This window comes from Panthera leo, chromosome C1 (genome assembly GCF_018350215.1).
Source record: "Panthera leo isolate Ple1 chromosome C1, P.leo_Ple1_pat1.1, whole genome shotgun sequence".
In the NCBI taxonomy this organism is placed as follows: Eukaryota; Metazoa; Chordata; class Mammalia; order Carnivora; family Felidae; genus Panthera; species Panthera leo.
In genome coordinates, this window is record NC_056686.1 from 94,532,015 (window position 1) to 94,586,615 (window position 54,601).

At 45.7% G+C, this 54,601-nt stretch overlaps 1 protein-coding gene across 2 annotated transcripts; it reads right to left on the reverse strand.

Moving 5' to 3' along the window:
- Positions 1–23,126: 23,126 nt before the first annotated feature.
- Positions 23,127–52,123, reverse strand: LOC122228379 (pepsin B-like). 2 transcript variants are annotated; one of them, XM_042953405.1, is made up of 12 exons: positions 52,057–52,123; positions 45,936–46,060; positions 44,554–44,662; positions 42,602–42,718; positions 30,739–30,895; positions 29,443–29,560; positions 28,820–28,938; positions 27,938–28,137; positions 26,290–26,412; positions 24,614–24,761; positions 23,652–23,750; positions 23,127–23,421 (listed from the first exon to the last, which is right to left on the reverse strand). In XM_042953405.1, exons 2-12 carry the CDS (start codon positions 45,979–45,981, stop codon positions 23,269–23,271), a joined length of 1,389 nt encoding a protein of 462 aa, XP_042809339.1. In that variant the 5' UTR covers positions 45,982–46,060; positions 52,057–52,123; the 3' UTR covers positions 23,127–23,268. The 2 variants fall into 2 exon arrangements, with proteins under 2 accessions (XP_042809339.1, XP_042809340.1); XM_042953406.1 differs by lacking the exons at positions 44,554–44,662; positions 45,936–46,060; positions 52,057–52,123 and adding an exon at positions 43,085–43,304.
- Positions 52,124–54,601: the final 2,478 nt, after the last annotated feature.

Below are 54,601 nucleotides of genomic sequence, written 5' to 3' on the forward strand. Positions count from 1 at the left end.
CAGCCTCTTTCAAAAGAAATTGCTAATGAGGATTGCTATTATAAGTATTTGCCATGTCTTGAACCTTGTTCCTCTCCTCCCCAAAGTCCAGCATGTTGACAAGTTAAAGGGGCCACCGCCATATTTCAGAGTCACTAACCTCTTTCGCAACTGAAGGTACCAACTCTCTCAACATTACGTTGTTGACCTAGAAAGAATTCACTGACAATTTACGCAAACAGGCATTTATTTGGGTAATTAGAATTGTAATTTGGGAGACATGGATTCAGGTAGAAACCCGACTCGTGCTCTGAGGAAGACAAAGGACAGGCAGAATTATGAAGGCAAAAGGCCCTGAGAGCAGTTGTCATTTAGGTCCTTCATGCAAAACAGGAATTGAAACTCGGTTAACTGGGATTGGTTGGGCTAGTGTGCAAATGAGGGATTGAAACTTATTACGCTGCATTGGCTCCTGTCCAAGTCAAGAATGGGACCAATTCAGTTGTCATGATGAGGAGGCAGGTTAAGCCCAAGCTCCTGAGGGCTTGTAGCTGGCAAGAAGTTCATGGTTCCTCTGGTGATGATTTGCATAAATTCCTCCTCCCTTATAGCCTCCCGACCCTATTTTCCAAAGAGACTCTTGTTTCATTTCGAAATCTCCTTTTACAATGTTCACATGACGACTTGGTGGGATGTTCTCCACCTAAAAGCTTAGGAATCTCTGCTCCAGGATTTGGGGGCCCCGAGAGACCCAGTGCACTCACTTCCTAATCTCTGCAATTTCATTTCCTGCATCAATGCTTCCCTTGTCAGCAGATACAGCTGCTGTGCTAAGCAGTCTGGGATATCCTGTTTCTTTAGCCTCTTCTTCGAAAGCCTCTAGCATTTCCTGGAAAGAGAAGAGAAAGGGATTTTGGTGTCTATCTTCATCGTGTATTTTCTGAAGTAAGTGCCTCTTGGGCTACTTTCTAGTTCATAGCAATTCCCAATTTCTAGAAATGGTCCCTAAAACATGAGGATAGGTTCCGGTGAAGTATAACTTGAATGCAAGAGATACAGACTCTAAGATCCTAGAATCTGAGTTACGTCTAATGATAATCCTGGAGACAAAGCCCAGGAACTCCTGGTAGAGAGTCTAGAAACGACCCTGCCTGCTATGAATTCACCCTCCCTTTTACAGTTCTCTCCTCCCAGTTTTGCGTGGCAGGCTAAGCCCTTTCCTGCCTCCAGGCCCTTGCGGATGTTGTTACCATGTTGCCATTTCCTACAAACATTCTTCTTCCTATCCTTTGTATGCTTGATTCCATTTAATTCTTCATAACACAGCTCAAGGGTAATGCCATTGCCTCTGAGAAGACTCCCCTGACCAGCCCATCTATTTCTTCTTTTTCTTATTCTTTTCTTTTTTTCCCCTCTGGGTTCTCCACTATAAGCCCCACAAAAGCAGGCGTCATGTTTGTCTTGTTCGCTGCTCTATCTCCAAAGTGATGCATAGTGCATGGATTATAGAAGGTGCTCGATAAATGTTTCCTGAGGAAAGATATAATAAATTGTTCCCCTCTCTCAATTTAATGATTCCTTCTTCGGGTTCCTACAGATACTTGTATCCTTCCAATAAATTCTGTTTTGGCTTAAGCTAGCCAGAAAGTGTTTCTGTTGCTTGCAACCCCAAATGCCTCACCCAGTGTCCTGAGAGAAGCACCCTTTGCTTTCCCCAGGAAATGAAACTTTTATAGAAAATCCACAAGGGCACTAGCTTCTCTATAAGAAGATACAGAAAGAGTGCTCCATTCTGACCTTAATCAAGATGGTAAATCGCATTGAATATTCAATGTCATCAAATGCAGGGTGACAAAGGAAGTCAGTGACAGAACAGATGAGCATTTTGTGATTGACAGGCCTGGAAACTATGGTGGTGAATCTAGGCAGAGAGTTGGTCTGTATTAACATGAGCACCCCTTGGGGATCCTCCCACGCCATGTCTGATAACAGTTTTTATTATGCTCTTCATAATAACCCCTGTTGGAATTTTACACTTAAGATGAACAAGAAAAGCATTAATTTAATCAAAGGATAAGTGTTTTTAACTTAAACGTGTTTTCTTCAGTATACCACTGAATAGTATTTCTCTATTTGTAAGATTAAAGGTGCATGTGCATTTTTTTTTATTAGGGGCAGTGGTTCAGATACTCTTTGATTCTAAGATGTTCATTTTTTAATATTTGCTGTTTCCAAAACTAAGGTGTAATTTACAGTCTGTGAATACATTTAATGAGCCCTTCTGACCCTCAGAGAATGTACTATTAAATATATTCTGAGTCCTATACTTGAAGGTGCTGTAATATCTAAGATATTCAGTTCCCCTGCCATAGTCAGTATCTTTATAGCCTAAAATACATATTTTTAAAAAATTTTTTAATGTTTATTATTTTTGAGAAAGAGAGAGAGACATAGAGCAAGCAGGGAAGGGGCAGAGAGAGAGGGAGACACAGAATCCGAAGCAGGCTGCGGGCTCTGAGCTGCCAGCACAGAGCCGGACGCGGGGCTCGAACTCACAAGCTGTGAGATCATGACCTGAGCCAAAGTCGGTCGCTTAACCGACTGAGCCACCCAGGCACCCCTAACCTCTCAAGATTTTTTATTTAAGTGATATGTGGGCAAGATAAGGCAAAGCTATGTTGGTGGAATGGACATTTGGGGCAGAAGACATATGGGTCAAATACCATAGGTGGGAATTAGCCAGCTAGCTGATAGGCAACTGCCAGCACGTTTACTTAGCCATTAGAACAGTCACTGCAACTCGTTCTAACGCTGCACTTCCAAGATGGCTATTTCTGGAGAACCGGGGAAGGGAAGAAGAGACAGGGGCAAGTTTCTTTCTGTGTCAAATAATTTTGCTCTATCCAATTTAAAAAAATAATTATGGAAACGCAACATTTTCATAATTAGTGACTTACCACGGACTTGGGCAACTCTGTCCATGCAAGTCAGGTCTCATCTTACAATCTCCTTTGTCCAACTCTGAGCCTACATGCCTATGAGGCTCCCGATCCTTTCCGGTTGCTTCCCAGAAGACAAGCCTATGACCCAGGCCAGGGCTCTGCATTCTCCTTGGCCGGGGCGCTTCTCCCTCCCCAAGACCCTTCTCTTCTATTTGTCGTTTTCTACAATCCTTTGAGTGTCTGACTGCCCAGTCTCCATTTACCGTTGCTTATCTCTCCACGTCTGCTGCTGCCGACCATTACCACCAGAAGACGTCAGTTCCTTCCAGGCACCAGCCTCTTTTCCCCCTGCAATATCCATTTCCAGCTGTCCTGTGGCACCACTGTTTCCCACCCCAGCCTCAAGCACTCTTTCTCTTGCTTTTCACCCTCATCCCCTGGCCATGGAAATACTCTTACTTTCAAGCGCCAAAGTTCCCACTGCCAATGGCCAGCCAGTTGACCAGATCTCTGTCACTGCAGAAACTAAGAGGCACATTTAAGTGAGATCTCTGTGAGCCTGTAGGATGCAGACACTGTGGAAAGTGACTCTTGCCCCTTCATTCTCAACTATGGGAAATGGGCAGCTGCCAAGTATGACCTCTAAAGTCCCCAAGGCAAGGGCTCCTCCCCACATGCCCGTGTTAGTGTTTACACCATCGTGTGTATCAAACATCTATGTCTTCTTTTTCAGGAAGAAACTACCTGCAAAGGACTTTGCCTGCCAGAATCTTATGATATTTGAGAATGAATCAGGGACTGACTTTGGGCTCGGCATTATCCCTCCCTGTCTCCCATTCACTGTGGGTTCAATTCCCCTGACCATTCTTTCAGGGCTCAGTACTGAGGATACAGGACATCAACATCATTCCATTCGCAGGGGGCGATCTTGTCATTCACGGTGGTGAGGGCATATGTCAGGTGTATGCATAGATGTGAGTCGGCATCCGCTGGGGAGAACTTGGCTGGTTCTGGTCAATACTGGGGCCAGTCAGTAAAGTAGCACATTGGCTTCTAGGCTGGGTCCACAAGAAGAAAGCAATTGTCACTGTAGTGTAAGGTTCCACTGTCGGTCTCACTTGATGATGACCTCTTCAAGGGAAAGGGTTACCTCAGAGTTAGCTTGGCATGTCCCCAGTAGATACTGCTGCACTCTTTTCCCGTGCCTATGGGAGAATTTGCTTAGCAGTCATGACACTTTTTTCAACAGAATCGGAGCAAGCCCTAAGCACCTTTTGTGACTCAGCTTAAAAATCAATCAGACCAACACATAAAATAAAATCAATTTGCCATTACAGAAGCAAGTAGCCAGGATAAGGATGCTCCTTGTGTATTATGAATAACTTCACAGACCGTTCAAGTTCATTATCAATAAAACACCTACCTTTTGTAGATGGCATATGATGGGATTGGTGCTTTGTTTAGAGGGTTTACATACATTGTTTTGCTTAAATTTTAATTCTTGCAATAGTCCTATGAGGGAAATATTATCTTCATTTTTAGCTAAGGCTCAGGAAAAACTTCTCAAGACTGAAAGATTAATATCAACTCACTCGCCCATTTATTCCCCACATTTGTACTGTGCATGCACTGTTTCCAGGCAGTCTTACTCCAAAGCTCATGCTACCCTCACTCTTCTTTCCTGAGTCCCCCCGCCTCTGGGCCTTACTCATGTCTCACACCCATTGCTCAACACCTCGGTATCAGGAAGAAGATGATGTTTGAGAGGAGAAAAGACAACACAAAGACAAGTATAGACTGCTAGTAACAGAGATTGCATCAGCGTTGTTGGCATTAGAACATACAGATAGGTCCTGATGCTGAGTATGAAGGGCAAGTCACTTCCTCTCTCTGTGCCTTAGTTTTCTCATCTATCAAGTGAGGCATTTTGAAATCGATGAGCTCTACATTCCCTCCCAGCTCTGATATTCTGGAATCCAGCAAAATGGCTTGTGGTTCCAGTCCTGACTTCCTCATGGAAGGAGAAGGGAATGCAGAGTTGGAAGAAAGGAGAGGAAGTGGAGCGACTTTCAGGAACATTGGACTGGGGAGAGGAGGTGGTGTTATTCCTCACCCAGGTGCACCTGAAGCAGAACAGCCATGCCTGAAAAAAACAAACAAAAACAAAAACAAAAACAAGAAGTCATCAGACAGGCTTCCCAGTTGGGACCTGCTGCTACCCAAGAGACTTTCAGGGTGTTAAGGGCCTAAGGGCATTTGGATTTATCAGTGGCCTTTCTCAGGGCTCCATTTGATCATTTCCAAGTCGAGACTTAAAATTCCTCTGCTCAGAGCCCAGGGCATGGGGTAGGGAGGACCCCATGTAGCAGCCTCATGGAAACAGATGCCTGCCCTTCACCCCATTTCCAGTGAACCCCCCTCCCACCTGAGGTAAGGAAGAATGGCAAAAAGAGTGGGAGACTCAGAGCCCCAGAGCAGAATCCTCCCCACGATGCCTCCACATCAGCCCCCTTGGCCCTGATCAGCCTCCTGGCTCAGCCCTATATAAGAAGACCTGTTTATCATGTGGGAGCCACGTAGCTGCCACATCATGACCACAGGTCCCCAATGCCTTCATGTTCATATCACCACCCATTCCAGATTCATAAGAACAGGCACTGACCCCCAGTGGGGAGAGAAATCCAGAAGAACCTCCTCACCAACCCAGGCCTGGCTACTCTGATACAACTGCTTACAAGTGGAGGCATTAACTCAGCACTGAGGCCAAGTCCCCTTAGGGATATGGAAGCCCAGGGAGAGAAGGAAGGGCACTGTGCTGGAAATCAGGGTCCTAGCCCAGGCCCAGGGCCAGGAAAGCATGTAAAGAGCTGAGTCAAGACACTGAAACATTTAATTGAGGCACGTCATTTTCCTTCTGCAGGACTGGGCCCTACGCTCAAGGCCAGCAGCAAAGGTCCGGGAAGGCATTCAGTTCAGGGAAAGGGCACGATTAGCTCTGCTCATCTTTCCCCCCTGTCTCCTTGTGCTTTTATTGCCACAGCTCTGGAGGAGGACAGGGCAGCCACAGGATGCTGCAGCTGCCAAGCCTCTTCTCTTATTCCAGCCCAGGGTGGGGGTAAGGAGAGGGCACTTGCCACCAGAGAAACGTGGACCTTGTACCTATGCCCCCTTCTCCTCATTCTAGGATGTGTATAAGGAGCATTGTGACCTACTTTGGGTAGAGCCTGACTCCCTAGGAAAAACAGATCAGGGGGAGGGCAAAATGGGCTGGTGGGGAGGGTGGTCAGTGCTCACAGGCGACGGGGCTTGTTTTTTCTCACTTTGATGCCCCCGAGGGCATTGATTTGTCACTGCCAGCAGCTGTGCTTCCTTGGAACTGGGATTAAGCCAGGCAGGCAGATAAGAGTGGGCATAGGTGCCGGGCAGCTGCCAGCTTGGCCTGAAAGCAGATCCTCAGGCCGAGCCAAGAATTTGCTCAGTGCATTTCAGCTTTCTCTGGAAGGGGCTGATTCATATGCCCAGAGCCAAGTTCATCTTTGGATCCCTAGAACTCGACACAGACTAGGCATTTGACAAAAGTGGGTTGGATGAATGAATATTTCACCTTCAACAGTCCTGGTATTGGGCAATCAACCACCAAGATATTCCTGACTGTATTCATTATCTATTGCCGTATAACAAATTATCCTAAAACGTAGCTATTAAAACAATAAGAAATATTTATTATTTCATACGGTTTCTGTAATGAAGGAGCAGCTCGGCTTGAGTGGTTCTGTATTGGATTCTGTCATAAGAACTGTAGGTTGCAGACAAGATATCGGCTGGAGCAGTCACTGAAGGCTTGACTGAGTCCAAAGGATCCATTTTGAAGTTGACTCACTCACATGACTGGCATGCTGGTGCTGGCTGTTGGCAGGAGGTCTCAGTATCTCTCTGTGGACCTTTCTTCAGGGATCTTAGGGCAGCTGTTTCTCTCAGAGTAAGTGATCCAAGAAAGAACGTGATGGAAGTCCCACTCCAACACAGCTACAGCTTTCTAGTAGTTACACCAGCCGGTCTTACTCAGAGTGGGGAGGAACTACACAAGGGCATGAATACCAGCAGGCAAGAAGCACTGAAGGCCATTTGGAACACGTAGTTTTTGAACACCCACTGTATGAAGGTTTTGTGCTAAATACTGGTGATTCAAAAACTGAGACACCATCCCTGTCCTCCAGGAATTCAAAGACTAGTGAGGGAGATCGTGATATTGCAGGGTGCCATGGGAACACTCGGCAAGGGCACCAGCTTGACCTGGGCTCCTTGCCAACAGCCTCCCAAGTGTCTGACCCACCCAACTAGACTTTCTTAGTAGGGTTTTTATATTTTATCGACTTAGCCAGTGCTTTTCAGGCACATGTGCCCAGCACATGGAAAGTGCTCGATAAATCCTGAGTTGTATCATTCTTTCTTTGGACCTGATTCCTGCCTCAGACCCACCTTGTTGGCAGAGGCCCCGATTGGTCTCACTTCCTCAGTTTGCTGACTTGGCTCCATCCAGATGCTTTACTGTCCACTGTGCACATACTTACAACTCAGGACAGGACTCACCTGCCTGCAGCCTATATCTGTAGAGCCTCCATCAACTTGAATTAATCCCTAAGCAATGGGCAAATCTGCATCTTTTACATTTAATGGTGTTTAACACCGCATTCATTCTTCTTTGATAGGTTAAGAGAGACATTGGTATACAGAGGGCAGATAACTCAGCCCGAGATCTTTTTGGAAAATTAGCAGAGTCTTACATATTATATATTATCTTATACCTTATATATTATAATAAGATATTATATTTATACAAAAATTAATCCTCAGGATCCCCCAAATTCCCATACCTTACAACTTATCTAACATCTAAGATACATTTAATTCCCTTGAGAGAAAAATTTTATTTTTTCCATTTTAGACTACCCTGAAAATTGGCCTGGAAATCTTTCTGATCCCTTGGAGGAGAAACACCCAACTTAAAGTCCACCTCATACTTCCGTCACTGCCTGAAGGCCCCAAAAGTCTGACCTGTAGAGCACTGAGTCAGGCATACCCATTGACAGATGGGAAAAGGACAACGCACATCATTTAAGGGAACCCAGTAGCCTGAAGGAAAGAACCAAATAGATTTCAATAAATTCAAAAGTATTTCTGAACTTTTTATAATTTCCCACAAATGCAAAAACCCTTAATATAACATGTGTGATCTCATGGACATGTCTTGACTACTTTTCCCTTTTAAGAGTATTTGCTTGATCATTTTCACTAATGTTTTCTCTTGATGAAACTTATAATCAATTTATCAAATAAACACACACACATCCTTTGGGATTTTTTTTTTTTTCAAAAAAAATTTTTTTTAACGTTTATTTATTTTTGGGACAGAGAGAGACAGAGCATGAACAGGGGAGGGGCAGAGAGAGAGGGAGACACAGAATCAGAAGCAGGCTCCAGGCTCTGAGCCATCAGCCCAGAGCCCGACGCGGGGCTCGAACTCACGGACCGCGAGATCGTGACCTGAGCTGAAGTCAGATGCTTAACCGACTGAGCCACCCAGGCGCCCCTCCTTTGGGATTTTAAATAAAGACAGAGATTAATATGTGAAAACTGATATTATAATATTGAGTTTTCCCATCTAGGGACATGATTTATTTCTAAGAAATTGCAAGAGCCACAGAGAAGGAATTTATATTTTATTTGCCTCTGATCCCCACAGCCCAGCAAATTGCCTGGAAAATGATAGATACTCATTAAATATTTGCTGATTCTTTATCTTCCTCGGTTTAAATGAAAGATAAATGAATTGGGAAGCTTTTCTTATGCTCTGGGTTTGCTTGTTTTGTAAATTCTGATAAGTCTGTCTGGCTCTGGTGGCTTTTGGTGAAACTTTTAATGTCACTTTCAGTATCTCCAAAGGTTATTGGTCTATTTAGGTTTTCTACTTCTTATGTCAATCTCATTAGTTCCTATTTTCCTAAAACTCACTTAACGCTCACCTAAATCTTTTTGTGTATTTGCGTAAAAGTATGGTAGTGTCTGTTTATGATATGAATCAATTTTGTATCCGTGGTAACCTGCGGAAAGAAAATAACACCCCAATTCCACATTTAGGTAAGGCTGGAGTGAGTTCTTCACTAGAATAGTAGAAGAGTAGGGGTGCCTGGGTGGCTCAGTTGGTTGAGCATCTGACTCTTGATTTTGGTTCAGGTCATGATCCTAGAGTCGTGAGATCGAGCCCCGCGTTGGGATCTGCACTGAGTATGGACCCTCCTTAAGATTCTCTCTCTACCCCTCTCCCCTGCTCCTCTCTCCTACCCCCCTACCCCTTTCCCCTGCTCACTCATGCTCTCTCTCTCTCTTTAAAATAAAAAAAAGAAATTTTAAGACTAGTATAGGAACAATACCCTGGAAATCAGGCACATCAGAAAGTATGGGTGCCACTCAGCCCCAATACTGAATCTAAGTCCTTGTGACAGAGATTCTGGGCTTCAAATCAGAAAGCTGTTTGCACACCTGCTCTCTCATGTACTAGAGATGTGATCTTGGCCAAATTACTTAATCTCTCCAACATTCAGTTTCATTTATAAAATGCAAACAATATCTTTTCTACAAGGTTGTTGTGGAAATTCAACTGTGTTAACATATGTAAAATCATGTGTAGTTATTTACATAGAGAAACAAAGAATACCCGGTAGCTAGTACGATTATTAAGATGCATGGTTAGAGGATCTCTGGATTTAGTGATATAACTGGAAGAGTTAATTTTTTAAATTGCTCTTGAAGACTCAGAATGAAGATCTTTCTTCATGCAAAGCCTCTGGAAACTCATTTTCCAAGATGAGCAAATTAATGTGAACCCATAGTATAGCAGGAGAAATGGGTTTCCAACAATGCTGGAGAGGAAGACAGTGAAGCTCACTGTTCTGGCCCCTTATATGGAGATAAAGTAACAGAGAATTTCACTGCTGTCACCCTACATGTAAACATTTTTCTATTGTTCACTGGTTCTCTGGTGAAAGGTTGGAGACTGTGCAAGAGCCATAGGAAAGCATTTATAAAACAATATTGAGGGGCCCCTGGGTGGCTCAGTTGGTTAAGCATCAGCCTCTTGGTTTTGGCTCAGGTCATGATCTCACAGTTTGTGTTTCTCTCTCCCCCCACCCCCACCCCTCCCACATCTAAATAAATAAATAAATAAATAAATAAATATTGAGGAAATTAGCGACCAGAACCAACATTAATATCGTTGAGAACAGGTCAGTTACCTAATCTCTGCAAATGGACAAGATGTGTTCTAGGAAGACCTCTAGCTGAGTTGGAGAATATGATCAACGAGTTTGCAGCCATGAGTGACCGGGAGAAGAGTTTTGAGAAGTTTTGTAGAAGAGCTGATTCCGCAGGAAATGAAATGAGCTCAGTTTGAGAAATAATGACTAAGATAAAAATAAAGGTAGTTTTTTGCTTGAGTTCACTCTAAGTGGGCTGACAATTTACTTGTTTAAAATGTATTTCCTATTTGTGAACACGTTCTCTTTCAAGGTGCAAGTCTATAAACAAAAGAGATCATGTCTGCTTAATTCTCTCCACGGGGAATCCAACAAGAAAATGACTTTCTAAACAGTAATGTTAAAGGAAAGAGAATGATAAGAATGATTAGCAAAGCAACATCACATTTCATATATTTATTGAGTTGAAACAAAATACAGGAAGTCTTCATCCCCTCAGAGCTTCATTCTTTTTTTTGTTAAGTTTTTATTAATTTAAAAAATCTCTAGCCAACATGGGGTTTGAACTCATGACCCCAAGATCAGTAATTGCAGGTTCTTCTGACTGAGTCAGCCAGGCACCCCTCAACCCCATTCTTTCTGTTCAAGGCCAGTTACAGTGTGAGCAGCTTTGGTCAAATACGAGGCCCTCCAAACCTCTTTTGCACACAGTATTAGCATTAGCACACTCAGGAAACCTGGGTGGATCCTTTGGGTCCCCATTAATCCCATCAGCTTTGCCTTCAGAGGATGTGCTGGGAGGTGTTGGCTTGGGAGCTCTGGAGCATGAAACAATGGAAACACCACTAGTGGCAGCTTATGAAAATTTGGAGGACACATCTACACATGGGAAACTAGAAAAGTCTTCTCTTAAACTTAACAGAAGACCATGGGGGGAGGGAAGGGGAAAAAATAGTTTCAAACAGACAGGGAGGCAAACCCATAAGAGAATCTTAAATACAGAGAACAAACTGAGGGTTAAAGGGGGCGGGGGGCAAGAGAGAGGGGAAAATGGGTGATGGGCATTGAGGAGGGCGCTTGATGGGATGAGCACTGGGTGTTGAATGTAAGCGATGAATCATGGGAATCTATCCCTGAAACCAAGAGCACACTGTATACGATGTACATTAGTTAACTTGACAATAAATCGTATTTTTAAAAAGTTAAAAATTTTAAAAATTAAATACAAAATTTACAAAAAGAAAGGTCTTCTCTTCTTCATCAGTTCAAACCCAGCCATATTAGAGGGAGGGGAACCATATTCACTAAGATGAGAGGAGAGTTGCAGATTACCATGGGACCCTTTGTTTAAAGTAAAGAGAATGCTAGTTTAACATATGGAGAGAGATAGAGAGAGAGAGAGAGAGAGAGAAAGTGCACATGCAAACAGAAGGGCAGAGAGAGAGGGAGAGAAAGAATCCCAAGCAGGCTCCATGCTGTCAGTGCAGAGCCTGATGTGGGGCTCAATCCCACAAACCGCGAGACCATGACCTGAGCCAAAAGCAAGAGTCAGATGAGCTACTGATGAAGCCACTTGGGCACCCCTAAACTTATTCTTAGAAGGAGTTTACTTCTCAATTCAAGAGGAAGGACCAAGGTGGCAGAGAAGCATGGAAGTTCTCGCCTTCTCTCATCCCTGAAATGCAGCTAGATCAGCACCAAGCCATTTGCACACCTAGAAAATTGATCTGAGGATTTACACAACAACCTGCATAACTTGAGCCACAGAACTCGGCAGGTACGCGGTGCAGAGAGGTGAACTGGGGGAGAGAGAAGCCGTGGAGGGTAGGGAGCTGTTTTTGTGGAGAGAGAAGAGAGAAAGGGGGGAGAGTGCAGGAAAAGCACTCCCCCCGCAGGATAGCACTCCCCCCACAGAGAAAGAGAGAGAGTGGAAACGCCCACAAGCGACTGAACAAGAAAGGGAGAAAGGAAGAGAGTGTTTCAATACCATTAGGACTCTATAAACAGGGGAGCGCAGAGTCTGAAACTCCACAGCTCGATACCTGTCGGAGCTCTGGTGGGGAGGGCGAACCCCCAGGAGCAGGCAGCGAGGTCTGAGGCGTCCACGGGCCACACGGGAGAAGCAGTTCCCCCGCTAGGAAGGCATCCGGTAGAGGCCGTAAGGCCTCCCACAGGCAAAGGTCCCGGCAGACCCCGGAGAACAGCCACGTTTGCTGGTATTGGAACAAAGATGCGGTGAAACCGCCCCGGCTGTGTGTTGTGTTTTCCCATAAGCTCTGAACTTCCGCCGCCTCATGATCCCGTGAACTTTCCCTGGGGCAGGCAGGCACCTGGCCACAGTCGCTGAGGAGGCTCTGCAACAGCACAACTGCACAAACGTTCCCGGGGGGCAAGCCGGCACCTGGCCATTGCTTGGCGACATCGTCCCCCAGAGGGTCAGAGTGGGCCCGAGCCACAAGGCTCTCAGAGGTGAGGGGTTTGGAAACACAGCCCCAAATGAGATAGAATTCAAGAGGGAGGTGCTGCCTGGCAGGCTGACAGCTTGCACCTGGACAGTGTAGAAGCGGTGAGTGGACAGAAGCTGGCGTCAAAGGAGGAGTGCTTGATTGCTGGTCTGTGAGAGCACAGAGTTCTGATACCAGAGACTGGGAAGCTGGGTGAAGTCATTTTCACCTCTCCCACACGTGCACGTACATTCACATGCGCATGCGTCCCACACTGATCCACCCCCAGTAAGCTAAGTAGTGCCACCTAGTGGAGAACAGAGCCATTACACCAAGCCCGGTCCAACTGAGCCAACCAAATTCAGGACTTAGAGGACCACCACAAGTCTCCCCTCCTGCCTAGTGTACAGACTATAAAGGGCTTCATAGTTAGACTTCTAGGGGAAATTTGATGTTATTTAATTCGGATTTCATTCTGCTCACTGGTCCATCTGTTCCTTTTGGTTTGTTTTTGTTTTTTCTTTTCCCTCTCTTATCCTTGGATATGAAAAGAGAAAAAAAAATTTACATTCCTTTTTTAATCTTTTTATTAATTTTTTACTATATTTTTATTTTTTGTAAACTTTTTAATTCTATTTTACTTTATTCATTTCATTTTATTCTATGTTATTGTATGCATCTTTTTAAATTTTTAAACACTTTCTTACTTTTTTTCTTTTCCTTTCATTATTTTTTCTCTCTCTTCTATCAAGCTTCTTCCAACAACCAGACCAAAACACACCTAGGATCTAGCTTTCTTTATTTGATTTCTTCATGTTGCTTTTAATTTTTTAATTTTTATTTTCTATTTTATTAATTCTTTTTATTCCTCCAAAATGACAAAAACAAAGGAATTCACCCCAGAAGAAAGAATAGGAAGAAATGACAGCCAGGGACTTACTCAACACAGATATAAACAAGATGCCTGAACTAGAATTTAGAATCATGATAATAAGAATACTGGCTGGGGTTGAAAAAAGCATAGGATCCCTTTCTGCAGAGATAAAATAAGTAAAATCTAGTCAGGATGAAATTAAAAATGCCATAACTAAGATGCAATCTCAAATAGATGCCACAGCAGCAAGGATGGATGAACACAGAGCAGTGAACCAGCAATATAGAAGACAAACATAAGGAAAATAATGAAGCAGAAAAAAAGAGGGAAACTAAGGCAAAAGAGCACAATATAAGAATTAGAGAACTCAGTGACTCATTAAAAAGGAATAACATCTGAATCGTAGCAGTCCCAGAAGATGAAGAGGGAGCAAATCATAGCAGAAAACTTTCCTAACGTGGGGAAAGACACAGACATCAAAATCCAAGAAGCGCAGAGAACTCCCATTAGATTTAACAAAAAACAACCATCAACAAGGCATATCATAGTCAAATTCACAAAATACACAGACAAGGAAAGAATTATGAAAGTAGAAGGGGAAGAAAGTCATTAACCTGTAAGAGAAGACATATCAGGTTCACAGCAGACCTATCCACAGAAACATGGCAGGCCAGAAAGGAGTTGTAGGATGTATTCAACGTGCTGAATCAGAAAATTATGCAGCCAAGGACTCTTTATTCAGCAAGGCTGTCATTCATGATACAAGGAGAGATAAAGAGTTTCCCAGACAAACAAAAACTAAAGGAGTTTGTGACCACTAAACCAGCCCTGCAAGAAATTTTAAGGGGAGACTCTCTGAGGGGAGAAAAGATGAAATAAACCCCAAAAGTAACAAAGACTAGAAAGGGCCAGAGAACACCACCAGAAACTCCAAATCTATAGGCAACACAATGGCAATATATTCATATCTTTCAGTACTCAATATAAATGTAAATGAACTAAATGCTCCAATCAAAAGACATAGGGTGACAGAATGGATAAGAAAACAAGACTCATCTATATGCTGTTTGCAAGAGACCCACTTTAGACCTAAAGACACCTTCAGATTGAAAGTAAGGGGATGGAGAACCATCTATCATGCTAATGGTCAACAAAAGAAAGCTGGAGTAGCTTATAGAAAGTTTATGAAAGGGGCGCCTGGGTGGCTCAGTCGGTTAAGCGTCTGACTTCAGCTCAGGTCACGATCTCGTGGTCCGCGAGTTTGAGCCCCACGTCGGGCTCTGGGCTGATGGCTCAGAGCCTGGAGCCTGCTTCCGATTCTGTGTCTCCCTCTCTCTCTGCCCCTCCCCCGTTCATGCTCTGTCTCTCTCTGTCTCAAAAATAAATAAACGTTAAAAAAAAATTAAAAAAAAAAAGAAAGTTTATGAAAGAAACTGAAGAAGACACAAAAAAATGGAAAAATATTCCATGTTCATGGATTGGAAGAACAAATATTGTTAAAATGTTGATACTACCCAAAGTAATCTACATATTCAATGCAATCCCTATCAAAATAACACCAGCATTCTTCACAGAGCTACAAAAAACAATCCTAAAATTTATATGGAACCAGAAAAGACCCCAAATAGCCAAAGCAATCCTGAAAAAGAAAACCAAAGCTGGAGGCATCACATTTCCGGACTTCATGCTGTATTACAAAGCTGGAATCATGAAGACAGTATGGTACTGGCACAAAAACAGACACACAGATCAATGGAACAGAATAGAGAACCCACAAATAGGTCCACAAACATATGGCCAACTAATCTTTGACAGAGCAGGAAAGAATATACAATGGAATAAAGATAGTGTCTTCAGCAAATGGTGTTGGGAAAACTGGACAGCGACATGGAGAAGAATGAAGCTATATCGCTTTATTACACCATACACAAAAGTAAACTCAAAATGGATGAAAGACCTAAATGTAATACAGGAAGCTATCAAAATCCTCAAGGAGAAAGCAGGCAAAAACCTCTTTGACCTTGGCCGCAGCAATTTCTTACTCATCATGTCTCTGGAGGCAAAGGAAACAAAAGCAAAAATGAACTATTGGGACCTCATCAAGATAAAAAGCTTCTGCACAGCGAAGGAAACAATCAGCAAAACTAAAAGGCAACTGATGGAATGGGAGAAGATATTTGTAAATGACATATCAGATAAAGGGTTAGTATCCAAAATCTATAAAGAACTTATCAAACTCAATACAGAAAAAACAAATAATCCAATGAAGAAATGGGCAAAAGACATGAACAGACAGTTTTCCAAAGAAGACATCCATGTGGCTAACAGACACATGAAAAAATGCTCAACATCACACATCATCAGGGAAATACAAATCAAAACCACAATGAGATATCACCTTACACCTGTCAAATGACTAAAATTAACAGGTTAGACAATGACAGATGTTGGTGAGGATGCAGAAAAAGAGGAACCCTTTTGCACTGCTGGTGGGAATGCCAACTGGTGCAGTCACTCTGGAAAACAGGATGGAGGTTCCTCAAAAAGTTAAAAATAAAACTATCCTACGACCCAGCAATTGAACTACTAGGTATTTATCCAAAGGACACAGGTGTGCTGTTTCAAAGAGGCACATGCACCCCAATGTTTATAGCAGCACTATAGACAATAGCCAAAGTAAGGAAAGAGCTCAAATGTCCATCGATGTATGAATGGATAAAGAAGATGTGGTATATATGTACAATGGAGTATTACTCAGCAATCAAAAAGAATGAAATCTTGCCATTTGCAACAACATGGGTGGAACTAGAGTGTATTATGCTAAGTGAAATTAGTCAGAGAAAGACAAATATCATACGACTTCACTCATGTGAGGACTTTAAGATACAAAACAGATGAACATAAGGGAAGGGAAGCAAAAACAATATAAAAACAGGGAGGGGGATAAAACACAGGAAACTCTTAAATATAGAAAACAAAGTGAAGGTTGCTGGAAGGGTCATGGGTGGGGGGATGGGCTAAATGGTCAAGGCACATTAAGGAGGACACTTGTTGGGATGAGCACTGGGTGTTATATGTAGAGGATGAATCACTGGATTCTACCCTGAAATCATTATTGCACTATATGCTAACTAACTTGGTTGTAAATTAAAAAGTAATTTTTTTTAAAAGGAGTTTACTTCTCATATAAGTCAAACTGAAGTTGGGTCACATATAGCAAGACCCCGTCATTTGCCAAGATGTTTTATCTCTCCCTGGGGAATGCTTTTCATTTCCATTTGGGGTATAGAGAAGACATGGGCAATCAATGTAGCAAGAGTTCTTTTACAACTGGAAGGAACTTAGAAGTTGTCTAATGCCACTCACCAACTGGCCAGAGTCTCCCCTAAGCCTCTTCTGGGGACGGTGGTGGGGGGGGGGGGGGTTACCTCATAGCTGGCCCATTAGCCAGTCCCCCTGGGTGTAGGGTGTGATAGACCCAGATTCTGAGGAGGGTCCTCCCACAGACACATTCAAAGAAGTGGGCACAATTTCCATCCATAAGTGGGGACCCCCATGATGAGCTTCTCAGCAGGAACTCCACTGTCTCACCAATATTTCATGGCCAGTTACTGGGGGGACATTTAGCTTAAGGCTTCAAGCCCATTCCCTTCCACCTTCCTCCCATGTCTGCTTCCCAGTCCTAACCCAAGATGCCTGCTTTACAGTGTTGACATAGATAACCTCTCCATGGTCAGCGGAACCCTGGTGCTGAGGGCTGTTGCCTCCTGTGATAGTGTCCCAACCTCCACAAAAGTCTATGCTATCAGAAGTATTTATACACAATTCCCTGACCACATTTTTTTTAAACCAAGCATTTTGATTATCTGTTAACTCAGTTCTCACAGACAATGAATTGAACTTTTTCCAGGAATGAAATAAGACTTCACTATTCCCAGAAATCTCCAAAGAACACAGTGTCCGTCCAACAAGCTCTCTTGCGCTCTGGGTAACGATGCTGTGGGTCCTCAGAGGCCTCTCTGGTTCCTCATGCAGTGGATAGCTTGGCAGGCTGATGTACTAGCTATTGTTGGAGGCTGGAGGAGAATACCCTGGAGCCAGATTCTCTTCACTCCTCCATGCCCTAGTGTGAGTAGATAGGCAAAAAAATTGGGGGCAGGAATTGACAACAGGCTTGGTTGCACACCAAGTAAAAACTTTTCCTACCTCTCCTCCTCTGCTCTCACTAGTGGCACGCCTTCTTCTCCCTAGTGGATCGACACAGTAGCTAAGCCCACATGCATTTATGCAGCCCACTGGGGAGCCTCAAGCAGCATAGAACATATAGAACACCTTCTAGGTCCTAAGCCAGAGACCAGAGTGGTTAGAAAACAGCAGCTGCCAGTCAAGAACGCTGAGGAGAAAAACGGGGAGTGGCATCCCACAAACACCAAGCAAAGATGTACACACTACATTAACTTTAGTCTGAATGTAGCTCCAAAGGTCCGTAGGTTTAACTCCAGCCTTGGAATAAGACGTGTCCTTCAGGCCTTGGGGTATTGCTTCCATGCCTGACTCATGCTCTGATATTGGCAATTCTGAAACCCACATCCGTGGTTCCTTTGCCTGCAGGTATGGCTGCCAAGATGAGCAGACGGGGGTGGCCTGTGGCTTGAGCCTTAGCTTCAAAAGCCGCTATATTTCCTGTTGCAAGCTAGGACAGTATTGATGATTACAGGTAGCAATAATTGTAGGAAAAAGACAGTGTTAATAAATGGCCAAATTTTAATTTAAAAATATATCAATATTTGATGGAAGAAAAAAATCTTCCATGTACTAGAATGTATGTGTTCACCATGTATATGTGTGTATAAGTGAGTGAGCTAAGGCTTGAAACTTAAATTGTCTGTAATATTTTCCCCTGCTTCCTCACTGAAACGGTGCCTTGTAGGGAAAGAAGTTTCAGAGATCTCCACTACTTTCTAATTATGATTACTTCTCCTCTCTGGTTTGATATAAAGTACATACTTCCATTTAATGTTATGAATATCAAATAAAGTCCCATATACACAGTGCATGTCACAGTGTCTGGCACATTGTAGATTTTCAACAATTATTGATTCCTGTATCTTCTTTTTCCCTTTTGTTTAAACATGGAAATCTGTCAAGGTTGGGAAACCCCCATAGGTCCTGGGCTATAAGAATGCACCTGCAGGTCTTTACCTTGATGAGGATGGTAAAGAATTGCTAGTCCTCAGATGGGCTGCCCAGGACTGTGGGTACCCAAAGTCAATGTCAATGCCATTGAACTCATATAGCTGGAGATGCTGGATCACTGAGTCAATGAGAATCATGTGGTTGCCTGTTGTGGCCACCTTGGTGGTGACCCTGGAGAAGGCATGATCCTTGCTGGCATTCAGATGCCATCACCTTTCCCCTTCCTTCTTTCTCTGAGCTCCAAGAAATACTAGAGGAACCATCAGCAGCATATGAATCTCTGTCTTTAAATCCACCTCATCTCCAGCATTTACTCCCCATGATCTGATATCATAAAAATCCTCCTATAGAGCCCGGAGAGCAACAAAACTCGACTGGTGTTTAGGGCTTGCTGATAAACCATCCCTTGCAAGTCTTGCAACCACTCACCAGTCACATTTCATGTTCTCTCTTCAACTCCCAAATCCCTTTAGGAAGGGCATTATAATTCATCAACAAAGAAAGAAAAATGGTATCTCGTCCATTCACAGCATGTTCGTTAATTCTTCCCACCCTCTTTCTTTTTTCCTACTTTTAAGATCTGGTTTTCCTGCTACTTGATTGCTCAGAGTTCCACCAACACTCTATACTCTCAAACTTCTATGCCTTCGCTCACACAGGTGCCTTCTCTTGCAATGTCCTTCCAGAAAGGCAGAATTTGCCATTACTTTCTCACCATTTCTTATCACATCGTGCATGCTCCATCACGGCATTTGCCCACTGCACTATTCAGTTGGCTGTGTATATGTTTGTCTCTCCGCTAGATAGGAAGCTTCCTGGGACTCTCATTCATCCATTTTTTTACAGTGTCTTAAAAGGTGTCTTATGCTACTCAATAAATATTTAATATCCTTGAGATATCTCGATGATATCTAATATCCTTCATTAATTCCCCAGGCTGGCAATATCCCTCTATCCATCTTCTTTATTTTGTTGAAATAGGAGGATACATCATATTCTCAAGAGTTCCTCTTTTATAGCCCCTTCATCCTTGGGTATCCCAGATCTGGATCCTCAGTGCCTGCCATAGTACTCAGCACACAATATATGTTCAGTAAACACTCACTGAAATAAATTGGAGCATTGTAGATAAACATTAAGCATGTGCTATGTGTAGGTCTTGTGTAGGTTACAGACTCCTTCCATAGAGCAGCCTTTCCTATTGGTTCTCTACCTCTAGTTCTCTGCCTTCCCTCATCCTATGATCCTAGGAATAAAAACTATGGACTCCATTCAGCTCTTATTTGAAGATAAATAAATTTCTCATTTCCCAGTTCTAGCTTTTTCCCTATTCTGGAAAATCTCCTGCTGATACACTTCTGGGATCTTTTGTGCCACCTTCAACCACAATTTTCTTCACCTTCAAAGTGCTTCAGCCTCATCTTCCTGAGATCAGTCCCTAGGCCAACTCCCCATAGAAAGAAGAGGTTCTTATTTCTGGGTGTCGAAGTCCCACAAGCTAACCATCAAAAGCATAACCAGGTTTTCATTCCTAATGAGGAAGGACAGAGAAATGACAGAGTGAAGTCCATTTTAGCCAGGCATGAGGAAACTGCCACCAGAGTCAAAATGGTCTTCTCTCAGACTCATGGTTCTGGCACCAAAAGGACAGAATCATGTCCCCAGGAAATCTTCTCTTGGGATCCTCTTTCTGCTTCTCCAAGGATCAACTTTATGCCAGCCATTCAGATTGGAACACCCACTCATCCTTTCTGGAGCAGAGGGAAAGAGGCCAGACTGAGTGGAAGGCTCTCTTCCACTTAATACAACATGTGTATGGGATCTTGTAGAGAACCTTGCTTTCTACCTGGAGACAGCCTCATGGAGGGAATGGTGGACATTTATCCAAAGACATCCATGAGACTCTGGAGGTTACTGTTTCTCCCCCTTCCCACAAGCCCCCAAAATTGTCAAATGCATCTCCTATTAGAAAACAGAAAATGGGATCTCCCAAATGGGGTTGACTTGTCCCATTCTAATCTCAGGAGGAAGGCAATTCTTCTAGAAAGTTCCTTAAGTGAGGTGAATTTCAGTCAGTCTTTGAAATTACTTTCCTTTTAAGTCCCTCTGGCAATTCTGGACTTTCTTTTGCTCACTGCCCTTGGCTAAGGAGCTTCAGAGGGACACAGACCAGAGCACAACAGGGGCTTCCAGTTTAGAAGTAAGAGTAGGGAATGAGAAATAGAGGATTAGAGCAAAGAAGCCAATTTTTCTAGAAGATAAAATTACTGCCGAGGAAAAGGATGTTATTTTTATTTTTGTCAAGGTAGCTTAACATTTTCTTTCCTCTCCTCCAGAGCCACCCTTTCTATACTGTGTACTTTAGTCCTGAGTGGGGAGGTGGTCCCCAATACTACCTTTGGATTTCAAGTCCACCCAGGGTGTCTGTCCTGTGACTCTCCCAGGTATTTCAGAACAAAGTACTGACTGCTGCTCGGGGGCCTGGAACTGGGAAATAGGACATCATCATTCCACTCGCAGGGCATGATCTTGTGATTGATCAAGCAGTGAAGGCATAGGTGAGGTCTACACACAGGCACAGTCCCACGTTCTCTGGCATGTATTTGGCAGGATCTGGGTACTGGGACCCGTTGGTAAAGTAACACACAAGTTTCATAGCTACACCAGGACGGGAAGACCAGAAGGAAGGAGTTGGAAGTCTTGAAACTCGCCATCTCCATGCCCTGGGACTTTTCCGTGGGCTACCAGGAAAGGAGCAACAGAAACACTCTGGGGATGCCAGTTCTCCCTCTGGTTTTGGGGCTGGAGATGTGAGGAAGGCAGACAATGGGCCAATTTGGTGAGGTAAGACTATAAGCCAAACCCCCTTCTCAAAGACCTAGGAATGGAGTGAGAGCAAACAAATAGACAATAAAAATGGCAACTGTTTCCCACGAAGATTTCTAATTTCTGGAAAGTTAGTGATGGATCCGTTCTAAACTAGCACATTCTACCGCTACCTTAATTCCACACCCTAACAAGAATCGTCCTGATCCTCAGCAGCCCTCATTACCAATGCCATATGTTCCCAGTGACTACAGATGGTCCCCTGCTGATGAATTTCAGGTTACTCATGATAACTTGGATTTTCTGTATCTCAGGATTGAGAACGTTCCAGAAATTTTACCACTAACGAAAGATCATGGCTTTATATCATTGAGGCTAACCACTAGAGAATGAATAGAGGTGATACTGAGGCAGGAACAGTAGCTGACAGGGCAGATGGTGAGGATGTAGGTGAATTGCAGCTGAACTAAGATCTGTCCCTTTGGCAAAAAAAAATTGAAAAAGAAAAGTCTGTATCTCTTATAAGAGAAACACAACAAAAAGGAAAAGGAATGGCCAAAGTGCTTACATTAGTCAGTTCCATTAGATCAACAACATCGTAATGTCGGTAGAGGGGAACGATGCAATGCTGTGGAGAAAGGCACACCTCCGTCCACCACCACCACCCATGCACATCTGGACTGAGAATTCTTTGCATCTTTCTTCCCAGATACATCTTTCTAATTACATTTCTGGAAACAATTTTGAGTCCCAGAGCCACACCAGTTCTTAGCTCCCCAAAGGCAGCATTACTGTGGTCGAAGAACCCACTGCAGATGATTGCTCATAACCTACCGTGGAGGGCAAGTTCAGCTACTGGTCTTCCTGCCATCAGAAAACCGCTCTGGAGCCAGAGGCTCTACTTGATAGAAAATCCCTAGGGAGCCAACGCCACGCCTCATTTATAATTGCATGCGTCCATGGCTTGCACATAGCAGACTTCATCACGTGGCAGCACAATAAAAGTATTTAATACCTTGAATCTGGATCTCATTTTAACACTAACTGTATGACTACCTGTCCACATCTCACTTTCTTCCACTGTAAAATGAGATGGGGTTTCTAAACTCAAAAGCAGTCAGGCCCAGGCAGGTAAAGTGCATATGTGAGCAGCCTGAAAGCACCATAGGGAGGATAATGTCTATGAAAATACCAGAAAATATTCATTAAAACTGTGCTGCTCCCTTCAAAAAGAACCACATTTTCTGATCAGATTTGTTCTCAGAGCACCAGTTGGAAATGTTCTCTAAAGTTTCTTTTTCTTCTCTAAAATTCTTGAGTCAGAGACTACTCTGGTTCACGTTCTTGTCTAAGAATGCAAAGAAGAATGTGTTGGAAGGGAGAGGGCTGGGAGAGCTGGTCACCTCCAGCCAGAGTTCGTCATGAAGGGACTGTTGCGTCCTTAAGGTCTGTGCAGTGGGTCCTCACTCAGAGATCTCTGCTCCATGTTCTCTCCCATTGGTCAATTCACAGATTTCCCAACGAGCGGGCGCTAATTTTCAATTTAGAATAAACTACTACAAACATAAGGCAAAGAAGACATTTGGAAGGAGCAACAAAGACATTTGGAGATTCTTGATTTATTAGTTGCAGGAAGTAAGACTCTAGTGCACAGAAGGGTCAGATTAGTCTAAAATGCTGCGGTCAGCCCAGAGAAACTGTAGGGTAATCCCAGAGTCCTGCAGTGAGGGTGGAGACAGCTGCCTCTCACCTGTCTAGACAGAGAGGGCAAAGCCCATTCTATTGTTGCCCATGTCATAGATAGTGTAATATTCCTTGAGGAAGACATCTCCCAGAGTCCACAGGGGCTGCCCACTGGGGGAGGGCAGGTAGGTGGCCTCAATCCCAAGGGTGCAGTAGCCATTGTTCTGAAGAGACAAAAGACATAGGGATATAACATTTTTGCATATAAAAGTCTTTCCCCACAGGAAGTTCCCACCCTATATTCCATGACACTTGCAGGGTCCTCTGGCTTCTTGTTCACCCTCAGCCCTGCTACTGGTGACTCCCCATAGGTGTCCAGACATGATCTGGGACACGGAACAGCCGTTTGGGCCCATCCAATCCCATGTCCGTGGAGCCCGGAGTGCATACGTACGTTGAGGACATAGGCAGAGGGAGGCAGAGGTAAAGGAGACCCGCTGATGACGAAGGTGATGGTGGGCATGCTCTGTATGGAGTTGCAGTTGACCACAAACTGAGAGAGAGGAGAGGCAGAGCTGTAGCGTGCCAGGACACGGGGGGCCCAGACAAAGGGCCCCAATCCCCCTTTCCCTGTGAGACTTCCTTCCTGACCTTCCAGCAGAGGCTGAGAGCATGGAAGGCAAAGCCCGATTCCCAGGCACAACACTGACCAGGTGCTCTGCTTTCCTGGGTCTCCCTGAGCACATCTCAGGTTTGGAATGTGTTGGTACGGCCGTAAAGAGTTAGGCTCATTCCAGAACAGATTTCTACCTTCAGAAAGTGCAACTTACAGAGAAGAAACACAGGCCCAGCCTGTAAAAGCATGCTCTCACACAATTCATATCCCTGCTTGTGTGCACCTGTCCACGTACTCATCACACACACACACACACACACACACACACACACACCCTGAGGAGCCAAGATTTGGTCTGACCAAACGAGACTCTTGCATGCTGGAGGAGCAAACTGCAGAAGTGTGTACAAGGGGAGCAGGGGTGGGGACGGGAGGCTGCTCAGATAAAAGCCAAAGGAGTATTTCTAGGTAAAAAGAAATCTCGGTGGAATGGGGAAATGTGGTATGCCTGCCTCTATCGGCACACGTCAAATGACACTGGCCACACCAAGGTGAAATGTGCTCCTAGGGCTGCAATGGAACAGCCGTCCCTCCTGACAACCATTCAGCCCATACTCACAGTCTGGTTGGTGTTACTCCCTCCCCTCACCCCTCCTTGCTTTGAGGGTTCATGCCTGAAAGGCCATGCTGTGTCCCCACTTAATCTGTCCTGCCAGGGGTTTAGCCCCCCATCCAAACCCCTCTTCCTGTGCTGAGGCTGCATCATTGTGCAGAGAAATCCTTGGCTTCTGGTTACTCACATCACCGTACTGAGACACCTCGGCTCCTGTGGCCTGCAGGAAGGAGTTCATGTACTGCTGGGGCACAGCCAGCACATAGGTCCCTGTGTCCACAATGGCCTGGCAGCCCTGGGAGCACAAGCCGGTGGGCTGGTTCCCAACGAGAAACCTGAGAGGAACACCAGTACAAGAGAAATGAGTGGACTACTGCCACACGCCTGTGCCATGTTCACCGTGATCTCCCCAACCTCGGAGCTCCAACATTCTGCCTCTTCTAGGAAGCCTGGCCACCCCACGACACAGCTGCCCTTATAATGTTGCTGTGCCTTCTTGGTCAGGTAACCCTTCCAGCTCTGACTGAGAGGCCTGGGGAGGCAGGGCTTATCTTCCTTTATCTTATCTTCCTTTTTCTGTGTCTTACCTTTCTATATCTACCTATGTGAGGTCCACACAGTGCCAAAGCTGGGAATCACTTCATAAATCACTTGCGCATCTAATATGTGCAAGACATTCTTGCAAGAATTATCTGCGATACAAACAGGAGCAGATTGTATTCACTGTTTTTAAAGAGTACCTTCTAAGAGACATGAGACAACACCATACGTTAAGCTACCACTTAATGCAGTAGCTGGTAATCTCCGTAATGTGGTCCTATGTGATTCAGTCGCCGGCTCCTTCTCTACCCTTCCTCTTCAGTCCATGTATCTTTTGGGTACTGTTGGTGAACCAAGGTACTTGGATGTAATGGTGAATAAGACACCTAACCAATTACCTCTCTCTCTACTCTTCACATTGGGCTGGTTGCACTGTGACATACCCAAAGATGAGGAGATGCAAGCTGGTAAGACTATGGGACTGAAAGAGAGACTGGGACCCTGAGAGGCCTTTTCAAGGGAGGTAATAATTCATCTGGGAGCAGAAGGATGTGCAAGGACACGAGGACCACTTCAGGTGTTACAGTCAAAAGAGAAGAAGCAAGAAAGTCATGGCGAGGTGCAAGGACATGGTCAGGTCCGTGCTGCACATCCAGAAGTGGTGGGAAGGCTGTTCTGATAGGTAGGGCTCAGCTGTTGGATGGTCTCGACTACTGGCCAAAGACATGTATCTTTATCAGGCAGTGATGGACATTTCCTGAAGGCTTGGTGTGTAGAAGTAACTGATTCATGATCGTGAGTTAGGAGATCAAATATGCTTGGGCTCAAATTTTGAAATGTGTGAAATGTGTGACTTTGGATAAGTTACTTAACCTCTGAGCCTTGATTTCTTTATCTATGCAAAGAAATATACTGCTGACCACCTTATAGTGTTGTAGTGGAGATTACATGCAATAATATATTCAATAAGTATTTAGCACATTGGGCACATAGAAAACACCCATGACGGCTATTACATTTCCTGATGAAGGAAGTGGTAAAGACTATGCTAATTGGGATAATGAAGCTTCCAGGAACAAAGATGTAGATTCACAGAGACCTAGGAATGACCAACCTGCTGACATGGCAAGGCTCAGTGACCAAGTCAAAAAGTTCAGTCGAGAGCTAGATGCCAAAGTCTACTGAGCTCCAGGAATAATCAGCCTGAGGGTTTGCTGATTCTCTTTAAGGGGTTTATGCCATGACAAGAACAGGAAATAGAGTCACACTGGAGGGACACTCTAGGGGTGTCCATAATCCATAGGAACTTTCCTCTGTACTTACTCATCGATGGCAACCTGCCAGTACATTTCCCGGGTGACAGGAGTCCAGACGATGTCACCAGAATAAAATTGGCTGTTCATTCCTCCCAGGATGAGCTCTCCACCATACTCATAGGTTGGTTGGCTAGGGAGAAGAGGAGAAGAGTGTGAGTTCCCACAACACACATGGCCAGGCAGCCCCTCCCTCCCCTCTCACTGTCCCTCTCTCCTTCAGACACAGTGGAACCGGAGGAAGAGGGGTCCCATCCTCTGACCTGCTCTTCAGGCTCCGCCAGGCTTAAGGCATAAGGGAGAGGAGTCTCCTCAGAGGAACACCCAGAGTATCAGAGAACTGGAAACACAGACTATGCCCATAAAAGAGGCGATGGGATTGGAAACCAGGCCTGTGAAAAGAAACTCTAAAAGCCTCCCAGGGACACCCTCCTGAGGGCAAAGTGAGAAGAAGAAGAAACCCCTCAGAGAGTACCTGGAGGGGGCCTGACAGACAGAGATCTCAAGTGGGCAGTGATGGGGATGCTCCTGTCGTGCTCAGGTTGGTAACTAGACGGTGTTAAGAGGATTCAGGCCTCTTCTGTTCCCTAACCTGGGCCTGCCAGTCATTGAACATTTGGACTCAGGTCCCCTGGGGATCATGTGGTTAGGAAGATGAAGCAGTAAGTAAAGTTTGCCACAAGAGTTCAAGGCCAGCAGAGTAAGAAAAGTACTGGATTTGTGACCAAGGTATTTGCATTTGAGTCATGGCTTCACCCCTATAAGTGATGACTACAAGAACTCTTTTTGGAGCCAGATATGTTCTTATAAATATCATTTTGTTATAGTTCTCTTTATTCTAAATTTATATTTATTGTATTAAGAAATGATCATGTGGCTGGTCCTATAGCTCTGAATTTGGTGAATCTAATACAACAATCTCCACATTTACTTATTAAATGTTGAGGGATTGTAGTCCATTTTTAAGAAAAGAGTCATCTTGTGGTGCCTGGTGGCTCAGTCGGTTGGGCATCCAACTTCAGCTCAGGTCATGATCTCATGTTCACGAGTTTGAGTCCCACGTTAGGCTCTGTGCTAACAGCTCAGAGCCCGGAGCCTGCTTTGGATTCTGTGTCTCCCTCTCTCTCTGCCCCTCCCCTGCTTTCACTCTACCTCTCTCTCTCCCAAAAATAAATAAACATTAAAAAAATTTTTTTTAAAAAAGAAAAGAGTCATCTTATGGCTTATGGCCTAAAATAAAAATTCTTCTAGTGCATTTAAATAAAATTCCCCCCCAAATATATTACAAATCTTCAAAAATAAATGGATTGCATATGGCAAGTTATCCCCATTATGTCAGGATATGTTAAAACCTGGGCCTTGTTTGATGTTGAAAGCCCCCCCTCCCAGTGGCTCCTGGGTGGCTCAGTCGGTTGAGCATCTGACTTCGGTTCAGGTCATGATCTTATAGTTTGTGAGTTCGAGGCCCATGTCAGGCTCTGTGCTGACAGCTCAGAGCCTGGAGCCGGCTTGGGATTCTGTGTCTCCCTCTCTCTCTGCCTCTCCCCTGCTCGCACTCTGTCTCTCAACAATAAATAAATGTTAAAAAAATTAATAAAGTAAAATAAAAGCCCCCACAGTGCCTCATTTGCTGAGCCCTACAGGGCAAAGATGCTCACCGAGAGAAGTAGAAGCTGAAGATGGGCTTGGTGAGCTGGCCCTGCTGCACCATGCTCTCCATGACTGTTGGGCTATTCCCCACTGCCAGGTTGGGGTAGGCCATTCCCAGGATACCATCAAAGTTTGCATAGTAGAAGGGGTTGCTAGGTTCAATCTCACTCAGACCAAACTCCTGGTTATGGATGACGATGTTCTGAACCTGAGACAAGTGAAAAGAAAAGATTAACAATTCAGGGTAGACAAATCCTTCCCAGACTTAGGTGTCCGGGGAATGGAACCTAGACCCTTTTTTAAGGAGAAGAAATTGGCTTCTTTCATTGAGTTGGCTCAGTCCTAGCGTGGGGCATGGAAAAAGAAGGGACAACAGCATCAGCCAAACATACATGTCTTGGAAAGAAGAGTGTGGGTGTTGGCAAAGTAGAGGCCATTGTTTTTTGGAGTTAGAGTTTCCACTTCCATGGACAGTGAAAGGACAGTGGCTGGTTTTATATCGAACAATCTGTGTGCACAAATGACATAGGAACTGCGTGTGCTTGATGTAAAGAAAAGAAAATAGTGAAAGGAAGGTCTTCAAGCACCCAGAGTGAAGTCCTGTGGAGGAGGAAGCAGATGTGCTCCAGGTGGTTGAGGAGGGCAGATAAGACCAAGGAGCAAATTCAAGGGGGAGGCACAACGTAAAGAGCCTGCAGCAGTCAGGACTGCTGTGGGGCAATTCTTGTCTTGGGACAAAGGTTTAATTAGATGGCCTGTGGCACTCTTTCCAAGAGTCGGCTTTTAGAAATGTGTACCTAACTAACAACCTTTGATATCTCTGACAGCTTAAGAGTCTAGAAAAGGGGAACCAAATGGCAGACCCACAGAAAGATGAGAACAGCACTTACAGTCACAGTGTCATATCCCAGGAGCACAGTCAGGCTGCCACTTCCATAATATAGTGTATAGGTTTGCCCATTGTTTTGGTAGGTGGAGGACATGCTGGGGTTGAACGTGTTGTGATTGGCTGTGCAAAGAGACAATGCAATGTTAGTGTTAACACATTTTCCAAAATACACGGAGGACACTTATCCCTGATGGCCTGGGACCATCAGACCAAGCCTGGGATTGGGCTTCAGCCTCAGACTCTGGGCTGAAGGCAATCAATACCCCAGAAAAGTCTGTCCCCTTGGGAAACAGATGTTGCCCCAATTCCTTCCAACCTACCATTTTCTGAAGCATGGGTCAACTCAAAAGTGCCAGGAATTGGGGCCCACAGGAAAGAGCTGAGGAAAGGGATCAATAGAGAAAGGAATGGAAGCCCTGGTCTACTTCTTTTGTTTTCTAGAGATGCAGCACTTGTGAAATACAGACCAAGAGCAAGATTTCCAGATGTTCTGAATTTAAGGAGGCTGAGATCATGGATATGCACCAAGAACTCTAGACTTGGATGATGGGCTTGTGCTTAATCCCGACTCTGCGTCGCCCTCTGCTCCTATCCATGGGTGGGTGGTGATGGTGGTATACTCACAACAGGCCTGGCTCTTGCAGTAGGTGGAGGGCACCCACAGGTTGGATGAACCCGTGTCAAAGAGGACCAGGAAATTTTGTGGTGGTGTCCCAATGCTGATCTCTCCAAAGTAGTAGGACTGCAAAGAAAAGTTTGTTACCCCAGTGTATTAAGCAGCCAAGCCATGTCCTAAAGATTGAGATGAAGTTGACTCACTAGAAACCACATTGTGGCCAAATTATATTCTTCTCTTTCCAGAAATTCTCTTTCACTTCTGGAGCCAGACCCCCTCGATATTCTCCATTTTTGTCCTTATATGCAAGATTTTGACCAGGTGAGAATTAGTCTGGCAAGACAATCTCTTCTTCCAAATGTGTTTTCTCCTTTGCCATAAGGTGATACCTCCATGGATTTGCCGTTCTATGCCAGAACATGCAAAGCTGGAGAAGCAGTCACTTTTTTCTCCATTCCCAGTGCCCATCACCTTCCCCATCTCTCTCTCTCTCTCTCTCTCTCTCTCTCTCTCTGTCTCTCTCTCACACACACACACACACACACACACACACACACACACACACCTCTTTCTCTTCCGGTGTTAGATATTTCCACACCATTCTCCTCCCTTGGTCACTTAGTAGCCAAGGTGCCAGAAATAAAAAAAGAAAGGTGGCTGGAAAAGCAAGAAGAGAACTTCACTGAGACACACTTTGAGTTCTAAGTGAATTTTAGCCAGTCATGTCACTGCCCTGCCTCTTCATCCACCATCTATAAAAGTGGGACTTGAGATAGGAGATTCCTGAAGTGGCTTCTAGATCTGACACTCATGTAACATCTCACTAAAGACAGTCCATAGGACACCAGTGTGTTGGGATGCCCTGAGCAGACACTGCAGTCTCAAGAACATGCAAATACTTGCTCTGAGCACCAGTGTATGTTCCCAATGGGGAGCTACATAGCATCTGGAGCTATGGAGATTTTGCCTGGCCGCTTTGCCTGTGCTTTCCCTCTTTCCCCTACAGCTCATCACTAGGACTTCCTTTAGATTGCTCAATTGACTGGAACATGGTCATTCGGAATCTCCTAACCATGTAAATGGAGCTTTAGAGAGTGAGCCAGTAATGACAGGAAAGAAGGAAGGAGAGGGAATATGATAGTGTTAAATGGTACCAACTCATAACTTCTCCGGATACTTTCCTGAGGAAGGAGAGACTTGGGTTTAGTAAAAAGTCCAAAATCAGAGCTAATGAGAGGTCTAAATGAGTATCTGAGAATGGTTTTCAGCCAAGGTTTATAGACACCACCTTGACCCTCACTTACATTCAGGTAGTTGGTGAAGGGCTCATAAGCAACAGCATCATTATTGAAAAGATACTTGGCAGCTGGATCAACCTTTGGGTGGTTCTTCAGGAAAGTCTGTAGTACACCCCGCTCTTCCATCACCTGGCGGATGGACTTGCCTTTCTTCAGAATGATTCTGCAGAGAATAGGGCAAAAGGAGTGACCCTCACCTTCCCCATGAAAGCAATGCCTTCATTGATCTGATGTGGGTTTTCAAACCTTCTTATACTCTACTCAAGAAGAGCCTCTTATAAGAAATCCTCCTGGATTTTAGTGAGTTCTGACCACTGCAGTCACTCCAGCATTTCCAGCATGAAAATGCACTGCAATAGGTATTTGGGGTTTTCTGCTTACATATTGTTTACACAGAATAAATATCTGTTCCTTCCCAGTCCTTCCTCTAAGCTTTATAGATATTGTACATCCTTCCTTCTTGTCCCACAAAACACCAACCCACCTTTAATCACACACACACACACACACACACACACACACACACACACACACACCCCATCCATTGTAAGTCTTGGCTCCCTGGGTTTTTCAGTTCATGGTGCCAAACTATGATCTGGCTGCCTCTCCATAAGATCTGTATGGGAGGCCTTTGCTCTACCATAGCTTCTGATGCTCCCTCAGGGCTGAAGCTGAATCCCCATACAAACCTTTCCACACCCTGTGAGAGGTGTAGACAAACCAACAACAAGACCAGGATCTTCATGGCGTTGATTTCAATGGCCCAGAGACACGTAGGACACAGTGGCAGACCCAAGGGATGGGACACACAGAGGGAGATTGGATCTCTCTTTTATACCCTGATCTCCCTGCTCTTTTCATTTGAAAGCACGTGAGTTTCTTAACCTTTGTACCAGCTTGTGCCCCTACAAGTCCATGGATTCTGTTTGTTTTTCCCTCTGGTAAGTATCATGGCCTTTCTTATCCACTCTGTAGTCAACTTAAAAAACAATTAGTGGATTTGCTCATCGAATCCACAGATTAGGATGTGATAACAAATATGAAATGCACTGGGAACAAAGGATCCTGGTGCCCACATCCACCGGGAAATGGGTGCTGGCAACTTCTGCCAAAACAATGGAACAATTTGTGCTTTGACTCCAAAGTCCATGTGCTTTTGGGAGATTTACAATAGACTCTCCACTTCTTCCCCTTTTCTTTCTTGTTCCTCTCATCAGACTCATCTATAGTCTCCTGAATGCGATTCTCACAGTCCATGACACTGATCTTTATTTTCTATCTCTTAGTTCACAATTAGCCAACACTTATGGAATATCTACTCTGTGCTCACCTCTGTGCTAAGCTCTGGGAGCACAAAATAAAATCAGAAATGGTCCTTGTATGCAAAGTCGGCATCCTGTCAAATGACTGACAGCCTAGCATTCACATATGTGTTGAGTGAACAAGAGGGAGAAGAACAGTATGATAAAGCAAGCAGAGACAAGGAGTGATAGCTTCTGGAAGGATGGAAAAGCCTTCAGAGAAGAGGTAACATTTGAGGAAGGATCTTGCCAGATGGTAGTTGAGAAAGTAAGGAAAGTGGAAAATCCACTGGCGGCAGAAGCAGAGACTGGACAACGGCACCCAGGAGTGAAGTGCTGTGATGAAATCAGAGAACATCGTGACCAGCGTGGCCAGAAGAGCAATTTTCACCGTGGCTCCTCGGAAGCCAGGACCCAGCCCAAGAACCTGCACTGGGGCTGAGCGGTCCTCATCATGCTAACTGTCGCTCTGGAAATTATTTTCTATTCAGGACCCATCGCAACGGAAAGGCCTGTAATGCTAAAATCGGAATACTCTTGATTCTGCAAAACTGTATTAAAGCAACGTATGTTCAGTATCCACAGTATTTTAACTTCTAGTCCATTGAACTATTTGTTATCATGCTCCATACTGATGGAGCACACCTTGGAGCACCCGGATCAAACTCCTGGAGCACAGCACTAGGTGTCTACACAGACGTGACCGGATGGTGAGGCAGACCCGGTATGCCATGCTAAGCAATATGGGCTATATTCCATAAAGAGTTAAGGAACCATTAATTTTTTTTAATCCTGGAAATGACACACTTAATACCTTCTATACACACTTTACCTATTTGTAGGTATTTGTACCTATTTGTTTTCCTATTTGTAACACTTTACTAGCTTCTAGATTGTAGTGTTTTAGAAGCATGTAGTAAAAGTAGCCAGTTTATAAAATGATTCCCTACATAAAGTTGTAGCAGCATGAGAGATTATTGGAACTTTGTCATGAATCTACTCCTGAACACTTTGAGCTATGCACAAAACCTAAAGAGTTTCTAATTTCATATTTCTTTCTTTATACAAAGAAATTCTTTAAAAAATTTTTAATGTTTATTTATTTTTGAGAGAGAGAGGTACAGGGTGTGAGTGGGTGAGGGGCAGAAAGAGGGAGACACAGACTCTGAAGCAGACTCCAGGCTCTGAGCTGTCAGCACAGATCTTGACGTGGGGCTTGAACTCATGAACCACGAGATCATGAGCTGGGCCAAAGATGGACACTTAACTGACTGAGCCACCCAGGCGCTCCAAGAAATACTAAAATGGAAACTTGAAGGTCTACAGAAGATATGCTTATATCAGTAACTCCCACTTATTGGCTTTGTACCAGATACATGTTTCATTTAACCATTGTAACAACCTTAGAAGCTGATTTAACTACCCCATGATCACATAGTTAATCAGAGCTGGGATTTCAAGTCTGGTTTGTCTGGACTCAACCTGTATCTCAGCACAGCCCCTCCTCCAAGCCCAGGGCGCTCATGCTTTCTCTGCTTCAATGTGCACAAAAGCATCGACTGTATTTTGTTGTTGTTGTTTGTTTATTTATTTTTGAGAGAGAGAGAGAGAGTAGAGCACGAGCGAGGGAGGGGCAGAGAGAGAGAGGAAGGGAAAGAGAATCTCAAGCAGGTCCTATGCTGACAGCACAGAGCCAGACATGGGTCTCAACCTCAGGAACCATGAGATCACAACCTGAACCAAAATCCAGAGTCCGACGCTTAACCGACTAAGCCACCCAGGTGCTCCAAATGTATCGACTTTAAAGACAATGACAGATTTAGATTTGATTTCATTTTCTGTACAGAGGTATTCTAATTGCTTTTTTTCTACTCTCCTAGTTTTTCTTCCCACCTGCAGAGAAAATGTAACCCTGTATGCTGCTGCCTCCTGGTGGCAATATTCCTAACTCAACAAAAACAGGGTTTGGGAACCTTTTATGTAACTCTTCAAAGTCAAATGAGAAAGTGATAACAGCTCCTAACATGGTGTCCACAGATCACCTTCCTGTGCGGAGACAACCGGAGCCCGCTCATTAGTCATGCCCGTGGAGCTCGAGTCCTGCCCCCTTGCCCATCCGAGTCAAACCTTGCCAGGTGTTCCTGGGACTTGATCGCACATCTGTGCCTCTGGCCACCTGCCATTCCTTACTCCAGGCTCCCTTACAGCATTTACCAAGGCTTCTTTGCAGCGAGATAGTAGTACATGAGCTCTCAGAGTCTGTTTCCTCAGCATGAGATGAAATGGTGAAGCACAGACCAGCCACTGGCTGCTCCCAGAGGTACATCACTTGAGTACTTTTCTCTCTCCCACCTGCGAGTCAAGTCTTGTAGAAGCCTGGTCTTGAAACATCACCCACTGTCCTCAGCCCAGCGGCCTCCACTCGGAATCACCACTCAGAATCATCCACCAGGAGAGGGGAGACGGGAGCAGTATACACAGGCCTCCTTCCCCAGTTAGTCCGGGGATGTTTGGGCACCTTCTCCTCAAGGTATGGGGCCTATTCGGATGTCACTGCTGTAGCCCCTTCTAGTGGTCCAAGCAGGAAATATATGTATGGATACACATATTTCTATATCAACCAATCCATATATAGTTTTAAATCATGATTTCATACTGATACTTCTGAGCCTAACGCCACAGGGTTCTTTCTAGCCTTTTCTGTTTTCCTATTTGTAACTACTTTCTCTGGCAGTGAGAAACATGGCCCTTCTTACCCACAGTGGATTTCCTTCTGTGTTTAATTCTGGAATGCATAGAAAGCAGTTTCAGAATATACGTGTCAAAAGCAAATTTGCTAGAGGCCAGTATTTGTCCATGGTTCCTCTTTAGCTTTTCAGTAAGGAGGCAAAATGCCGTTTTCCAAAGTGACTAAGGCTAGCTCTTTTCTTCCCTAATTCCTTCAATGTGATTATGCTGTTGGTGCATTTTTAACACGGCTAAATACATTTGTTGCTGTTTGTGCTTTAATTTTGAGTTGCTCTAGCCCCACCACCCCCATCATTGATTTTATTTATTTGTGGGATGTGAAACACTCTCATGGTTCGAAAAGTCAGAATGACACAAACACGTGTACTCAGGTAAGTGGCAACCCGCCCCCCCAACCCTTTGTACCCCGTTCCTGATCTCCCATTCTCTCCACACCACCCTCACTCCACACCTGCCAGTACCGATTTCATTATTTCCGTGTTTATCCTTTCTGTTACTATTCTGTTTCTTTCCTTCCGTAATCTTTCTGTTACTTTCTATTACTCTGTGCACAAACGAGCAGACGTGTGTTTTCTTATGTCCCCTTTTTCCTTACGTGGAAGATAGTGTACTACGGACATTTCTCTGCACTTTTGTTCTCTTGACAATAATACAGATGCTGTTTAAATGATGTGCTTAGAGGACAACACCAAGAGGGTGTGAATGTAAATACCGAAGAAAAGGGACCCAGGGAAGAGACTTGGAGCTCCCCAACATTAAGAGATCAGGGATAAGAGGAGAAATCAGCACAGAACGCTGTGAAGGAATGACCAGTCAGGTAAAATCAAAACCCGGAAGCATAGTTAAGGAAGTGTGTCACTGGGGCCAAGGTGGCTCAGTCTGTTAAGGGTCCGACTTCGGTGCAGGTCATGATCTCACAGTTGGTGAGTTTGAGCCCCACTTCAGGCTCTCTGCTCTCAGTGCAGAACCCACTTCAGATCCTCTGTCTCCCTCTCTCTCTGCCCCTCCCCCACTCGCTCACACACTCACTCTCCCAAACATAAATAAACATTAAAAAAAAAAAAAAGAAAGAAAGAAAGAAAGTGGATCAGGGAGGACAAAGTGACCAAGTGTGCCAGTGCTGCTGCTGCATCAAGGAGAATCAGAAGTGAGACTTGAACTCTGTATTTAACAACGTGGGCATCACCAGTGACCTTGGCAAAGAGTAGTTCTGATGTATTAATGGGAGGAGACGTTACACCGGTGTGACATAAGAGGATTGTGGGAAACCGCCCTGGAAGAGATTCTGGCTCTGACCACCTGCAAAGTGAGTGTTGTTCAAGGCAGAGAGGGAAGCAACATAATCCACACTGGAAAACATCAGCATGGGCTAGACCCAAACTCCCTCCTTCCAAAAACAGCAGTAGGGGAACGTGAACTTGAAAGGCAGAGCTGACAATTGTATTGCTCAGGTCATTTCAAGAAAAGAACTCCAGGGAACTCAGATGGATCCTTGTGTTTCCAGTTTATTCAACAGAAAAGAGACGAACTCCCTGTGGCTTTGGGGCCTGCTTATAACCATGAATGGTTTATGAATGTCTGGGTAAGAGCAGCTCCTGTCAGGGGATCTGCAAGAAAAGATAAGGGCTTTCCCCAGCTTCTGCCTTCAACAGAGCTTAGGCTCCTTGACACACAGCAGAGTTTTCTGGGTTTTCTTTCTTTAGAGAGAGAGAGAGAGCACTTGTTGGAAGGGTCATCGAACTGACAGAGGACTCGTTCCCATTAATGGGAACACAGGGGTTGTCCAAAGCAAGAGGAATGTGTCCTGGGGCTAGATGACAGGGCCAGAGGATGGCCTCCTGCGTTGGGCTTCTGTCTGAAGACCAATGTGACCAACCGGGTGGTCTGTGTCCACCTCAGAAGTGGTGGGCTCTCTTCTAAGAGTCTTGGTCTGCCTGTCAGGAGTGACTGTAATATTTCCGGAGGGGATAGTCATCATTCCAGGGGCTACAGCTCTCTTTCCAAGGGGCACGATCTTCTCTCCAGGGGACTTAGTCTGACCATGCATAGAAACCATACTCATCTCTCCGTGAGTCATAGCCTCTCCAAGGGTCTCAGTCTTCATTTCCACAGCCACAGTGTGCTTTCCAAAGGACATAGTTTCACTCGTAGGGGTCACAATCCCACTTTGGTGGCCTGTAGTCATATCTGCAGACTTCCTATGGGTGTTAGAAGCCATAGACTTTCCTTCTGAGGACAAAAGCCCCATATCATTGGTTCCAGTCGGACTTTCGGGGTCAGTTCTTAAAGAATTCATAGCAGTTGAGAGCCAAAATTTTGGTGAAGGAGTTGAGCTGAACTCTAGAGGAAATCATCGGAACAGGATGAGAGTCCTACCGCTTCCTCCCCATCCTGTTAATTGCTGGCAGGACTACGACCACTCCAGGGCTGAAGTACTTGCTTCCAAAATCCAGAAGTGAAGGATTTCATAATGCACTGACTTGAGGGCATAGATAAAATCCCACCACATTGAAGCCCTGCTCCCTTACCTCATCATGTTGATATGATCCCAGGCACCTATGGGCACTCAGCACATTTACATTTCTGGGGAATGACCCCGAGAAGCCTGCCAGTTTTCTATGCTTAAGGCCTCACTTTGACCTTACTGATGGCACCTTCGGCAAGACCTTGCTGCCCCCCAAGGCCTAATAACAGAAACCTCCTGTGTCCCCCATGGTAGAAGGCACCAGGAACAACATGGAGGGCAAGGAGCCCACTACTGACAGCATTTGGTAAAGAATTGGGTTGAAGTCCCATCTCTTCCCTTGACTAGCAGTATTGCCTTTCTGAGCCCCAGTGTCCTTGTCCCTAAAATGATAGTTATAAATCATCTCAAAGGATGCTGTAGCTGTAGCATGCCAGATTCCATCTCCTAACTACCAGGGCAGTCTCTCCTATCAAAGAGGTTATCAAAAGAAATCTGACTTCCTCTTCTGGCCCTTGTCCCACGAAAGCAGGAGGAAGCCACAGAGAAATAAACTGACATATATTGAGCGCTAACATTGAGCCAGCAGTTTTCACTTCTTATCTCATATAGTTCTTATAATAATGTCATGAGTATAAGGATCATTCCCATTTTGCAGATAGGGAAAACAAAGCTCAGAGGGTCAAATGGAGCCTGCCTCTAAGCCAAGGAAATGGACCGGCCTAACATCAAAGTTTGTTCTCTTCCTTCGGTGCCATGCTGTCTCACCGAAGCCTGCAGATCTCAAAGAGCCTCGTTATACAGCTCCCAACCCCACTTCCAAGCCATAGGTACTTACCAGCTTGCGCCAGGAAACTACGCAACTTGGAGACAAGGGGGAAAGGGCCAGTGCCACAGAAAGTGCCCTTAACGTCATCCAGGTCCAACGTCCACACCATGGCTCCCCCAAAATTCTCTCCTTTTATGAACCTTGCCTGAAAAAGGAGTAGTCAGTCAACCTGCTGTGCTGGCCATCCCCCAGACTGGGTACAATGGCAAAACACTGAAGACAGACCCTCAGGAAACACTACAGTAGCATGGTTGGTATTTACAGCCTGTATTTGAATCTAGCCTTTAGCACTTATTAGCTAAGGGATCTTGAAAAGGTCACACAAACCTTTGCCTCATTTGTAAAAAAAAGGGATAACATTTCCGATATTTTTTAGGAACCAAAGAATCCCTTCATGCAAATGCTACAGCATGGATGGAGCTTGGAGACATTACGCTGAGTGAAATAAGCCCAGCACAACAGGACAAATATTGTACGATTCCACTCGTAGGAGGTAGAGGAGTCACATTCCCATAAATGGAAAGCATAGTGGTGGTCACTATCGGGGGTGAGGGAGAAGCGAATGGGGTTTCAGTTTGGAAAGATGAAACAGTTCTGGAGATAGGGGCGCCGGGGTGGCTCAGTTGGTTCAGTGTCCGACTCATGATTTCGGGACAGGTCATGATCCCAGGGCCATGGGATCAAGCCCCACATTGGGCTCTGTACTGACCATGAAGCCTGCTTAAGATTCTCTCTCTCTCTCTCTCTCTCTCTCTCTCTCTCTCTCTCTCTCGCCCTCAGTCCCTTTCCCCTGCTTGCTCTCTCTCTCTCTCTCTCTAAAAGAAAAGTTCTGGAGATAGATAGAAGGTGGTGATAGTTACAAAACAATGTGACTGCACTTAATGCTGCTGAACTGGACACTTAAAAATGGGCCAAATGGCAAATTTTATGTTTATGTATATTTCACAATTTTAAAGATGATTTTTTTATATGAAATTTATTGTCAAATTGGTTTCCATGCAACACCCAGTGCTCATCCCAACAGGTGCCTTCCTCAATGCCCATCACCCACCCTCCCCTCCCTCCCACCCCCCATCAACTCTCAGTTTATTCTCAGTTTTTAAAAGTCTCTTATGTTTGCCTCCCTCCCTCTAACTTTTTTTTTCCTTCCCCTCCCCCATGGTCTTCTGTTAAGTTTCTCAGGATCCACCTAAGAGTGAAAACATATGGTATCTGTCTTTCTCTGTATGACTTATTTCACTTAGCATAACACTCTCCAGTTCCATCCACGTTGCTACAAAGGGCCATATTTCATTCTTTCTCATTGCCGAGTAGTATTGCATTGTGTATATAAACCACAATGGAAGACAATTTTTTAAAAAAGAATTCCTACATGTAAAATATTTGGATCAAAACCTTGCACACAATGAAAACTGTCTCACCAGGGTCCCAGTGCCAATCATTATTGTCATTATGCTGAAACACAGATGTTGCTATATTATTTTAAAACCACTTCCTCACACCGTATATCACAGTGACACTATAAAGAAGAGATAAAGCGGGTAATACTGTCACCTTTCCACAGATAAGAAAAGAGAGGCTTTTGTCCATGATTTTTAAAACTTCAGATATAGGGGTGCCTGGGTGGTCCAGTTAGTTGAGTGTCTGACTCTTGATTTTAGCTCAGGTCATGAACCCAGGGTCATGGGATTGAGCCCCAAGTCAGGCTCTATGCCCAGCGTGGATTGGGATTCTCTCTCTCTCTCTCTCCCCCCCCCCCACCCCACCTCTGCATCTCTCTCTGTTAATAAAATAAAATAAAATAAAATAAAATAAAATAAAATATTTTTTACAAATCATTAAAAAAAAACCCTTCACCTATAACTAAATGGCAGGGTTTAGACCCAAATCCGGGTCCTATTATTACTTTGCTAGTATTCTCTGTCATGGCTGATGGGAAAGACAGACTCCATCACATCCAAATAACTACATGACTTGGCCAAATCAATGGGCTCCTTTCTGAGATTTACTTTCCCCAAATGTAAAATAAGAAGAAGGAGGAACCCAATTATAGATAAGCTGAAATTATCAAGATTCTGAGATTTTACTCTGCTTACAAACCAACAAATTAGCCTGCCAGTTTACGTGTGCGCACACATGACCTCTGGATCAGAGGACAGACCATTATTACTCATGGCAAAAGACCAATCACAACAGCACTTTGACTTTGCCCCCCATGGCCTAACTGCCCAAAGAATGACATGGCGAAGGCCAGATATACACCTGTACGTGCAGTGAGGTCTGCGGCACAGGAGAGGGATCCTGAAACTATGAGCCTTGAACTTATGTGAGACAGCTGGCAAATCGGACCCTTCTCCCCTCTGGACGGTTTGAGAGCTTCAATGGGATGTAGACAAGTCCCCTCTGGGGAGGGGACTTCTACAATCTCTGAAAGTCAGCAAAGGCTCTGGGGGAAGAGGGGAAGGCAGCTTTCTATTTTTATTATAGCTGCTCTGTTTCTTTTGCTCAGAATGCCCAGACAGCGCAGAAACGCTGAGAAATCCAGGGATAATTATCTCCCGATGATGATCTCTGAGGTTTCTTCCAGCTCTGGGGTTCTGTGATGAAATCCTTTAATCACCCTCACACGGGGCTCTGTTCCCCTCTAGTTCTGCAAGGCACAGTAACTGCCCCTCAACGCGAGAACACCATCCCTGCTGGTCTCAGGCTTCCCCAGACACACAGGTCAATGCCCTCCCCCATGTCCTGTGGATCATATATTGAATTCCATCCAACTGGGTAATTCCACTGAGTCACTGGATTTTTCTGTGTGTGTCCTCTGTTCCCAAACTGGAGTAAGATCCTGGAGGCTGAAAGCCATACTCTGCACCTCTCTCTGCACAGCGGGCCTCCCCCAGTGCTGTGCACAGAGAAGGTACATGGTGGGTCTTCACGAATGCTGCCCTATCACCTTGTGCTTTCTACCCCAAACTTCCCCCAAAGAACAGCCAACACCTGTCGCTTCTGCATCACCTGTAGTAGAGTAGACTGTGACTTCTCTCTAATGAGACCCGATATCCAGGCAGTTGCCAAGTGCTGACAATTTCTCATTCAGACCCTACCTCCACTTCCGACCACCTGGTCCAACCCTCAGTATGTCACCGGCACACTTCCCAGTCTCTCTCAGAGCTTCCAAAATGCCAAACCGGTTACAGCAGGATCACATGGAAACATAGTAAAAACAGTTCCCAGATTCTTTCTAAGACCTGCTGAATATTCAGGGGTGGAGCCACATCTTTCTACATTTATCAAGTGTCAGGTGATTCCAAAGCAGAGGCAGGTTCAGAAATTACCAAAGCATGTCATTTCTGTTTTAATTCACTATAAAAAAAAACCTGCCAGACTCGACTTCATTTAACATTGCTTGCATGGGGAGAGGAGGTGCTCACCGTTAGGCTCTAAAGGTTTCAAACTTGCAGGTCATGTACCTGCACGGAAACCTGATTTTGCCTTAAAATGCCTGCAAGAAGAGGTCCAAACGTCTTTGCCAGCGTTCAAGTCCCTCTATAAACTGACCTGCACTTTACTGCCTTCTCTCACGCTTTACAAAACTTCTCTGCCCCACCCAAATTTTTCTTTGAACCTACTTTGAATGAGCTTTCAGCACCCTCTGACCCAATGTCATCATCTCCTGCCGCTCACCTCCCTGAGGAAGCCCTCCTTGATTTCCCTACTCCTGACACACATCTCAGTGATATTCATGGAGCGCTTAGCAAGTTCTACCTCATCTTGGTATTTAGCTGTTGTGAAGTTATCTGGCCCAAGCAGAAAAGAAGAAACTGTTGCCAAAAATCTGCATAAACTGAGAGAAGTCATTTCTCCCCTCAAAACCACAACTCCTTTTCTTCCAAAGAAGAGGGTTGGGGCGGGGGGCGCCTGGGTGGCTCAGTCAGTTAAGCATCTGACTCTTGATTTCGGCTCAGGTCATGATCTCTTGGTTTATGAGTTTGAGCCCCACATGGGGCTCTGTGCTGACAATGCAGAGCCTGCTTGGGATTCTGTCTCCCTCTCTCTCTGTCGTGCCCCCACTTGCTCTCTATCTCTCTCTTAAAAATAAAAATTTAAGGGGTGCCTGGGTGGCTCAGTTGGTTAAGTGTCCAACTTTGGCTCAGGTCATGCCCCACATAGGGCTCTGTGCTCACAACTCGGAGCCTGGAGCCTGCTTTAGATTTTGTGTCTCCCTTTCTGTCTGTCCCTCCCCTGTTCACGCTCTGTCTCTCTCTGTCTCTCAAAACTGAATAAAAGTTAAAAAAAAAAAAAAAAAGGAAGAAGAAGAGGATTGGATAAATGGATTTAGGAAACCCCAGTTAGGTCAGGTATGCCTGAAACTCACCTGATCTAGTAAATCTCACCTTTTCACCTCCACCCAGTAAACACACACACACACACACACACACACACACACACACACACACACCGTACAGATAAGAGCTTCATGGAAGCCAGAGGGAAACTATATGCTGGAGCAAGAAAGGACCAATGTCTTACCTTGTGACTGAAGCTGAGGACATCATCATAGCCAACCCACACATTCCCCTTGTAGGCGTATGGGACTTGCTGATAGTCAATCCAGCGCTTCGTCGCTTTCTGGACGAAAGAGCAAATCTGCCAGGAGGATCACCAGGTTAGTTCCGGGAAGTCCATGGAGAGAAGCACCAGCAGGCAAACTGCTCTTTTCCCAGTGACAAAGAATCCAAGAATCCCTTGCCAGGGAATAAGAAGAGGCAAACCAAAGAGGGAGGGGAAAGCCACTCACAAAGGACCTCCTCTCTTTTCTGAGCAAATTCGTATTAAAATATGTTCCTTTCTCTAATGTCCGTGATGGAAAGAAAGAGAGAAACAAGGAGTGGCTGACATCCTTAAAAATCAAATCAGGGTTTGCTAAATAATGCCAATATCAAACTACGAATGGTAACCTATCTGACCCTTGACCAAACCTGTATCTTTTTCAGAGAGTTCCCATAAACAAACCTCTCCTGTCTTCTTTAGAAATCAGCATAAAGGGGCCCAGTCTTGGAGGCCATCAAACTAGCTTGCGAATCTCTAATAAATTTCAGGTTTCTCACAAGTAAGGAGAACTGGGTTGTTACAATCAGTCAAGCATGTGAGTTTGGCTAGGTGCCCGGCATTGTGCTAGAAACCATACGCCACAAAGAAGCAGAAGTATTCAAGCTGGTTGCAGAAGCCAATGTCTGAGGCTTTTCTTTCTTTCTTTCTTTCTTTCTTTTTCTTTCTTTCTTTCTTTCTTTCTTTCTTTCTTTCTTTCTTTCTTTCTTTTCTTCCTTCCTTCCTTCCTTTCTGTTCTTTAAAGGTTCTGTCTATCAAACATGTCTTCAGTCTATAATGTCTTTCAAGACCATTATTTCAACTATGCCATCACTCATAACCACGCTTCACTGGATTAGCAGGAAAACATTTCTACCCAGTCAGCGCAGAGCATTGTGCCTCCACTCCTACCTAAGGCACCCATGCACACCATGTGCTTCCGTACCCGTCATCCTTGGCCTGCGGGGCCCTTCCCTCCTGTCATTCCTGCCCATCAGGATCATTCCTGTGCTCCAAAGCCCTGCTCTAAAGCTACCTGCTCCATGAGACCTTTCCAGATCCCTAAGCCACACACCCTGTGCCTCTTATTGTCCTCTCTTATGTTTTATATTCCCTTGGGTCCAAGTCTCTTTCCTCCACTCAGTAGCAAGCTATGTTGAGATAGGGATTCAGGGAGTGGAATCGGGGTAAGAGGAAAGAATCTGTAGTAGAGGAGGTCTTGGAACTGCTTCAACATAATCTCGTAGCGGGAGGGAGGGAGTCAAGGAGCGGGCATGAAACAAGATGGGCCAAGAGCGGTTCGAGATTGAAGCTGGTGAGGGGTAGGTGGTAGTGGCAGAGGAGGGGAGGAGGTGATACTATTCTTTTACTTTTGCAAAAGTTTGAAATTATATCTATTTCAGGTACTAATAGTTTTTATTTAGGCCAGATAGTAAGTCAGGATTGACTTGTATAACAGTTAAGATTCTCTTTATATAGTGGATTTCTCTTGCGCTAGTAAACTACCTCTTTTTCCTCCTGCCATCACCCTGGCCTTTGCCCTGTTGTCTTTGCTCTTGCCCCAACAGAGGATGGAGACCTGACTAATAGACAGAGGTCTCTATTCCTGTCACCTCATAATAAGCCAAGAAGCCATCTTGCTTGGTGTACTTTCCTGAAAGCGCAACACCCTTAGCTTCAGCCTGTAGCCCATTATTAGAGGCCTTGAGGAGGTTAAACGTCCGTCCATAGGTGGGGAGCCCCATGAGGAGCTTCTCTGGGGGTGCCCCCAGATTCCGCCAGTATTTCATGGCATGTGCCTGCAGGTGGGAAGAACACAAACCCCTCCTTGTTACTGACGGCCAATGGCCTGGGCTCAGGGGCAGGTGTCGGGGCCCCTTGAGATCTTTCCTTACTGAAGATTTGGGGTCTCCAGGCAGAGAGAACAGGGGACTATTGTGTCCTGTGAACTTTTCCCAGCTTCCATGAAAGTCATAAGACAAGACGCTGATGAAATCCAGGAGCCTGCAAGGGCAGAAGGAGGAGATACGAAGGTTGGGCTAAGCAGATTTTCGAGTCAGGTCGCCAGAGGACTAACCAGCTGACTGGTTGTGTACTGGCCACTCCAGCTTCTCCCCCGTTTCGGCCTGGGGTGCCTGCCCATCTGTGCCAGCCACTCGAGATGTGTCACCGCAGCAAAATGCTGGCTAGGGACAGCCGTGCATGAAGACCAAGGCCATCCTGAGAGTTTCCATGGAAGTAGACGGGAGTCGGACCAAAAAACACATTCACGCCTGACACGAGTGCCAACCGAGGTCACTTGTCATGACCTCAGTCATGCTGTCATGAGGAAGGCGGTACTCCCCACAGCAGCTACACAGCTTCCATGCTTCTGCCGTTCAAGACACCAGTGAAACCATCTCTTCCAGGACACTCTCAGGATGACCAAGTGTAACCAAGTACTTACCAGGTCAGCAGTGCACCAGTGCACAAAAATGCCAGCATTTAATTTTGATCTGGCCTGGCCATTAAATCTGGCCATTTAATTTTGATTTAGAGCTGAAGCCGTTGAGACTCCGAGGTTAACTAACTGGCCTCAACTCACCCAGCTGGCCTGCCCGGCCGTTGAGACCAATGCTGACAAACTCTATGTCCCATGGGGTCCCTCCCTTTTGTCCCCACACTGAAACCAGGCTCCCTGGTGTAATCACACACCGAACCACGCCATCCTCTATTTTGGTCTCTGTTAGCCTCAGCGGCTCCTCTGTCAACACTCGATTCTTGAGGTTCAAGAAAATTAGCCCAGAATTGGCGTGTCCAGAGAGAGTGAGTTATGAGCGGTTCTTTGTTTAGCTTTGTAACTTTTTTACAGAGACCCGCGCTCTGAAAACTAGGCCTGGTTGGGCATGCCTATTTCTGTTTTTGTGTCAGTGGCTGCTAACTCATCTGGCTCTCTGATGCCCGCCGTGTGCCCCACAGTGTATGTCTACAGCTGTACTCTGGGACGGCAGAGGCCAGGCCCCTGGTATTCTCTCCTTCGAGACTCAGCAAAGAGTTTTGCAGAAGGCTCTGCCCGAGATGATGTGACTGTGGCCACTGGTCCTACAGCTCCGTCTGGTCTCCTAAAGAAAGCCCAGGGTATGTGGGGCTGATCCCTGTCCCCACCTATGTTCCTCTGCCGGCCCCCCCAAATAGCACTTGCACATGGAGAGCTCACAGGCAGAGTGTTTGTGCCACGCCAGGGTTCTGAGCGTGACGTGCCTCCTTCCCTCCTGCCCCCCAGGCAGCACCCACTCACCTTCCCAGAAGGAGCACTTCATAAGCTGTTTTGATGATTTGTTCATCCCCAGAGACAGCGGCAGAGAGCAGCAGCTTGGGACGCCTGGTAAGCTGCGCCTCCTTCTGGAAGGCAAACAGGAGCTCCTGCCAAAAAAGGCAGACGCACAGATCCAGACAGAGCAGTCAGGGAAAGAATCATCCAGGATACCTTTATTTACAGAGCCCCTTGAGCCAGGCTCTAGGGACACAGAGGTGAGTCAGACACAGCCCCTGCCCCAGGCTCGTGACCGAGGCGGCCTTGAGCCAACGTGGTAAGTGACTTAATAGAGGGCTGGCCGGGCAGGGGGAGCACAGGCTGCCTGTGGGAGGCCAGGAAGCTGCACCGAGGAGGCATCACTTGGGCTCCAGTGCTGGAGCAGGACCTGGGTGTGACAGTGAAAAAGAGCCACTACAAGGACTCCTGCTCTTTTTGCCAGACCCTTCTAGGATGGCAGTAAAAAAACATTCTGCTACTGCTCTCCTGCCCCTGCCCCCACCTGGCCTTCTGCTCCTCCTATACCCCGAGCCCAGATATGATAAAAGTAGAATCATTTCTGGATTCTGGAGCTGCCAGACTTGGCCTTACTTCAATTAAGAGGAGAAAAGTCCATCGGTCCCTCATGGGACTGCCTCTTACTCCAGGGTACAAGAAGAAGAGGTCCAGACCATCAAAGTTATGCGTCCTCAGGAGGGATATAACTGAATCAATAAACCTTTCCCGGTTGGCCGATGTGGAAAGCATGGTGGTGAACCTGCAGGAGACCCCGGGGTGAGGCAAGGAAGGCTTGTCTCAGAACCACAACCCCCACAAAGCCCCTTGGTTTGCACCTGGCAGCTGGCCCGCAGACAGGGGCTGGAAGAAAGAAAGGCAGGTCTTTGAAACTCTCAACCCTTCTTAAAAGCCCCTCCCAGCCCTGGGGGCCAAATACCCAGGGATGGGGAATTCAAGCAGCAGGGAGGGGCCCCAAAGTGTCACCTGGTTGTGCCAAAGTTCCACCCACCAATGGACAGCAGTGTTTTCAGCTTCCTGTTCCTGTGATGCGGGATAGAGGGAGGTAAGCTGGGTCCCCACTCCAGTGGGCCCCTGGGGAACAGCGGAAAGTTAGGGGGGGAGGGGAGTGAAAGGGGAAGTCAGGTGGAGGGAGGGGCAGAGAAGTGCAGAGCAGAGAACAGGGAAGAAAAGAAAGGAAAAGAGGGGAAAACATTCAACCCATGCATCATCACAACCCCACCTCCCAGGCTGTCCAAAGTCCACCAAACTCCCCCACATCTCATGATGCTCTCGTGCGAAGGAAAAGAAGAAGTAGTCTCAAGATGTTTCTCTTCACTGTTTTCTTAGTCAACAAATATTTATTGAGTAATTACTATGTGCCGTTGATTGCCTTAGGTGCTTGACTGTGGTACAACAGAGAACAAGACAGACAAGCTCCCTGCTCACAGGGAGCTTGTGATCGAGTGATGTGGGATTTATACCCTGGCCATCTATAACTATTAGCGCAGTGACAGACCTCTCCTTGGACAGGGAGAGAACCCAAGAGAGCTGGGGACAAGAATACAAGCACTTACTGAGCACCACTTCTGCTCAAGGCACTCACCTAACCACTGGTACGCAAATATACAGGAGACACTGCTCCTTCCCTCAGGGACCTCACTGTCCTGGGGGGGTGGGGTGCAGGTGACAAATGGTAATAAAGACACTAGCATTTGTGAAGCATCTGTGATATGCGGACCCTCCTTGAAGCATTTTTTTTTTTGCATTTTTAAAATTTTTTTAAAGTTTATTATTTATTTTGAGAGAGAGAGAGAAAGCTCAAGTTGGGGAAGGGCAGAGACAGAGAGGGAGAGAGAGAGAGAGAGAGAGTCCCAAGCAGGCTGCATGCGGTGAGTGTGGAGCCTGATGTGGGGCTCAAACTCACAAACCATGAGATCATGACCGGAGCTGAAATCAGACGCTTAACTGACTGAGCCACCCACGCGCCTCACCCCCCTCCCCGAAACATTTTAATAGCATCAATACATGAACTCCTTCCCTCTGGCTTGAAGGGTGAGTGAGCTGAGGGTTACCAGGCAGAGGCAACAAAGGCAAGGAGGCAAGAATGAGCTCAGGGTGTTATTCCTCAGGGAATTCTCAGGCAGAGATGATCCCAAGCCCCCTGTGAGAGGAGGCTAGGACCCGAAGAATCAGAAGAAAGTTGATAAGTCACAAGAGAAATAGGCTTAATTTTCTTCTGTTTGTAAAATCTGAAAATCTGATCCCCACAGGCCATCGGAACACACTTCTCCTTGAGCTTGTTGAACTCTGGGTAGATAATTTTCTCATCCCGGAAATCCTTAGCAACGATGCGATTGTTGTTCATTGAGGCGAAGGCAAATATCAGGTGGGTACAGAGGAAGGGGTCCAGGTCACAGGGCAAGATCGAGGCAGGGCCAGGTCGACTCTGCGCCCAGCCGGCAAAATAACACACCAGTTTGTGGGCGGCGCCTGGCAAGGGAGAACGTGCGTTAGTTGGCAGAGGCCCAGGGAGAGGGTGGAGCTCAGCTTCCACAGAGCGGTGTGAACACAGCCGGAGAGGCCAGGCCACCGTAACCCCCACATACAAACACACCCCAAAGCTAGACTGGGGTCTGATTCCCCCTTCACCCCAACTGCTGAGGCCCCAGGGGGGAAAGAACGCCTTATAAAATCCTGATAGGATGGATCCTCAAGTCTGGACCCTGCCAACGCAGAGTGACAAGTGGCAGGTGACTGAAAATCTTCTGCTCAACTGCAGTGGATGGATGGTCCCTGACACAGGGGCCCGGGCAGGGAGGGGCTGCAGGAGACACTCAACACAGAGCGCTCCTCAGCTGGGGGAGCTCCCTGGCTCCAGAGAGGAGGACACACTCTCCTTACCATCGTGGTGCCTCAGCACAAGAACCAGCCCTGCAGGAAACAAAGGGTGGAATCACGCTGTGATTCACATGCATGCCCCAAGTGACCTGCCCCAGCCACCCTCCAGTCCTCCCGGGCACCCACCACCCGTGCCCCAGAGCCAGACACAGATGCACAAATGGAGACAGCCTCCCTTCACCTGTTTCCTCTTCTCTAAGTTGAACCAGTGGAGCCAAATCTATCAAAGCTCCTATTTAACCCCAACCAACACCATGTGGATACACACAGGCTCGGCACAGGGACAGCGATGACTTAGAAGTCAGCGAAAGCCGTAGGCCAGTGGTTGTCACCTTGGCTGCAAGTATAAAAAGTGATACTCTGGCTCCTCCCCTGGAGATTCAGATTTCACTGGTCCAAGGTGGAACTGGGCATAAAGATATTTAATGGGCAGCTGGATTTGAGAACCACTGCTCAGATGACTCCTGCCTGGGCTCCTCTGTGCCTTCCCCATGTCCCATCCCACCTCCACCTAAGCTGCCCCCCTCCCCCATCTCGAGTCCTAGGCTGCTTCTCAGGCGCTCAAAAGGCCTTGAACATTGCCGTCTGCTGGACTGAGTGACCTTTCAGGGGCTGGGAACTGCCACACTCACCAACCCACAGCAACAGCCTCCCCATCTCAAAGGTCTGAGAGCTACAAGGCTAGGGCTCGAGTGCCTTTATAGGAACTTCCCCGGGCACAGCCCCAGGACAGTGCTGACATAGCCTGGCTACACACACACAAAACCAGGAGCGGTGATGAATGGGCTGCTGCCGCGTCACAGTGACCCCAGCGCCTCCCGTCCTCCATCAGAGCCACAGTGATGCCAGCAGCCTCCCGTCCTCCCTCAAAACCAACAAAGCAGCAGCTGGGTCTGACCCTGGCACACGGTGGGTGTCCACCACGGGCCATGGCGAGGGCAGGGCAGCTCTCAGCCCAGTTCCTGGGATTTGCGCCACAGGGACTGAGTGTGAGGAGTATACACTATATGGAGGCAGTCATTTCATTGTTACCGGATTATTAGTTGGGGAAGGGGTGGAATATAAAGTTTAAAAGTCCCAGCCTTGGATCTAGGCACGGTAAGGTTTGAACCTCCGTGTTGCTTAGCTCTTTGAGCTTCGGCTTCCGCACTCGTAAAACAGCTCATACGGTTTTACAGGAGTCAACGAGATGACGTACAAAACATTGTTAGTTCAGGGCTTTGCTCATAATAAGGGCTCAGCGAACGGTAGCTGTTACTAAGGATGCCAGAACAGTTGCCCAGCAGAGCGGGGTTCTCAAACTCCCATCCGAGACTCGCCAGGCAGGTAATGTAAATGGGTGAAGCGGGCTCAATAAAATAGCTCACTCTCCACTTTATTAGAAGGATAGCAGTCCGAGCCGAGTGACATACACCAACTAACATGAAGCCTCTTGGTCAGGAGACACTAGAGATGGGTATGAACAGAGGAAGCTGTTCTGAGTAACCACTCACAGCTGCCATGTAGTGAAATAGACCCAGTGTTGGAAGATCCCTTAGTTTCTCAAGAGAAGACAAAAATCTGAATTTTCCTGTGGGTCAACGGTGTTTGAGCCAGTACACGAGCCAACGCTGAGAACGTGTTATGAACCTAAGGAATATAAGGAATACAATTCTGGATACCTGAAAGCCAATATTTTAAAAATACAACAACAACAATATGAAGGATAAACAAAAATAGATCTGTAGCCAGATGCTTTTATGATCCGCCAGTTTTCTTTTTCTGCTACGGAGGATCTCAAATCATGAGTAGGTCCCATATTTCCTGATCTGAATCTCAATCATGGAGGACCAGAAATCGGATGCTCATCTTCTCAGAGACTGACACTGCTCACCTCATCCACACTTCACCGAGGTACTAACCAGATGTCAATATAATAAATGACACGGCAAAATACAATGACTAGTGGTTAAATTAGTTTCACTTCCAGTATGAAGAAACCAGGAAGATAAATTTTTTAATCAGAAGATTGCTTGGGGGCATGTGGGTGGCTCAGTCGGTTAGGCGTCCGACTTCAGCTCGGGTCATGATCTCACGGTTCGTGAGTTTGAGTCCCACCTGGGGCTCTGTGCTGACAGCTCGGAGCCTGGACCCTGCTTCGGATTCTCTCTCTCTCTCTCTCTCTCTCTCTCTCTCTCTGTCTCTCTCTCTCTCTCCCCGCCCCTCCCCTGCTTATGCTCTGTCTCTCTCTTTCTCAAAAGTGAATAAACTTTTAAAAAAAATTAAAAAAAAAAGAAGACTGCTTGGATATCATGGAATAAAAACAGTAGATGTTATAGGATGTGTAGGCAAGGAATATTTCAGTAAAACTCTGGGTAAGCCTGATGGAATACCCCACCTAAAAGAGACTGTCTCCACTTACTCATCCATCTTTGCCTTGCCTTAAGTACTCAACGAATACTTGTTGAGCATGCGCCAGGCCCTGCTAGGCACTCTAGATGCAATGGTGATCAAGACAGTTTCTGCTCTCAGGGAGCTTCTAGTCTAGTGAACAGATTGTTCACACCCCCGAGTGTATGTCTCTCTCTTGGAGATGTATGCATCTCTCTTATCTCTCTTGGATAGGTGCAGTGGGGAAAATGTGAGTTTTATCACCAAACAGACTTACTCTGTACCGTCACTGAGGCCACTGGAGTCCCACCTACCTGCTCAATGCCACCCTCCATTCCTTGGGCTAACAGTAACCTGAATCAGGAAATAATTAAGCCTCCTGAGGGCAACACTGGATTAGGATGGGCAACAACTTGTACCACTGGCTACATTACCCCTGGTGTGGTTTCTAACACTAAGGACCATGCTCTTACTTGTTTCCCAATTTCTAGCCCAGGTCCCCTAATTCTTGTTAATGGGTCTCCGCATTCATTTTTCTTCCTGTTCTGTAAACTGTAGGCGCTACAGTTGTTTCCCAGCGCCTGGGTCCTGACTCAGTCTTGCCAGGCACCTGGGGCCTTTGCTGGCTATCTTTTAAGACCTCCCTGATGTGGATGCATGCCTCTCTCTAATTCTGAGCCTCCCTCCTGCCACCTCCTGTCCCCCAGATTCCGTATCACTGAGATTTCCCACTTGGTTTGTGCCTTTCCATCCCGACTCCCTCCAGGAAGCACTAGCTCCTAATGTTGTCCCCAGCACAGAGCTCAGTCTGCCTGCCAATCTGCACTATCCTCATCTGTACCTGGGTCAGTCCTCTGGGATCCTATTCTGCTGCAGTGGACAAGGCAGGATCTCAGACCTAACCATTGATTCCATGCCTTTGCTATGGATGCATTGATTCCTTTGCTATGGATGCAAAGAACACCACGATGTAACAATGGATGCCCGGGAGGGACCTCTGCTTCATTCAGGGACGATCATGCCAAGGATAGGAACTATGACTCCATGTGTATAGCAGATGATGAATAGTAAATGCCGAGTGAGGGTTCTGTTGAAAGTCAGTATGCCATGTCGCTCTGTCTGCTCTCAATCCTTGACATTTTGCTGTCAGAAAATACCATTGTTATTTTACACACCCACCCGGATACTTGAAAATACTCCTCCCTGGTGCCTAGCCTGTTCTCATGGGAAAACATTTACAAACGTCTTTTAGTTGGCTTACTGAAGAAATGCCTACGGCAGCGCACCCCCTCCCAGATTTTACAATACCCAAGTAGACGAAGGCAAGATCAGAGCCAAAATACCTCGGTTTTAGCAAAGCATTTGGCCAAACTTTTGTGATACTCATGTGGATAAATTGGACAAGTATGACTTGAACAAAATCAATTGATTGAATGAATCCAAGAGCCCAGAGTGTTGACTATGGATTGGTGCAAACTTGAAAGATCTTAACCATTTTACATCTTTAAAATGAATGGGATGAGGGTGCCTGGCTGGCTCAGATCAAGAGCATGTGACTCTTGATCTGGGGGTTGTGAGTTCAAGTCCCACGAGTGGCGTGGAGTTAACTTAAAAAAAATGTTTTTAACAATAAAGTGGCTAGACAGAGCAGTGTTTCCCAATATTCAAGATAAAAGATTATTTTTCGTTGTGCATGAGGATTTAAAAAAAATTTTTTTTAAATGTTTATTTATTTTTGACAGAGAGAGAGACAGAGCATGAGCAGGTAGGGGCAGAGAGAGACACAGAATCCGAAGCAGGCTCCAGGCTCTGAGCTATCAGCACAGAGCCCGACGCACGTCTTGAACTCACAGACTGCGAGATCATGACCTGAGCCGAAGTCGGATACTCAAGTGACTGAGCCACCCAGGTGCCCCCGTGCGTGAGGATTTTTAAAATACTAACGTGTACTAGAAAATGTGGATTATTCCCAAACCTCTAATTTCATATAGTTTAAACATTGAGGCAGTTCAAAAAAGAATATTTGATGAAGGTAGTACTGTTCGGGTATTTTTGCTGCTGTAACGTGGGGAGTCAGCATGAAATGCCTATGTAGCTATTTATTAAAGAGCTGACCTCCTGTCCTGTGGGGCAGGAGAGAGACCTTGGGAACCAGAGCAATGTCTGGTGCCACCTGAAACCATACTTGAGCCTCCTTCAGCATTCGGCTCTGGGCACTCACTACCCAAGGAGCAAGCTTCCTGTAACCACGGACTGGGGATTAGCAGTGGAATAGAGTGAGTCAGGCTGATGGGCTTCAGAGTAAGAACAATGAAGTCAGGGAAATGGATTCATTCCAGCATTAGACATCTGAACCAGTGAAATTAAATGCAACATAAATGCCCCCAGTTTTAAACAAAGTAAAATGACCGGTTGGAAATCAAACTCACCAGTAAGTCTATGCTCATGCTACTGAAACCATTCCCACATCCAGGACCCAAGTGAATAACCCTACGTGTAATACTGCATTTCTCATTGTTTGCTCACTGTAACACACACACACACACACACACACACACACACACACACACGCAGCCCGGGGGCAGGGTGGTGATTTTGATTAGGTTTGCAAATGTCTCGGTGGCAATCAACAGATGTGATCACTCTCATCAGCACAAATCAGAATCTAAACCAATTTTTTTTTAAATGTTTATTTATTTTTGAGACAGAGAGAGACACAGCATGAGCAGGGAAGGGGCAGAGAGAGAGGGAGACAGAATGTGAAGCAGGCTCCAGGCTCTGCGCTGTCAGCACAGAGCCCGACGTGGGGCTCAAACTCACGAACTGTGAGATCATGACCTGAGCCGAAGTCAGATGCTTAACAGACTGAGCCACCCAGGCGCCCCCCCCTTCTTTTTTTTTTACAATAATGTGGTTCTTCAAAACCTAGGTTTTCTTTCTTTCCTGTCATTTTAAACACCCTGATACAGGTGGACATTTCCTTGGGTTCTCATCTCCACTGCTTTCCTCTCCACCATGGCTGAGTTCACCAGGAAAAGGACTAGGCCAATTTAGTTCCTACCCACCTCACCCCTCCTTTCTCTAGGCCATCACAACTTTGTGAAGTTTACCTCTGAGAAGAACTTAAAATGTTTCTACCCACCCACCCTATTACCTTTCAAGAAGCTGTAGTTAAGAACGGTGAAGGGTTTCTTCCCACCTACCCCAAACCCAGTACAGCACAAGACTACAAATTCCACTGTTTTTACTTGGGGGTTATTGTGACAAGAGCTCATGCTTGGCAAGGGTGCAGCATGGAAGCTTTATTTATATTTCATCCATATTCCTTCAAACTACCTCAGTTTCATGTGATTTTAGCTGAGCTAAACTTGCAAAGCACTAAAGTA

Bases quoted from the DNA above. Each gene is read 5' to 3' on its own strand.
- LOC122228379 (XM_042953405.1), bottom strand. From the start codon at position 45,981: ATGAACAAATCATCAAAACAGCTTATGAAGTGCTCCTTCTGGGAAG. The intron at 44,663-45,935 runs GTGAGTGGGTGC...CTGCCCTTGCAG, and splicing joins GAAGTGCTCCTTCTGGGAAG to GCTCCTGGATTTCATCAGCG. The intron at 29,561-30,738 runs GTAAGTGAGGGT...TTTTCTTTGCAG, and splicing joins CCTTCACCAACTACCTGAAT to TCCTACTACTTTGGAGAGAT.